Below are 72,089 nucleotides of genomic sequence, written 5' to 3'. Positions count from 1 at the left end.
AGCTTGTAGTCATGTTAGTTAGATTTTCTACATGTACAGAGAGATATTTTAGATGGATAGGCATTCTTCATACCTTTCAAAGACTACAGAATATTGTATTTAAAATATTTTAAGGACTTAGGACTTTTCTTGACAATGAGACACATCTGCTCCTGGCAGCACCAAAAACTTCAAGAGGAAGATGGGCACTGAAGAGGCTCCTTATGTAGTTTGCTAGTCATTTGGGCAAAGAACTGGTCTTGCCTAGGACTGCATGATGATATGCTATGTGAACTGGACATGCAGGACCCATGGGAAAGTGACTGCTAAAGTTGCCTAAAGAAGATTCCTGCTTCATGAAAAAGTCTGTCAGACATTCTGTAAGACACAGAAAAAAAAGTGACTGATAAATTGCCAATATCTTTGAAATTTCCTGCTTCATGGAAAAGTCTATTGTATATGACGGGCCTATAGGGTGAAGATGGATGCCACAATTGTACAGAAGAACTTTGGGTGACTGCCCAGGCAGTGAGATTTCTCTCCCAATTCTAGAGTTTTAAAAGTTGCTGACAATACATTTCCTACTTACTTAGGTAATATTATATCCTTCTGGAGTCTTTGATGGAGCTGAAGGATAGATATAGTTTTCCTTAGTCATGATAAAAGATAAAACAGATATAAATATTGTTACTGTAATTCTTGCTTGATACCTGTGTTGTTATATGTAATTTTACTGTGTTAAAGTTAAAACCTTCCTTTTTTATTTAAACAGAAAGGAAAGGTGATGTGGCTCTATATGCTAGCTTGGCCTGATAGGGTATAACAGAGCTAGGTGGGAAAAACTAAACTGAATGCTGTCAGGAAGAAGGCAGAGTCAAGAAGAAGCCATGTAGCCCACCAGAGACATATGCCAGGACTTTACCTGGTAAGCCACAGCCTCGTGGCGGTACACAGATTACTAGAAATGGGTTAAATTAGGATATAAGAGTTAACCAATAAGAAGCTAGAGCTAAAGGGCCAAGCAGTGATTTAAATAATATAGTTTCTGTGTGATCATTTTAGGTCTGAGCTGCTGGGTAGCCAGGAAACAAGCAAGTAGCCTTCCTTACAACATTTCAGTGAAGCTATTTTTCTCATCAGGTAGCTCTTGTTGTGCACATGTGGTTTTGTGTGTCTCCTGGGTCAGTTCTGTCAGTTCCTGTGTAAATCCCTGCTGAAATGGTACCCACGATGGCTCTGTGCTCAAGGTGGCTCCCAGAATCTCCCCGTCCCGCCTTCAGTCTCAGTGCGCAGGTCCCACACTCCCCCGTCACATCTTGACTCTCCATTCCAGCAGACCATTCCCTCACTGCCTTGGTGGCTCTTCTTATTTTACTCCAAGATGTCTGCTATGGTACGTGGTTTACATTAATTTTTATTTGCTGTTTTAAATAGTATTTACCACCATAGCTTTCCAGTTGGTGTTGGCTGCTACTTAAGAGACTTGCGTTTTTGACCTGTATCAGACCATTTTCTAAACTCTGACAGTTCAGGTCATCCCCCAGAATTTTCTGTATGGATCAGGGCTGCCAGTTTTTGCTTCCGTTATTATCTTTATACTTATGTTTCAATGAGCTGGAATGTAATGGCTTTTCATCTCCCATAAGTTGTTAGCAACACATGGGCTTTGGGTTTCCCCCAAACTACCCTTCCACAGACAAGAAAGCAAGAGAGGACTTCAGTAGCTAGAGAAATGGATAGAAAACCCACGAGAGAGTTTTTCTTTATGTTCAATAAGCTGTGAATAGAAAAGTCCACATTTACCTGTGACCCTGGCTTGCATGTGAGAATATTTCAATTCTTAAATATTTTTGACCAGCCAAATTGTGAAATTAGACATCAAACACAGTGATAAAGGCCCTGTCTCTGTCAAACTTTCAATGACCACTGTGTTAGGTCAGGTGTTTTAACCATATAGCAGTGGCTGGGGATTCACACATGACATTTTCCCTCTAGGAACTGGAAGGTAAGATCAGATGTTGGAAGGACACCCTATCTGGAAGGGAGACTCTTGGTCTATGTTGACAAATTCTCCCTGTGAACTCATGTGGCAGAAGGACTGGAGGGAGTTCTATAGGGCCCAGGATTCTATCTGTGTAGATGCCACCTTTGCTAACTTAGGGCCCAGGATCCTGTCTGTGTAGACACCACCTTTGCTAACTTAGGCCCCAGGACCCTGTCTGTGTAGACACCACCTTTGCTAACTTAGGGCTCAGGACCCTGTCTGTGTAGACACCACCTTTGCTAACTTAGGGCCCAGGACCCTGTCTGTGTAGACGCCACCTTTGCTAACTTGTCTCCCCCACTCACTTTCAGCCAGGTTTTAGTATATGGATTCCCACGAGACGCAGATAACTTCCCCACATTGTACCTTGGGCCCCATACTGTGGGATATTTGGAAATGAATATTGACAGCCACTCTGATTTTTCCTTGACTTACATCATGAACAACACAAGTCTCAGTCACAAATCAGATTATAGAAAGCATTTATGAGATTAAAAAGAGTCCTGCCACTTTCTAAGCCTTCTAAAGAAGAAAAGCAGTGGAAGATCAGCAAGCTGCCACCCTAGACACGCATGGGCATTCTGTCCTATGGGGCCTGGTGCCAAAGTCCCACCACCCTGAAGACGGCAGTGTACCCACCACTGCTCACTTACTTCTGCAATTAAATTTGAGACTGATCATTCATATGATGCAACAATGAAATTATAATTCTTAAAAGGAGTTTCAGTAACAAAGATAGGCGATCAAAACCAACAGATGACAAAATTTGCCTGAGGATCGTGGGAAGGCTTCTGCATACCAGTGTGTGTATGTCCCTTGCAGTGTGACAATGTAAACACAAGCCCCAAGGCTGAGTCACCACCACTTCTTATATGGTCTTTCCTCTCTGACGAGTGGGTAAAATGTAACCAACGATCCTTTCCACTTCTTCTTCAATTAGAATTAGAACAACCACCACAGGAGGGTTTGCAGTAACTATGTTGCCAGTCTCTGTGTGAATGTCACCAAGGCTGACTGGTATAGAGTCTTGACTGACACCAGTGGTCACAGCCTGTCAGTGGCCACATGGCAGAGAGTTGACATTCAGTTTCAACTCTAACCTCAAGTCATCCATAGATTTGTTTCTGATGAATGACAAGTATGTTCTTTTATCTATACTGGTGCGGGAGAATTATCTGTATTCTGTCAATCATATTTTAATAAAACGCTGATTGGCCAGGCAGGCAGTATAGGCGGGAAAACCAGACAGGAAGTAGGGGTGGAGCAAAGAGACTGGGAGTATTCTGGAAGCAGAAGCTCTCTCTCAGCCACTCCTGCGCAGACCACCGAAGAGGCAACATGTAAGCTGTCACACTGAGAAAGGTACTGAGCCCATGTGGCTAACATAGATAAGGATAATGGGGTAATATATGTTATAAGAGTTAACAAGAAGCCTGACCTAATGGGCCAATCAGTTTATAACCTTATGGAGTCCTGTGTGTAATTTTTCTTTGTTGCTTGCCGGCTGTTGGGGTACTGGAAGGACAGAAACCCCAACAAGCCAGTCCTCATACTACACTATACTATATTTATTCATTTGTTTGTGTGTGTACACGCACATGTCATGACACAGTGTAGGGACCAGATGACAAGTGTAGGTGGGGAGAGTTTCCTCTTTCCACTCTGGTTCCATATCATGCCTTGGCCTCCCTTGTCCTATCCCCACCCCCACATTCTTTCTTCTGTTCTTTGTTGTCCCTCACCTACACTCATGTTTCCCTACTAAGAGCCAGTGTCTACACATAGCAGAAAGCCCTGAGTCATTGTCTTTCTGAGTCTGTTTATCTCAACATGATAATCATATATTTTAATTCAGAATTTCTATAAAAACCTACTTATTGATTTGTCTCCCACTCAATAATGTGGCAGCTTAGGTACACTTGTGTTTCTTTGAATAGATACATGGCCATGGCCAGTGTGTATGTTCTATGGCGTTTATCCAACGAGGCTTGCTACTTACCCAAAATTTAACTTCCCGTCTGTTCCCTACCTTTCATTTCTCTTTTGTTCATGCATGGTCTCATCCTTCATGTCTGTTTTGTAGACTTTCCACTAGTTTTTAGGGTGATTTTACTTTAAAATCCCATGCTGCACCGATTTTCTTGCTCCCTAGCTAAGAGCTGGATGTCCCAATGTCTAATTGTCAATGGCTCTTGATTGTAGTCTGTGTCTTTCACTTCATGTGACTTGTTTGTGCTGTTTGACAAAATGGATTTTAGACAGATGTCACATGAACATTCTGGCTGTACTCACTTTCTGCTGTATTTATTGGCTGGGAATATGAACCACTCCATCCCCCTCAAGTTTCTCTCTCTTCCTGTCATGGACTCTTTACCTCCTAATTGGCAAATATACCCCATGCCTGTTAAGCTTCTGTCCATCCATAGGAGCCCTGGCATTTCTCAGGGCTCCCTGTGGTGAACACTCTCTCCCATACTGTGAAGTTCTCTCATTTATAGGAATATTTATTATGTGGAATTACAGTGTGTTAATTCTGAGCCACTATTTTTGTGTGACTTCAGGGTAGGAGTATTCATTTGTCTTCCTGTTGCTGGGTTCATCATGGCTTCCCACTCATTACCTCAGTGACAATTGCACATGTGTCTGAAATCCATCCATTCTGTGGTCCTGAGCATGTTACATTTGTATACCCAGAAGAGAACTACACACATACTGGCAGTGATGAGTTAGACTCCGAACTTGAAGGTGCCCTTCAGAAAATGCCTTGTGCCTTCCATAAATGCACAGCTTTATTTAAATCATGAAAAATGATGTGGGCTAATCTACTGGTTTCTTTTTTTTTACACTCAAAATGAACTTTATATATGCATAACCTCTCCAAATGTATCAATTCTTTCTAAGTTGAAAAGCCATGTATCTAAAGATGGCATGTACTTGGCCAAAATGAATGTAGAATTCAAGTACAATTTTCATGTCTGGCTACAAGCAAAAAGCTTACGGCATATCATCCAAACAATGGGGTCATTTAGAAAAGCTGCACAAAACAGAAGCAAATAAAAACATCTGTTTGAAGGCATCTGAATGCCACAAAAACATCTAGGGCTGGAGAAGCCAATATCCCCCTGAGACGGAGCACACATTGATGTGGGCCCAGCACTGTGGCATCATTCCTTTCTACACAGTTGCCAATTTACACCCTGCCTAAACAGAGAAACAAGACAAGCTCAGAGGAACGCCTAACTCCAGGTGACATGGAAGCACAGAGGAGTGGGAAGGTTTCCTGAGCTGTTGTTGGCATTGAATCATTGGCTTCGCTTCAGTGCCAGCAGCGCTTTGCAGAAAGTGGCTGCGTGGGATGGCAGCCTGAATAGAGTCATCAGCACCCCATAGACCTGTAGAGGGAAAACTGAGGTCAGTGACTGTCAGCGCAGAGGGACCTGGGACAGCACTGCAGCTGTCTGACTTGGAACCAAAGGTGGACAGGAGCTCACAGATGTGGATCAGAACACACAGAGGTGGACAGGAGCTCACAGGCGGTTTGGAACTCACAGAAATGGACTAGAACTCAAGGAGGTGGATCAGAACTCACAGAAGTAGACCAAAACTCACAGAAATGAACTGGAACTCAAAGAAATGGACTGAAACTCATAGAGGTGGACAGGAGCTCACCGACATGGACAGGAGCTCACAGAGGTGGACAGGAGCTCACAGAGGTGGACAGGAGCTCACAGAGGTGGACAGGAGCTCACAGATGTGGATAAGAGCTCACAGATGTGGACAGGAGCTCACAGACATGGACAGGAGACCACAGACATGGACAGGAGCTCACAGACACGGACAGGAGTTCACAGATGTGGACAGGAGCTCACAGACATGGACAGGAGATCACAGACATGGACAGGAGCTCACAGAGGTGGACAGGAGCTCTCAGAGGTGGACAGGAGCTCACAGAGGTGGACCGGAACTCGTAGAAGTAGACCAGAGCCACAATGGACCAGAAGTCACACACTCTATTGAGAGGCAGATTGAGTTCTGATGGCATTCCCGTGTTTTCCCTGCATCTAATAATAGAAATAAGCCAAGCCTGCGTATAAAAAGGCCAGGATCTGAAGCTCTGCATTGTTTGTATGCATAATAACCAGCTTGCAATAATAATGAAATCACAAGTACCACTCGAGACAGAACCCAGAGAAAACAGAAGAAAATGAACTAGCAGTTGAGATGTTGAACTTACCAGACACAGGCTTTAAATATTCACAAAGAGGCCATGACAACATTACTTACCCAGACCTTACAGCCAATCTGTAGATGAAATCTCTAAAGCAGTGGAAGTTGTAATCGAAATTAAGATCTCATTTGCTTACCAGCAAATCCTTCACAGTTGAAGACAGAATTGATGGTCCGCAGAAAATATACTGTCTGATGCATAAAGAGAAGAGAATTGAAGTGTAAAAGATTAAAAAGATATGCATGACATGGGAAAACATTTAAAGGGGAAATTGTGGAAGGAAAGGGAAGGGGGGAAGGGATAAGAAAAATGATAAAGCGTATACCCAAGCCACTTTATATACATGCATGAAAATGTCATATGTTAAAATAAAGTAATAAAAGACATAAAATGAACAAAATATTTGCAGTGGTCATAATCGAGCTCGGGGTGCAGGGTTAGTGATATTTGGTGAGATAATAGCAGAGAATTTTCTAGAACTGAGAAGACCTTAGAATATAGGCCCTAGGACAACTGGAAATCTCAAACAGGAAAGTAGACACCTATATAATACAGCTAAGATATTAACAAGCTTAGACAGGAAAATCCTAAATGATACAAGAGAAATAAACATCACCCCGTGAAGAGTACAAGGGAAGGTAGAACGGCCTTTTCAGTAGAGGTCAAGAGGTCGGTTGATGCCATATCTAAAATTTCAAAATCGAGTCAAGAGCGAGCTAGAACTTGAAAGATTACAAAAAGAGATGTCAAAATGTAAGGCGCTACCCTGCAGCACTGCGGAATCTAATCTGAAGAGAAAACAGAACTGGCTGAGTGTAGAAGGAGCCAGCACTTGGGACACAATCAGGCTAAACTCTCCCATCCGTCATTCCCTGTGGCTTCACCAGCAATGGGGCTGCAAATGCATTGCCCTGTCATTCTGAGGAAGAAGGTGGTAACTACTGGTGAGGTTCCAGGGAGTCCCCACCCCACAGGGGACCAGCTGCAGGGCACAGTCCCTCAGTCTGCACAAGTCTCCAAGTGCAAATATCCATTGGGAACCCTGACCCAGAGGACAGTTAATACTGAGATTTCAGGGGTACTCACTGACTGAGGAACATTTCCATGTATTCCATGTATTCCCCATCAAGTCCAAGTCCCATGTGCTGGGAAGTTAGGAATCATCTCAGGCACTGCACAGTGTAGGAGCACAATGCTCGGTCTTGATCCAGAGTAACACAACATTGGAAGAGCAGGATATTGATCCTGTCCAAGCGGGGAGAATCAATCAGCTGAAGGAAACTGCACTGTATCTGGATTCTGGCTTGAACAATGGGAGAATTTGAAGCAGTGTGAGTTTGTTTGCAGTGCATCAACATCTGGTTTTGGATGCCAGCCTGCCTGTGATTGTGTATGGTGACGGAACTTTTCGGAAGGAAACGAAGGTGCAAGGTCATGAAATGGGGAATGGGCTGGCTCACCTACACCTTGTGTCATGGTAGCTCAAGGTGATAAACACAGGCACTTACAGAAGCCATGAGTAAAGAAAACACACTTGGTGTGAATGAACAGAGAGGAAGTGTCAGCAACACAGCAATGAAATAAAACCAAATAGAAAGGAACTCACAAGTCGTATACACATGGCTGATAGAAGAACAGGGGCTGCCCAATATCAACAGTAGAAAAACAAAAAAGAGGAATAGCAAAATATGTAAGGTACATTTATGATTCAACATCAGAAGGATAAACTGTTGTGTGGAGCAGAGGCAGGGACACTGTCCAAAGTCCCTGAATTACCTACTTGGGCAAAACATATGTTTATAGGCTCAGAAGTCCCAGCAAATTCTTGGCAGGTCAAATGGAGGCTCTACTTTCTGTGTATTGTTGTGGAACTGGGGGATACCCAGGAGAAAACGAACCCTGAAACCACGGAGCTGATGTGCTCACAGGCCAGGCATGCGATGGCTACGGATATCTCATCAGGAAGTTTACACGCCTGAAGTCAGCCAGAAACTGTTTAGATGCCAAAGCAAAAACCAAACCAAAACCAGAAGGTTTCAACCTAATAACTCATATCAGTGAAAACCAAGTGGAGTTTTCAGATGGAGAAAGATAAATAGAATGAGCTAACAGCAGGGGGCTACACAGTGATGTACAAAGAGAGCATGGAATAAGGGAGACACACAAGCACATACACACAAGTACATACAAATACACATAAACAAGCATACAAACAAGTACACACACATTCACACAAGTGCATAAAGACACACAGACATATATACACAGGCAGGCATGCATACACAAATGCATACAAATACACATAAACACATATACAAACAAGTATATACACATACAAGCTCAAACAAATACACAAAAATGCACAGAGACACACATACAAAGAAGCATATACACATACATAACACATGCACGTACTTATACACATATAAGTATATACATGCAAATGTATAAAAATACACAAATATACACATGCACACACTAGTACTCATATACACATACACATGCACACAATACACACATACACACAATACACACATACACACAATACACAAACACATACAAGCATACATACAAGTATACATACACTAATACACAGTACAGTGAAGATCATCACACATATAGACATAAGTACACACATGCACATGCATGTACAAACACTAATACACTTACACTAATACACATAGATACACACACATATATATACAAGCATATACATATACACACACAACTCACAAGCATACACACGTAGCACATATATACACATATGTATATGTACACCTATATATACATATCATCCATACACATACAAGCACACATATATAAATACATACACACATAAGCATACACACTAGCACACCTAACACATTAAACAAACACATCACACATACAATCACACACAGAAATGTATTCATACACCCACAAGCAAACACTAGCACATTCAACACACAAGCACTCACACACAAACATGTACACATATGTACATGCACATAAGCACACATACATGGGTACACACTAGCACAAATACACATACTAGTCCACATACATATACAAACATATAGGCACACACACATATATGTACACACATATGAACACATATGGTAAATTAGTGTAGAAAAGCTCTCTATTGTCTTTTACGTTCCAAACCACAATAGCACTTACCATTTTCCAAATAGTCCTTTTGACTCCCATGTGCATGCAAGCAGGGGAGATGCATTTCTAAAAAGCTGACTCTGTCTTCCCTGCCCACCAACTTTATTTGAATTCCAGGTTTCAGAGCAGTTTGTGAAGAGCTTTTTCTTCCAAAGCTGACCACACAGTGGCCTTAGCAGCCCAAGGCTCCCTCTCCAGGCACCCACTGGTCTGCGCAGTGTCCATGGCAGCTCTCACAGTGCTGGGAGAGAACTGAGTAGTGACAGAGACCAAAGCACACAAAGACCTGAAGTGTGTGCTCCTGAACGTTCTGACTGAAGAAACAATAATCGTCTCATGTCCTGCTCAACATACATGAAGTTAAAGAATGAAGCACAGAGTGAAACACTGACATTTTCTGAAATTGCATTCCTGAGGCTGGGAAAAGTGCCTCATTTTATTAGACTATAAATTATATTATATTAGACTTTATTAGACTTTATATTAGACTTTGCTCCTGTGAGGATGTGAGGATGCAAGAGCTCACAGATGAAATAATTTAGAGAGTAGAGTATAATACAATGGAGGTAAACACTTTATTACCCAATAGGAAGCCCAGAAGACGTTAGAGGGAGTGGAGGACAGAAAGTGAGTCGAGACCAGTGAACTATCAGTAACTTGAATAGAAGTGTAAATGAATCCAAGAATTAAAATGTAGATTGCCAGGTGGGAGTCAACACTTGCAAACAAATATTCTAAGAGATACCATCATGTAGAACTCGGAAGTAAAAGGCGTAGATGCAGCAGAGTGTCACAGAAGGCTGACGGAGCTTGTCTGTGTCTGCGAAGGGAAGGAAGTCCAGAGGGCGTGTCATCCTGCAGGAGGGCAGAGCACCAGCAGGGATGGAAGCTCCTCGTTCTGCAGATTGAAAATGTAATGTAAATATTGATAAAAGAGGAAAGAAAAAAACAGCTAAAACATGATTCTCTGACACACTTAGTGTTCAATAGAATGCAGATTTTTAAAAACAAAACAAGGAAAATATATGCAAGAAGTTTGGCCGAATTGGCATATAAGAAATATCACAGTGAACAAACCGTATGTCGGATATCAAACCCACCCTTTGTCCAAGAGTGGATATCACCAGTCCTTGTCTGGATGTAGAAAAATCAACCTGGAAATCAAAGAGTGGGCAAACAGAGGATCTCTAATTGTTAGGGAATTCATGCACTTTAAGCAACTCATGAGGTAATAGATAAAAGGGAAAGGAGAGATACTATAGATAGAATGTGATTAAACATGGCACATCAACACTATGGACCATAGACACAGCTTTAAGCACACCATTTATGGAGATGTCCATAGCCCAGTGAAGAGTTTTCTTGAAAGAAATGTGTTGTAATAAAGACAAGATAAGAGGAAGGAATTGTTTTATGTACTTATATATATTTTATAAGTTCATGATCTGCCTTCCTCAGCGGCCCGTGCAGCACCTTTCTCCGCTATGAACACTAGCCATCAGGGTTGAAGATTCCAGTTCAGTTCTAGCTTGGCCTCTCTGTACTCTCCAAAATCTGTGGAGTCTTCAGCTCTCGGCTCTTATTGCTGAGTTCTGGTGGATTCCCAGAGAACCAGGGGCAATGGCAATAACCTGTGCTGTTTTGGGGAACCTCTGGGGTCATCCTGGCCAAGAACCCTTGGGGAGGTATGGTGTATCTGACACTTGGCACTTTGTCTAATATTGTTAGTGATTTTGAGAAACTGGTAAACGTTTCCAGAACTATTGCAATATAAAGTTAACATTAATGAATAGTTTTGAATAATTTAAGACAAAGCGTGTGGCTAGTTAAGCATCATGTGTTGCCTAATGGCACAGTTAGTACAACCACAGGATGCATTTAAACAAGTTAGACATGAAATATGTACCAGAGACTTAGATAAACCGCAACTGAGAAGCCAGAATCTGAGATTTGTTTGAATTTTATGAAATATTGCTTAATATTCTCTACTAAAGATTAATAACTATTTCAATAGTTAAAAGGCAAAAATGCATTGTATAAAATATTTGATCAATGGAGACATTTTAAAAATTTTGAAAAACTCAAGAAAGACTTAGTAAAGGCAGTCAGAAAGAGACTCAAGACTCAAATTCAGCATATTATTTCCAAAATAGAATACGCTTTAATTTTACTATGCTATTAATGTGTATAAATATTTAAGAGATGCCTGAACCATTATCATTTCCAATGTCTCATTTAAGAAAGCACCAGCCACCTGCCATGTCCTTTCTTTATTTCTCATCTCATATTTCAAAATTATATAAAAGGATGTAGGACTAAGAATAACCAAGTTATTACTTGAAATAAAACACACAAGAGATTGAATTGATAAAATGTTGCCTTGGAGAATTCAGTGTCACAGTTTATAAGTGGAACTGAAGCAGAGATCAGGAAACACAAAGTGGAAACGTGGAATACCAAAGAGAAATCTCCCTGGGCCTCTCTCAATGTCCTGCCTTTTGTTTGGTTTTTGTCTGTTGCCTATGTAGACTATACTACTATAATCAACAAAAATGCATGGATAATATAACCATACTTCAGTTTAAGTAATTTTTTAAAAGGTTCATTTTAAATAAGTGAAAAACTAAAAAAAAAGTAATTTATAATGAAAAGCCAATCCCTTTTACTGCATAAAGGAATGAGGACAATTATATTCACATAAGCAGTGAACTATATTACAATAGATTACACTTGCCACCACTTAGGTTTACATGTGAAGGCGACTTTAATTACAGTCTCCTTGTTTTCATATTGACAATTTGAAACTGATGAGCAAGGATGTTTGTGTCTGTTAATAATGCAAGTTTATTAAAGTTGTAAGTGCAGACCGATGCAGGCTGTGGTCTTGCTAAGCTGGCTTTGACTGCATCAGGAGGGGTGTGGCTGCTGGCATAATTTTCTGAGATAGTGAATGCCATTTGGTAAATGAGTCAAGCAGAGTGCATACTTTAAGCCTTTGGTAATTGTATTTCTGGGTAATCACAGGATGTTAAATTCTCCTAAGATATCTCCATGCCCTCCAAGGAGCCTCAAGGTATAGGCTCAAACACCCTTCCTCCTCCTTGACAGTAGTAGACATCTATTGTCCAGCAAGGAAGGAGTATCCCTGCTGCTGTGCTGAGTGTGAACATTTCTGTAATGAGGACACGTCAGTGTGACTCACCAAAGTAAAGATCCTCTCCTACATTTTCACGTGATGTTTGTGCACCCATTTGAGAATATTGCCAAATTTGTGCCAAGTTTCAAATGACTACCTTGACCTCATGGCTTTATGTTTGACAGTAAAACACACTAACAATTCCTTGTTTGTCCAGAGAACATTGTCTTCCTAAACTTTAAGAGACAATCACCTCTGCTTTGCAGATTGAGTACAACCTAGAGAAGGTTCAAGTGTGTGCCATCCAGACAAACCCATTGGAAGAACTGGAAGGAAAGGGTCTCATTTAGCTGTGTCTTTTACTATGACAGTTGGTTTGACATTAAACCCAAGCCCTGATGTGGAGTAGATTCTTGGCACACACACACACACACACACACACACACACACACACACACACACCTCCATTTCTTGGGTTCCATTCAACTTAAGAAGCATAGTGGTGTAGGTGGGTCTTACAGTCATCATGTACCTCTGCCCCACGGCCTCATGGGTAGTAGCCGCTTTTGTCCTGCCTGTGTTTCTGGGTGCAGCCAGCCTGCCTTTCCCATGTGTTTCCAGCATTGCTCAGAGTTTCTCTGATATATTAGGGATCCTTGCTCACGGTTGAAAGCAACCATCTGTTAGGAATGCTGACACATTTGTTCTGATCGAAGCTCCGGGGAGAAATGTAACAGAACTGTGGAGAAAAGTGGAGACTGGGAAGCTAACTGAGCAGGAACCCAGGATGACACCAAGGGCATCCGAAGGAGGCAGCAGATTCAGAACACCCGCAAGTGTTGCCTGAGGTCTCGGCTGAAACCCCGAGCGCCAGCATTTGCTTGGTACTGGCTCACCTCAGGGTCCGGGTTCTGAGTCATCCAGGATTAATGTAGTCACACTTTGGAGGCATGGCTCTTCCTCTTGAGGTAAGCTGCTACAAATTTGAGAGAGAACACTGACTGGGGATGGTCTCAGTTGGTGAGACTGCTTAGTGTCAAAGTTGGTATTTGGTCTCCTGAATTGCTTAAGCTGGGTGTTCTGGAACACGCTCAGATACATGAGACTTCAATTTAAGAACAGAAGATCAAACCAGATTCTCTGAATGTGACTGACATGGGGGCTGACTGAGAAGCCATTGACAATGGCACTGGGTCTTGTTTTGTCTGCATGTACTGGCTTTTAGGGATCCTGGTCTGTTTGGATGCTCACCTTCCTAGACCAGGAGGGAGGGGGGAGGAACTTGAACTTCCCACAGGGCAGGAAACCCAGACTTCTCTTAGACTGGAGAGGGAGGAGGAGAAGGAGTGGGGGGAATGGGAGGGTATTGGGAGGAGGGGAGGAAGTGGAAATTTTTATAAATAAATAAGTAAATTTAAAAAAAAAGAACAGAAGAAAACCAAATTCTGTCCCTGAAAACTGGTCATCTTCTAGGCACGAGCTAGAATTATCTGTCTCTCTGTTCACAGCTTGATGACACGGCTGGTGTGAAGCTATTGGTGAGGCTATCAGGATGGCTTTTGTGATAATGCACCCTCAACCAGGCCAGAAAGGGGTGTGGCGAGCAGAACCAGCTCCCTGTCCTATCTACATCAAGACCCCTGCCCCTTGAATCTATTCTGTTGTGTTGAGAAAGGCAAGGGAGTGTTGAGGAATATTACTTCAACTATGTAAAGGTGTGTTACATTTGTTTATGCTGCATTTGTTTAATGATGTAAAGATGTGTTGCTTTGCCTGCCTGAGGCACCCAATTTGTCTAGTGAGAAGCTGAATAGCCAATAGCTAGGCAGGGTTGGTGGGCAGAGAAAATAAATAGGAGGAGGAATCTAGGCTTGAGAGAAGAGAAGAGAATGAGGGAGAAAGATGGACACCCGGGGCCAGGCAGCCACCAGCCAGAAAGGCATGGAGTAGGACATGCAGAATGAAAGAAAGGTTAAAAACCCTGAGGCTAAACAGATTAAGAGAAACAGGTTAAGTTATAAGTGCTAGCCATAAATAAGCCTAAGCTAAGGCTGAGCATTCATAACTAATAATAAGTCTCTGTTTCATGATTTGGGAGCTGGTCTGAGTCCAAAAGAAGGCCTGCTGCAATGGAGGCTGCAAAGGGAACCAACATCCTAATAGGCTCCTCTAGGGTGGGAAGAGGCCCTTATTGTAAGTGCCTAAGCTTACTTACCAGACCAACACCACCTGATACAGCCACCAAGACTGAAATCAGGCCAGCGTGGAGGGGTCACAGAACAACTGAGGCTTTGAGAAATTTATTGAGAGCTATCAAACTTTTTATACCATTATCAGAAAGAGAATATAATTGTTGTGGTCAGGATCGATACAGTTGTAGTTGCCAGGATACAGCAAAGTTTGCAAGCCATACAGGGTACACAGATCACTGTCTAAGACCACTTGTCCTGTTAAGTTTGCATGCTTCCTTGACTACTAAAAGAACAAACAGAGATGCACACAGTGACCCGAATGCTTTGCTGTCTGTGGGAGTACATTGATTGGTCTCTCAGGAACTGGAAGGGACCATGTTCCCCAGGAGCCATGGACTCTGACCTGAAAAGCCGATGATGCATGCATGCCTCTCAAGGCAGCCCCGCCAGGCCTGCTCCATGGTTCCCAGCCACTTACCAGTGGACAGCTTTGAGAAAGAACCTCAGTTCACCATCACTGGTGTCTGAAGAAGGAAAGTGGTCCCGAGCAAACTATGCTCGTTCATTTCAAAACTGGAGAAGGCAAGAGGGAGGGTTGACTCCCAGTCTCCTGGGAGGCAAGTGGCCCTGAAGAGGCCCCATCCCTATGACTTCCAGAACTGGTTGATGGCAGCTCCACATTGCTTCACGCAGCTGTTCATATCATCAGTTGGTTGAGCAGCAGCGATGGGTGAGAAGAGATCAAGTGAGCCTGTTTTCATCACATGGTAAATTCTATCTGTGTCTGATGCCTTACAGTCCAGAGTTATAACAAGGATTGAAGTCAAACTCACATGAAGACTCCATGTGTTCATGTGAGTTGAGGGCTCTGATAAGAAGACATTGTGAATTGTGTCTAGGTAAGGCAACCTTTGCCTAAGGTTTTATGTCAAACACTGTGTCTTGTGTCTATCAAAGGAACAGTAAAGTTAAGAAGAGTAGTTTTGAAGGAAAATGCTTGACCAACACACAGGATTAACAAAAGGGATTCAAGGTCAGCTGTGCCCTTGGCTTTGGACTGTCGTAGTCCTAGCATGGTTTAGGAGCTGATTGCAGTGTGGAGACTATGAGAAGATAGTTAAACTTCACTTGTGTTCTCAAGAAGTTAATCAGCAATCAAAGCACTTTACCAAGATTGAGCTGTGTCCTGAATCCCAAGAGATTTACTTCTAGAGGGAGGTGTTAGCCAATGAAGGTGAAACCTTTGAATGGGGTAAGTGTCCATTAGATGGCTGGACTTGTGTGCCGCTCCCCCAGATGAGAAGGAAGAGGAATGACACCATCTATGAGGAAAGCCACTGACTCTGGAGCTATGAGAAATAAATGTTGGAGCTTAGAAGCCGCATGGACGTGGCATTCTGTCATGGCAGTGAGGACAGACTGCCACAGTCCTTCAGGGGACATGCAGTGAGATCAGGTGAGTGGCTGACTGAGCCAGCCTCTGAGCAGACGATGGGGCTGAGTTTATTGAGACATTGACATGGCCAGTCTTGAACTACATATATATGGCCAATGTGAAGATTTACTCCAGGTAAAACAGATAATATTATATGGTTCTGATTCTGATATAGAACACATCTTTGTTCTTTTCTCATTAACTCATACAAATTCAACCTAACTCCAGAGGAATCAAACCTGGAAAGTCAACCTCAAGTTAGTGTTGGTGGGACTGTGTTGGGGGTACTATCTGCCTTCTCTTGATAGAGTTGCTTGTCCCGATGACCACAATCTTCAGCACCAGGGTGCCCAGAAGTAGACTTTTTCCAAGCTGGAAATAGTGTTGTTTGCCCTCAGACTCAGACACATCCAGCTACTCCTTCCGACCCCAATCCTTGGTTCATTCTCTTCTCTCTTTTTTCTGCATTCTTTCTTCCATTCCCAGAAGCCCTGGACTGAAACCAGAATGCCCTGACATCAGAATCTTTCTTCAGGATCTTTCATGTTCCTGCCTATGGCTAAAAGACCCCTAACCCTAAATGCTAGACTCAGATTGATGGCAGCCTCTTCCTGTCTCTCCCAGATTCCACACTGTTGGCTGCTGTGTCCTACACGCTTGGGTCCCTGGCCTGTGTTTCCTTTCCAGTTCTCCTTATTTTTAAGACACCATGAGTTTTGCCTCCTTGTCTTTGTTCTTGAAGGAACAGTTAGAATCAAAAAGTTAAAAAATGAATCAGAAAAAAGGTGAGGTGTGTTCTCTAGTTACTGGAAAGACTTACAGGGGAAATTGTTGGAGTCAGGTAATCTTAGGAAAAAGTCATGGCCAACTTTCCACTACTGGTAACTGAGACTTATGGAATCTGAGTATTCAGGAACAAGGCTATTTACATTACAGTTTGGGAGGAATGCACTGTGGCACTGATGGACTCTTTTTGTGAAAGATAGCCATAGGAGGTGCATCAGATGGCGCATCAAGGACACTTCTGGCAGTTTTAGTTAATAATTGGTATTTACAAGTGGCTTTTAGAATGCAGCCTTTGCATATATTTAATTGAAGAAGAGAGGCCTTCCGTTTGGGAATTCTGAAATCGATACTTGTTGGATTTGCGTGTATCTCGAGGTCACACGGAGGCAGTTCTGTGGAGCTTATGGGTGAGCTTAGCCTGTGTTTCACAGACCTGCAGAATCCTCTTTCCCAGGGTTATGAAAATGCAATTTTCTGCCTCACTCGTTGCGTTCATTTCAACACTCAAAAGCACATTTAGGGGTTACATTGGGTCTTTCTATTGATTGCACTGTGGACTTTTCTAGAAACAACACTGAAATACATTAATGAAGTCCCAGAAGTACTATCACATCTTGTGAGCACTGTTTGAGCCAAGTAGTAAATGTGACTTGGGTTTGAACTCAGCATTAGTGTCTGATTATATTATAGCTAATGATATAATTTATATAATTAGATACATTCATAGGCAGATGGTTTAAAGGCAAAACTAAGGTTTTAAGAAGGATATGGCTGTATTATTAGTTCCACGTTCCATGCAAACGCTCAGACATTTCAACAAGACATTTTAACAGCTGTCATGAGACAAAGGACAATGCCTCTGGTTTCATCTCATCAGTCACTGCCATTGTCCCCTTTACACAGAATCCCCCATCTGTACCAGTAGAGTCGAACAGGAATTCACTTGAGGTTCAGAAGATGTGACTAGATCATAAATATCAAGAACCAAATGTAACACTGTTACTGATGAAGCACTTTAAAATAACTCATAAAACTTTATTGTCAGAACAAAAGAGATGGCTCAACAGTTAAGAACACTGGCTGCTACTCGTCCAGAGGATCTGGGTTCAAATCCCAGTATCCACACGGCATCTCGCAACTGTCTATAGCTCCAGTTTCAGAGGTGTCTGGTGTCCACTTCTAACCTCCAAGGCAACAGGCACCCAAATAAACACCCATCTGCACAGAATTTTTAATTTTAAAAGGATTTGATTTTTGAAATATATCCACAACTACATTTTGGGTAATAATGTAAAAATTCCAAATTTTTCAAGAACATGACAAATCATGAATAAGAGTTACCTCATAAAAGTGTTTGTTTCACATAGAAGGCTGAAATCAAGACGATCTTTCTTCTGTGACTGAAGACTGGTACAATGGTTTCAAAGCATTTAAAAATTGGGTACTCTAATTTTTCCTTTGCTTTTGACAACAAATGTTTGAGCAGTAAAAAAAATACTACAAAAATGCCACCATCCTTGAGCAGCTAAGTGTATAAAGACCATCCAGGTTTTTTGAGACAAGTGGGTCTTTAGCCTTTGTGACTTGGCTTCATCTTGATGTGACCATTGGCTTCTTGGGTTTTATCAGAACTTAGTGTACACTTGGCCAGTCGCAAAGGGAGATCAGTAATGAGGGGCCCCTAAAGCACCGATGCAGGCAATTGATACAGTCATTGCTACAGGATGATTGACAGGCTAGAAGTTGAGCAGTGCTGAGCAGCGTGAGAGGGCCAGATCAGACAGTATAAGTTGCGGGAATGATAGGTGGAATGGGAAATCATGTCCTCAAATGTCGAAGCTGTCATTTGTCTTCAGAAGAAGTCCATATGTCTGTCAGAGTGGGTGGCCCACGTTGTGGAGGAAAGACACCATTCAAGAGACATGATCACCCCAACATTTGTTGTAACATCTATTGTAACAGTTGCTGGGCAGAAAGGTTAGACGTGACATTTTGGAATCCATGAAGAATAGCATCTTTGGTATGGAGTCTCTGGGTGGATGTTAATATGGTGAACAGTTAGGGCCACTATCAGATTCATCAAGAATAACTTACATGGTGAGCTAAAGAAACTGTGAATGAGCATGTAAGGTTGGAGTGGCATGGCCATATGGGTCAGGCTCAAAAATGGCTGTCTTCTCCTGGCCCAAGTGTGAATGTTGACAGTGTGTGTAAGTGTCAGTGTTGATGAACTATTGACCAGTGTGCATGAGAACTAGCAACCACAGCTTCCTTTTCCTGGACTTAGACGCGCTAATCCCTCCCCAATGAAGTTCATAATAAAAGCACTGCAGTTCTGGGTCATATTGTGTAGTTGATATTGCCCCAGCCGAGTGAGTACAGTCTACCCACCCCAGCTTTCCAGTATGTGTTTCTGTGTGTCTGTTCTTTTTTCATTTCTTGACCCCAACAAGTTTCCAGGACTAACCCAGACAGGACAGATGAACTTACTTATTGAAGAATTATCTAGAATCAGTTTCTTTCTTTCTTTTTTTTATAAAGTTCTTTTTTTCCTTATTTATTTATTTATTTATAAGAATTTCCACTTCCTCCCCTCCTCCCAATACCCTCCCGCTCCCCCCACTCCCTCTCCAATCCCAAGAGCAGTCAGGGTTTCCTGCCCTGTGGGAAGTCCAAGTTCCTCCCCCCTCCCTCCAGGTCCAGGAAGGTGAGCATCCAAACAGACCAGGATCCCAAAAAGCCAATACATGCAGACGAAACAAGACCGAGTGCCATTGTCAATGGCTTCTCAGTCTTCATTTGGACCTTGGGGGCTCAGTCAGCCCCCATGTCAGCCACATTCAGAGAATCCGGTTTGATCACATGCTCGTTCAGTCCCAGTCCAGCTGGCCTTGGTGAGCTCTCATTCGATCAGTCCCCTTGTATCAGTGGGTAAACGCATCCTTCGCGGTCCTGACTTCCTTTTTCATGTTCTCCCTCCTTCTGCTCTTCATTTGGACCTTGGGGGCTCAGTCCAGTGCTCCAATGTGGGTCTCCGTCTCTATCTCCATCCATCATCAAATGAAGGTTCCCTCTGGTTCTGCCTTCCTTGCTCACGTTCTCCCTCCATCTGCTTCTCATTTGGACCTAGGGAGTTAAGTCCAGCGTTCCAATGTGTGTCTCTGTCTCTATCTCCATCTATCGCCAGATACAGGTTCTATGGTGACGTGCAAAATATTCATCAGTCTGGTTATGGGCCAAGGCCAGTTCAGTCACCCTCTCTGCTGCCCAGGGAACAATCTGGGGACCTCTCCTTGGGCCTGGGAACCCCTCCAGAATCAAGTCTCTTGCAAATCCTAAAATGGCTCCCTTAGTTGAGATATAAACTTCCCTGCTCCCATAACCATCCTTCCTCCCTCCCCCCTCCCATTCCCCCAAGCCATCCCCAATCCTCCTCCTCTCCCCTCTCCCTAACCATGTCCCCTTACTTCCACCCCCCCTGCCGTGTACCCAAGTTTGCCTGGCAATCTTGTCTACTTCTAATATCCAGGAGGATAACTATATGATTTTCTTCAGGTTCACCTTCTTATTTAGCTTCTCTAGGATAACGAATTATAGACTCAAAGACCTTTAACTATGGCTAGAATCCACTTATGAGTGAGTACATACCATATTCCTCTTTTTGAGTCTGGGTTACCTCACTCAGTAAAGCGTTTTCTATTTCCATCCATTTGCATGCAAAATTCAAGATGCCATTGTTTTTTACCACTGAGTAAAACTCTAATGTGTATATGTTCCACACCTTCTTTAACCATTCGTGTCTTGGAGTGAAGGGAGGATTTTGTAGACACAGTGCTCATATATTAAGTTCTCAAAAATGTATTAAATTGCAATCTAACAACCATGAAGAATGTCTAATACCATAGACCTCGATGATACGTTGTAGGAAAATACAAGGAAAATAAGTTGTGCTTGAGGACAACCGAAAGGCAGGGGGACAGCACTGTGCATGTTGGTGTGAGAAGGGTCTTTTGGGACTGGGTTGCCAGTAGTACCATGGAGATATTGACAGGACAAGATTTTATAGTTTACAGTGTGTTAGAGAAAAGCAAGACTATTTACACAGGTACAAAGACTCCAACCCTGTGCCATCTCCACACTGTTCACTCCCGTAACATTCAAAATATGTCATAAAGCTGCTACTCCCCAAGAGTTAGAACTATGACAAGAAGGTGGCATAAACTTGCTAACACATTCATCAACATTTCAAAACATTGGAAATTTTACAGTAGTAGATTCATCCGTTACACAGTAAGTGTCAGAACATGCCATATTCTAGGACTGCAGCTGGCATTGGCCATGCAGAACGGTAAGGTGGAGAGTGTCTAATTCCTGTCCCAGAAGCTGACAACAACAACATCAGACTTTTGTACACCCTGGGAGAGATGGACAAACTCTGAAATAATTAAAACATGCTCTAATGAGTGTCAAGGTTTAGTTTGACATGCTCAATGAACAACAGGAATGAATGACTTCAGGCATTTAAGGAGGAGGAAGGTGAGATTTTTGTAGGGCAATTGGTAAGAGTTCAGTCTTGAATAACAAAGTGAAGTAACCATTAGGAAGAGGTTGAAGACAGTTCCTGGAAGATAATCCATATTAAGAATTGAATTAGGTATTGTGTGTCCTACAGAGATAGCTTGGTGGTGAAGAACACACTCTTCTCTCATGGAGGACCCACGTCCAGTTTCTAGCACCTCACAACTTCCTAACTCCTGCTCTAGGGGAAGTCATGCCCTTTTCCGGCCTCCATAGGCGCCTGAACTCACCTACACATGCCTACAATCGGAGTTACACAATTAGAGATAGTAAAAATAAATCTTTGAAAGAAAGTTATGGAGAAATAAAAAGAAAGTTCTGGTTTGGGCATAGTATTAATCAATATTAATGCTATTAAGATCTGAGATCAAAATAAAATCTGTTCTTAACATATAGGATAAATAAATAACTTTCTGTAATGTCACCACAGATTATGAAGGTTTGTGGTTTGTTTACAGAAGTCAAAGCTGTTGGAGGACTGACACTGGCTTCTCTGGAGCTGATGTCGTCCGCATTCAATCCTGGATGTCGTCTGTACACAATCCAGCATGTATGCAGCTGTGGTTGACATTCTAAGGTAAATCTGCTCTCACTTAGATACATAACCAGAAAAGGTGGTTTTATTTCAGCCCTATTAAATAATAATAAATATTATTTGAATTTTTCAATTGAGAATTTCATACATGTTTTGAACAAGTCCAGCCCCATTCTCTGGTTCATTTCTTCTGTGAATATTTTTCTTAAATATTACACCAGAACTCAACAACAGCAGCTTCTTGAAGCTTATCTCATAAAGACAATATCAACAAGGTCTTATTCTGCTGTCCCATCTGTGTTTGTCCATCTTAGACTTTGAGTAGATCCTTGGCCCACATTCAACTACGGTAATTTGGAAAAGTTTGAGTTTTGCCTATCTTAAAGTTCACGCCATTCATTAGACATTGCTGGAAATGGCATTTATTAAGGAACACCATAGTCTCACCACACATCCAAGAAATACTGAGAAGTATCTAAGCTCATATCAATTGGTACCTGTTTTAAAAATTCCTGAATTTCCCTTGAATGTTAAGTTTTCATTGTTAGAAATAAGTATAGTCAGTTACTTTTCTTTAAGAAGAACTATATAGATTAGTCTGTAGAATATGGCAGGCAGATAGCCAGATCCAAATACTTACTGAGGTTCAAGGTCTAGTGAGGTGGCTCAGTAGGTGACAGGGCTTACCATGAAGCCTAACAACCTGAGTTCAAGCCTTGGAACCTGTGTAAAGGTAGAAGGAGAGAACCTACTACACTAAATTGTCCTGTGACCACCACACAAAGACACAGTGGCATGCATGCCACCCCACAGGTAGTAAATAAATTTAGTGGGTTATTACTCTATGTTTGGTTTGCTTCCAAAAGTGCCTTGCCAGCATCAGAAGTTTATATACATCCCACCTCACCAATGATATGTATATATGGGATGATAGCATTGAGATTTAATAAATGAACTCATTTTGCCTCTTTGCCAATATTATTTTGAAAGGTGAAGTACTCTAAGTATGCACAGGGAACTGCCTCAGTTTTCTTGTTCACTTGTGAGTCTTGTGGGGACTATTCACCCAGCTTCCTTCCCCCTAGCTTGAGGCTGTACTCTCAGCATGTTTGTGGTCTATCTACCATGGAGACCACATTTCTACTTAAACTTTTTCACCTGAGCAAGATTTAAGACACCATTGGCTCACTTGGCTCAAAATTAGTAACCACTTTTGGTCGCCATTATTCCAGTCAAATTCAGTAGACACATGCTATCCTCCTGATGGTTCCTTCAGACAGTGAGAGTAGGAGGGGATTATTCCTTTAAAAAATGCCCCTTCTGTGGTCTCGTTCCTACCTCAGGTAACCTCAATTCAGAAAACAGTAAGAGCCCAGTAGAAATGCTTCCTAATTTCAGCGTGAAGCTTTATATCTCATTTTGAAACAAGGAGACAAAAAGTACCCATTATCTACCTGTTTTAGCAGAGTTGAGTGAAAACTGAAATATGCTGTCATTTTACTATTAAGTAATTTATAAATTGCTATCTCTTCATAAAATTTTTTGAAAATCAGTTATCATGTGAACAAGGTACCTTCTTTAGTTTGGGATTACATGAAGTTTTATATACATGTCTTCATCAACACATTATCAGCTAGAGGAAGTTTGCATGAAAGGCTAACAGTGTCTTGCCTCTGAGACGATGATTTGTAAGTCAAGTCACCACATGACTCAAGCTGCAACGAGTTCTCAACGCATTGATCAGTCTGTTCCTCTTATGTTCACAGAAGCATATGTGATATAAACTATTTTTAATAATCAGTAAAAGACCACAAATGTTAAGTATATTTTTGAAAGAAGTCAGTTTGCAAAATGACACCAATGAACCACTACAACAGCTATCACATCACAATAACTTTAGGGTGCAGCAGTGGCATGTGTACTTTAGCAGTAACCAACATCTCTATAGATCAGGACTTAAGACCTGGTCAACAAAAGGGACATCATGCCTGAGAGTATACATTTAGCAAGCCAGTCAGGACTAGTGAAGCTATGGATCTTGGAGGTGAACCTGAAGCTACCCATGCACTAAACCAGCATAATCCCAAGCTACATTATAAACATGTGTCTTTACACCAACAGGTAAGTGTAGTCTTCAACCCTCATCAAAAAAATTTGGCTTTGCAACAGACAGAGATCATTACAGAAAACTATGTCATTAAAAATACAGACTCATGGAACCCGGTTCCAGAGATAGGTCTATAACATGACTCCTATGCCTAAGGCTCAGGGATCATTGTGTAAGAGGAGTCAGAAAGATTGTAAAGGTCAGAGAAACAGAGCTTATTTGTGTTTCCTGTGAATGCTTGAAGTTAAACCCATAAACTCTCACTAATATGACCAACTAAGTAGGAGCTGAACAAGGACATCGATAGACATTATAACTTGGATGGGGGAAGCCCAGAGACCTCATTTCTATAGTATTCAAATAACTATAGGCAACAAAGGAATGCTGAGAGCGTGAGAAATAGTCTTTCTCAGAGAAGAGCACACCATATGGTTACCCAATACCATACCAAATGGATAGACCTAAAACATACATACAAGTAACATTATGAAGACTGAACAGGTTGTATTTATACATTTATGAATTATGCATATAAAACCAAACTGAAGTCTTGGATTTGAAAAAGAGTAAGGATCCTTATATGGGAAGGTAGAGAAGAAGGGAAACGATGTAATTATTGTATAATCTCAAAACATAATAAAAACATTAAGATATGTCAGAAATACACACACACACACAAATAACTGCTAAAAGGTTTAATCTTATAGATCAGGACTTAAATCTGATCAGAAAATATTTGGTTGCTCCCATGATATTCATGCCACTATTGCAACAGAAAATATGTCTGGCCAGGCTGGTCATTTCCATAGCTAGCAGCATTCCCATCTGGGAGAGACTGATGACTGTGTCCCTCCTCTAGTAGTGTGTGCAACATCTTCCAAAACTTTGAAAGTTACCCAGGAGGGATGAGGCCTCCAGGTCAATTCCCACTCAAAATACATGATGTGAAATTCTCAAAGAACTACTAAGTATTTAAAAATCAGTTAAAGGTTTATACCATGGGAAAGGGAGATGGCTCTGTATGTAAAGTGCTTGCTCGTGCAAGTAAAGTTCAGGTCCCCAGCATCCATGTAAAATGCCAGGCCTGGGTGGTTGTGGTGTGAGGGGAGATATAAATGGACGCAGGAGGATACCTGAAGTGGTAAGTGATACACTTACCACTGAAGCAGTAGCTTCAATCAAGCTTCAGGCATCCTGAAGGATGGTACCTACACACCTGCACATACACTACTCAGAAGCACACTCAAAGAGAAACTAAATATAGGGGAAAACTCCCTTAGTTCAAGTTGTGAAACACACCGAAATTGCTATACAATCATTTTCAAGACTTGATTATAGCTGAAAGTAAAGTGTTAATAAAATCCAAGTTAGATATAATTGCTGATGATTGAAGTCTTTGAAGCCTGTTTTATCTTTATTAAGGAGAGGTCTAGATGATTTTCTTTTCATAATAATTACACTATTTTATAGTCATAACTTTGTCATAAGTATTTTCATTAGTGGTTACAATCATTATTTTTAGTAAGGGTTCAATGTAGTTCACCCATCACTGCATTATATACGGGATGATAATTCTGACTATATGATGGTATTTTATGTGTACCCTGGCCCTGTTATAACACATTGTATAATATTAAAGAAGTCTTTTACCTTTTCTATATTTTTCTGCCATGGTAAAAAAAAAGAAAAAAGAAAAATATCAGTTAAAGGGGCACTTATTTTTAAAAACCTTGTTTCTGGGCAAGATGTGCTGAAGTGTTTGGAATTCAAAAGATAAGTTTGAAGATCACTAGAGGATTATAAACAACAGGTTGCAAACTAGGAAGATAGCATAACAGGCAAATAGATGATAATTGCTTTTATTGAAAATCTTCAACATAGGACCATGGCAGGAGACTCAAAAAGTAATTCATAAATTACTGTGATAGAATATGCCTATTAATAACCTATGAAATAGAAAACCATTTGCCTTTGAAATTGTTAATGGTGACTATTAATGTAACTGCTGTTAAAAAATCAAAATTCCCACACTAAGGGGGTAGAGAATTGAAGCAGTGATGGCTCTTTATTTACCAAAGTATATGACTGATGTGGGAGTCCCCTTTGTGTTCTGTAATTACCATTAATGAATAAAGAAACTGCCTTAGCCTGTTGATAGGGCAGAACTTAGGTAGGTGGGAAAGACAGAACTGAATGCTGGGAGGAAGAAGGCAGAGTCAGGGAGATGCCATGGATCCACAGCCAGAACTAGACCTGCTGGAGCTTTGCTGGTAGGCCATGACCTCATGATGATATACAGATTAGTAAAAATGGATCGAATTAAGATATAAGAGTTAGCCAATAAGAAACTAGAACTATTGAGTCAGCAGTGATTTAATTAATACAGTTTCTGTGTGGTTATTTCAGGTCTAAGCTAGCTGGTCTTCTGGGATGAACAAATTGGTACCCAATGTGGCTAACTACAGCCACATAAAAACATGAAAAATCTTAAAAATTAATTCTAGACACAAAAGAATAGAGTGAAGCATGGTTTGCTAGCAGCATCTTCTTGGATGAGCTCTGTTTGCTAGAAGCAAGCAGGGGCATGGCTTCTTTAAGAGAGATTTTCCTGATTCAGCCATAGCAGGAAAAAAGGCACCATTTTAAAATGCTGGCTTTCTGGTCTATGCTGCCAGCATGACCACTGGTTCTTTCAGGAGATCGATCATTTGAGTGGAGTTTGGAAGTAAACTGCTGCAGCTTGCTTAATGGTGGCATGGACCCGCTGTGTGTCTAGAGATAGGGCACTGTGCCTGTCTCTCAGAGGCGGTGAGCAGCTCCACCATGCTGGACTGTGCTGAGCAAGCAGGAAGTACCGTATGTACCCTACTAATGGTGCAACTTAAGTTTTTAAGAAGCCCTTAGCATTTTAAGAAGTGCTTTTGGGCAGTAAAGAATTATAGATTCACAATAGGACAGATTCAGACATAAAAGACGTCTAAATGGGTCACAGTGTTCTATAAAGGTACATAGGCTTGGGAGAGAGAAGAAAAAGAGTATAAAGAGTTGAAAAAGAAAAAAAAATGTCTTTAAAGAGACAGAATAAAAGCAGTTATAGATTAAAAAGGGTAAAGATAAACCAGCATGTATATTATAAAGATATCTTGACTTCAGAGTTTGGGTCTAAGGATATGGTGTTTGGAAAAGAGGTTATTCTTTTGTTTTCACAGAGGATGAGAACCCATGGATTGCTTCTAGCCTAATGAGGTTTGATAGACCATGCCCCCTGAAAGGTTGTTGTGAATACCCTCAAAAAATTACTTTGCCTAACTGCTGACTGAGATGAACCTAGCACACAAGATACACCATGAAAGACCTGATTAACAGTGCCCCCAAACAACAGGAAACAATATGAACAGAACTATACCCATATTCCCAAATATTGTTTATAATTGTTCTTTTACATTTAAAGGGGGATATGTTATAGATGTGAATAATTTGCGTGGGTATATGGTGCGGGAGAATTGTCTGTATTCTGTCAATCATATTTTAATAAAACGCTGATTGGCCAGGCAGGCAGTATAGGCGGGAAAGCCAGACAGGAAGTAGAAGTGGAGTAAAGAGACTGGGAGTATTCTGGGACACAGGAAGCCCTCAGCCACTCCTGCGCAGATCACTGAAGAGGCAGCATGTAACTTGCCCAGCTGAGAAAGGTACGGAGCCATGTACTAAAGTAGATAAGGATAATGGGGTAACATAAGTTATAAGAGTTAACAAGAAGCCTGACCTAATGGGCCAATCAGTTTATAACCTGATGTAGACTCTGTGTGATTTTCCTTGGGACTTGCTGGCTTGTTGGGGTACTCGGAGGGATGGAAACCCCAACAAGCCGGCCCCTTCATGTTACAGGTATAGATCTTGGTATATTGATACAAACTTAAGGTCAATCTTGTTGTATGTATATTTCTGCTCTTGATTAAGTATTGTGATTATTTAGTTCATTTAAAAACATGATGTATAATTAAGAAATATAGGTTAATAGAGAGTCATCTATAATTGCCAAGCTTGTAGTCATGTTAGTTAAATTTTCTAGATGTACAGAAATGTAGTTCAAATGGATAGGTATTCTTCAAATCTTTCAGAGACCTTCAGAATATGGCATTTAAAGTATTTTAAGAATTTAGAACTTTTCATGACAACGAGACACGTCTGCTCCTGGCATCACCAATTACTTAGAGAGGAAGATGGGCATCAAAGAGACTCCTTATGGAGTTTGCAGCCATTTGGGCAAGAAACTGCTCTTGCCTAGACTGCTTAACTGGACATTCAGGACCCACAGAGAAATGATTGCTGAACTTGCCTAAAGGTGAGACCATCCTTTGGGGTTCCTGCTTCATGAAAGAGTCTGCTAGACATTCTGCAGGACACAGAAGAAAGTGACTGACAAACTTCCAATATAGGTGGAACTGTCTTGGAAATTTACTGCTTCATGGAAAAATCTGCTGGATACTATGGGCCTGTAGGCTAAAGATGGATGCCCCAACAGTACAAAAAACTTTCGTTGACTATCCAGGCAGCAATATGTCTCTGTGAATTCTAGAGTTTTGGAAGGTGCTTACAATGTACTTCCTGTTTGCTTGGGTAATATTATATCCTTCTAGAGTCTTTGATAGAGTTGAAAAATTTATAGTTATAGTTATAGCTTTCTGTAGTTATGATAAAAATAAAACATATATAAATATTATAACTGTAATTCTTGCGTGATACCTGTTATATGTAATTTTACCATGGTAAAGTTAAAACCTTCCTTTTTATTTAAACCAAAAAGGGGAGATGATGTGGGAGTCCCCTCTGTGTGCTGTAATTACCATTAATGAATAAAGAAACTGCCTTGGCCTGTTGATAGGACAGAACATGGGTAGACAAGAAAGGTGGAACTGAATTCTGGGAGGAAGAAGGCAGAGTCAGAGAGATGCTATAGAGCCACCACCAGAGTCAGATGTGTTGAATCTTTGCTGGTAAGATACAACCTCATGGTGATATGCAGACTAATATAAATGGGTTAAATAAAATATAAGAGTTAGCAAATAAGAAGCTAGAGCTAATGGACCAAGCAGTGATTTAATTAATATAGTTTCTGTGTGGTTATATTGTGACTAGCTAGCTGGGCGTCCTGGATGAACAAGCAGGCCCTCCTGCTTCATATGACATTATTAAACATGTGCACAACCCCTGCCCCATTGCTCAAATATCTAGAGATTTGTACCAAGGAAGTAAGAGAGACTGTGTGCCCATGTATCTATAGAAATCTACAATGCTGTGCCCAGTAAAGCTAAGTTAAAACAAATGTAAGCAATAGTTAGAAATCAGATATACTGTACTTTCTTAGTACGGTATGTCTTCTTTGTCAGCCCAAACAAAATGTCTTGGCCTGGGTAGTTCAGAAAGATGAGAGCTTTATTTGGTTCAAAGAACTAAAGATAAATGTCACTGGCCTCTGTGACACCTTGCAGACAGATGCGGGTGTAGAGGAAGGCACCATTGTGCCTGGCAGAATCTCACAATGAGAAAACCACATGGCCTTACAACAATCCAGGAGGGATTCAGCTGCAGACTCTCTTTTATGATGACTGCTTTTAATGCTGAGGAATAAAGGCCTTAATTTCTTCAGAGGTCTTTTGCCCAGTAGCCTAATTCCCTGGCAGAGCTTCCATCATCTCTAAACATTAAAAGAACAGACACCAAGCGTGAAGTCTGTTGGGGAGCAGACTTGAACATCTGTAAGCCACAGGACCTCCATTCATTAAGCTCACATAGGAAAATTCTTTCATAAGTTGAGTTTATCCATTGTCTGTGTTGTATGGGAGATTCTTCTAGGTATTAACGAACAAGCAAAGCATGGATGACGTAAAGCACCCAAATCCATAAGGTTTATCTTGCCAAGAGTGTGGTAACTTCAACTGACAGGTATTTTGATAAAAGCAAAGCAAGTCACTGAAATAGAATAAAGAAGGTTATAAAAAACTGTTTACAATATGGTCTCATTTTCAAGAATAATTATACATACAGATAAAGCTTATATGTCTGATGGGATTCCTTACCCCCAATTTCTTGGTTCTTGATATTAAAAAATCCATCTATATTTTATTATGCACATTTTAAAATTATTTTTTGCTTCACAGAAAAAATTCTAATAATTGTATTGTATTTATTAGCATCTATTTAATGTGATGAACTATTACAGCTTTGTAAATCTATTGATATAAATTGAAACTTGTGTCTAGTAATAAAATGATTTAAATGATGGTTAGATAAACTGTGTCTTTATTATCTTTTATGTAGTTTAGGAAATATTTGGGGACAATACTAGGTATTCTCTACTTAAAATTGTTACATACCCAGCTTTGTAACAAGTACACAGCAATAAATAAAACAGTGTGTGCATGCTCATGTGTGTGTATGCATGTGTGCATGTGTGCACATGTGTGCATTTCAGTTTAATGCAGTCAGTCTTACTTCTTTCCTCTTTTAGTTTGTTCTCTCTGTTCTCCTTAGCAGACTGTGCAGACCAATATCAACAAAGCAGATTGTGTGTTTTCTCCTCTCCCTTTTCCCCTTACCACATGGATGGTACACTGTAAAATGGACGGGCATAATTGGAAGAAGAGGTGGTACTCAGCAATGTGAGGGTGGATGGAGCCAGAGAGATGCTGATGGTCCTGTTGTAGGCTGAGTGCTACCTTGGTTTGGATCTGGTGTGTTTCCTAAGACCCACAGGTTAGAAGTTGGTGCTTCATGGTGTGTGGAGGTGGAAGACACCTGAGGCAGTGAGATAAGTGGGAGATCTCCTGGCCGCTGGATGGACACTGGGGTCATCCCTTCTGTCTGTCTTTCCTCCTCAGCTGCCACGTAATATGTTCTGCTAAACCTTGTATGATGCTCAGTAACACCACAGTCCCCAAAATGTTGGACTCCCCAATCACAGACCGAGCTTTCCACGCCTGCGAACCAAACTAAGCATTTCTTCCAGAGCTGAGTATCTCATCTCTGTCACTCTAAAGAAAGTGTGATGAGCCTCATGCAAATGTCCCTAGAGCAGACCTGGTCATGATATCAGAGGTTGCACTGGGATTTCTGCTCCTAACTCTGCTACCTGCTCAGGGAGATGCCTTCCACAGAAGGGGAGCAACGCAAGTCTCATTCCAGGGTCTGGCTGAAGTAAGCTGACAGAGACATGAGGTTCCGGAGTCTGCCGTGTTGTGTGAAAATGGACTGAGCAGCCGTGGACATTTCCCATTATTGCTCTCTGGGTTTTGTGGTGATCTATTCACTATGCTCCATCTAAATAAGCCTCCCTCTCCGGCTCTCCTTCTTTCCCCCACACTTTCTCTTTACATTTATGTAAGAGTTGCAAAGACAACTTTTTAAGCAGACATGGGAGGCAGTAGAAGAGTGCATGTGTACATTTCTTTGTGTTGTTTAGACTTTAATGTAACTCACATTATGCTGGGAGGACATCCTTGAAACTTAGTGCTTAAATTGATATGGACCAAATTGATAAGTGACATTTCTGTATAAAAATTTGTGTTTCTCTGCTCATCATTTTGCTAGATTTTACCAGATTAGTTTCATTAGAAATGAGAGCATCGTTTCTCAATTTTATCATAAACAAGTGAACATTTCTTCCCCACATGCATCCACTAGAAGGAAAGCTGTGTCCTCTGCACTTATAGTTTGTCAGATATGGAGTGACCTACTGTTCTTTATTTTATTTACATTTATCTGACTACAAATGAATTTTTCCATTTCATAGATCTGTGACTTTAGTATTTGTGCTTGGGTTAATCACTGCACTTCAGTTTCTTTGTATTATTTTTATGCATTGAAAATTTATAGTCACTATTGTACATTACACCTAATAAGCTATTGCTATCTGTTCAGCCATATTTCCAGCTCACGTGTTTTCCTGTTGACATTTTTCATAATGACTTTTGCTATATAAAGGTTTATATTTTCCTGTAACTCAATATGCCTCTTTTAGCTATGTCAGGGCTTCAAATTGTGGTTAAAATAGGGATATCTTTGACTCTTATTTCCTGTCTACTAATATTTTTGTAATCATTAACTCTCTTTCAACATTCAGCAATCTTCATCCATGTAAAATCGACTGTAACATATGTGTAAGGCTTGTGTGAGAGTGGCGTTCGTCTTCAAGACAGACAGGCAGTTACAGCAGCGCCTTTCATTAACCCACCCATTGATTTATGATTACATTATGCTAATGCCTGCTTCTACATACTGTCATCCACTCTGTTTCCCTGATTTATTTCTTTAATTTCATGTTTCGGTGCAGTTGGTTAGCTCATTCTGAGTTGCTAACACTCCTGAATGCCACTGTCTGCTCCTCGTTCTGCCAGTCTGACGCGGCTCTTCAGAGGGGCGTGGTGACACACTCGCTGGTTCCAGGCTTCCCTTTGCGGTTTACAGAAAATGAAGGAAGAAGTATTCATCTGTGTTCCTTCTTGAGGGAGATTCTTGAGACCTGTATTTCTGGAAACATTTTCATCCTCATATATCATTGGTCAAATCAAGTCACACGGCCACTTTAAGGTGGCGAAGAAGAAGAAGAAGAATTGTGTTCAACTATGTGGATTGTTTGTGAAAGTCTCACGATGGACTGATTGATTTGTCACTGATGTGACATTGTGTGTTGGTGTGTCCCATCATCAAAATGTCTTGTTATTTGATTTTAAAATTTTATATGTAAATATATAAATTAATGAGTGCACATAGTGCACTTTTCATGCTGGTTGCCTATTTCAAACATCAAATGAAGCTGAATGGAACCGACTTATGCCCTCCTGCACTTGGTCTATAGTGGCTGAGCCTGTCTCTTACAATATCACATCTATTACACGTTTTGACACTGACCTCTTTCTAGAATGCAGACACACCATGCTTGACCTTATTTTCCCTTTCTTATATTTTTATTATTTATTGTTTTCTACCTCTGTTTTCTATCTCCATTGTATTAAGAATAATTTATTTGGGGCTACTTTTTCTACATACTATCTTTTTTTCTCCTGATAAAACAAAAAGCATAAATTTGGGTTTTATATGATTCTTAGTGTTTTTTGTTGTAGAAATTGTGCTTACTGTTGTCTGTTGTGTTATCATGATAATTAACTTGGTCAGCTGGATTCCTACAATCTGTAAGCATGACAGCTCGGATATAAAGGGATTCTGGCATCCAGGAGCCAAGGAATGCCACAAAGTCACACTGAACAACAAACCAGCACAAAGGGTTTAGTGGGAGGGAAAAACACCAGGAGCATGGCGGCCTCTGCTTGGGCAAAAAACAGCAGAGAAATGAGCAGAAGGTGGGACTTGTAGTTTCAACTTTTCCAGGTGAAACTTTCCAGGGTGGTGGAATTTCACATCCAGGACTGGGCTTTTGACTCTGTAGAATGGGAGGCTGGGTCCAGCATTTAGGGCAGTTAGAACGTTCTGTGGGTGGAGTCTGGCAATTAGAGGTCCTTGGGGAGGGGCCTGGCCACTGGCTTGAGGGGCTTACACAACCACCTCTGAAGATAGGCTTGGTGAAGGATTAGGTTGGCCTGTGGGCATGTCTGAGAGGGGATTGTTCTAAGGAAGTTCTTTGAAATAGCTAAGAGCCTGCCTACTGTAGGAGACTTGATTCCCTGGACAGAGGTTCTTAAATGTGTGCCAGTGTGGAGAACCTGTACTGAGGACAGCAGGTGAGCAGCAAACGAGCCATTCGTTCACTTTTCTCTGCTCCTGACCGTCGATGGAGCAGTGTTACTCTTCCCTCAGTGTGACTTCCGGCCATGAGCTGTAACAAACATCGCACCCCCAACATTGCTTTTTGTCAGAATATTTTATTAAAGCAACGGAAATGAAACTAGAACAAATATCTCTAAGAAGTCCCTGTTTTTAAGTTTTTTTTCATAATTTATGTTTCTTTAACTAAAGCCAAAGAGTTGCCATATTATATGTATGACAGTTGTACATGGGGTGAGTTTCAAATTCTATTTTAAAATAATAACCTTTTCTTCCCCTTCTTGGTCACGGTATCTTGATTCCTGGTGTGGTTTGAGATTTTTATTATAATTGCTAATATTTCTTGACTTGTTATTTGTGGGATTAATTTAAGGTAGAGGATAGGAGTGTTTTCATTTGGGACATATTTTCTCTCCTCAGCGCCTCTAGTCCTCTCAAATTGGAACCACTCTAAATTAATGGCTATGAGTATTTTGGACCCAGGTTACTTAAATGGGGCTGTTGCGGCAGGCCTCTGGCTGCAAATTCTTCTTTATTTTATGGATATTAGTGTGTGTGTGTGTGTGTGTGTGTGTGTGTGTGTGTGTGTGTGCATGCTCTCCTAGCTGACCTAAGTGACTCCCCTTATAGCCACTGGGGAAGAAGGATCAGGAGAATTTGATAAAATGAGATTGATCGTGGAGGGCCTGGCTGTGACCCCACTTTCACTTGTGTGTTTCCTTTTGGAAAATCCATCTTGATAGACTTGGTTTTTATCTCTTCACTGTACCTAGGAGGCCAATCACACCAAACATCTAGAAACATCTGTTAAGGGAAGGTGAAGTGTTAGAGACATTATCCCACAAAGGCCAGGGGCCCCACCCCTTTTCTTTTCCTCAATATGCAAGCGGAGTAGGAAACATCCAGAATCTCGAGAAGACTTCACTTTTAAAAATTAAAACTCTGCTAAGTGAAAACCAACGTTCTTGAGAGCACTCCTGGAGTTCCACAACTACAGAGATGAAATCCTCTGCTTTGTCCACTTACCACAAAGAGGGATGCTAAGGACAGGGCAGGCTGACAACAAACAGGGCGGACATGGAGAGTGAGGCAGAAGGATGAGAGAACCGGTGAGACGTTAAAGGCATGTGTCAAATCTTGCTAGAGACTTCCTAGGTCAAACACAGATGTGTAAGTTTCAGGAAACCTCAATGGAGAGGAGGGCAACCACAACACTCAGAGGCTGTGACTCTGACATGGGATGTCCTGCTACCCAAGTCAACAAAAATTTCAGTTTTAATCTGAGCAAAATCTAACCATATTGGAACAAAATGCCTAGACAAATATTCAAAGAATCAAGGTTGAGAAACTGCACAGTGGACCACATACAAGCTCTGTTCTAGGTGAGGCCATGGCAAAAAAAAAAAAAAAAGGAGAGATGTGTGCCTTCTCCTCACACTAACAGGCGGTCATTGCCCAGGCGGAGGAGCATGGCTGAGCGAAAGAAATCATCTAGACAGTCAAAGAATTAAATTAGATCGTCTTCGTGAGACAATAGATAGGGAAATCTGATAGAAAAATAGAATACAGAAAATGGAGAGTTACAATGTTTGACAATTTTTATGATAATTTTGCTAAAAGCAATCAGCAGAAAGATTCAAGATGGAAGGAGAATATGGAGAGTACCAGGAAATTCCAAGCAAGAGCCTCACAAAGAGTCCCTGTATCAACTGTTAAGCATCAAAAGAAAAAACCATCATGAAAATGCAAAAACGAAAAAAAATACTGCAATAGTTGCAATGAGGATATACTCATCTCTAAATCCTCAGTTTAGAAAAAAAAAGATGAAGCTCATAGAACCCTGGACTAGCATGAAAAGGTACTGCCCACACACGTGATACTGGTGTGAACAACATGGGAGTATGCAACAACTTAGTGATTGGATCTGAGGCCATCTCCAGGAGGTGGGACCCATACTCCACATTGTCACTAGGATGAAGAACCTATCACTAGACAGGACACAGAGCCCGGGAAGAGCCTACTACTACACTCTGCTAAACAGGCATAGTTTTCAACTGATTCTTTACGACGTGGTGCTATTCCCATGTATTAGTGCAGCTTCCAGCGCTCATCAGAGAAACTACTTTCTGCCATAGAAAGTGATTAGCACAAAGACCTACAACTGGTCAATGTATACAGACTAAGATACTGTGGAATGCTCAGTCCTAAACGGAACATCAGTATTCGACTACCTTCTTCCAAGGCTCAGAGGTCAGAGTGGAAGGGGAGAGGAAGAACTGGTAGGGATAGAAGTGCTGGATGACTTCAGGGGAAAAGTCTTTTCTCATTGCAGCAGGGTAGTCCACACTGCTGTGTGCACATACGAGTCCACAGTGGTTATGACTGCACACACAAGACCTGTGCAGTCTCAAGCAAGACAAACAACCAGAAGAAGGGAGGTCATCACAAGGTCCTACCCCCAATTGAGGAGCTGCTGGTAGTGAATAACATCAGAGAGAGAGTGGGGAGAGAGAAAGGGAGAGAGAGAGAGAGAGAGAGAGAGAGAGAGAGAGAGAGAGAGCACTTTAAGCATGTGGGCCCTGAAAATCCCACAATTCTCCAGTAGATGGTCTCACATCCAGGAATATATGGGCAACACAAATTGTACTTGATGAGTTTTTTAAAAAAGGACATGAAGTTAGAAAGCTTAGAAGTTAAGGGTGAATATAACCAGAATAGATTGTATAAAATTATTGATGAATCTATGTGTATATGTAAATAGCACAAAACTCAAAGCCCTTGTAATTAAGTGCTCTCTTTATATTTAAACTTCCCTTTCAAGAAGACACAGAAAGTAACTTTTAATATAAGATAAACCCAATCTGAGGACATTTGTCTCCAATTGTCTTGCTTCTGTAGCAGTTCTGGTTTTCTAAGATGATCCTAGACACTAAGTCCAGTCTACATAAATGATAAAGGGGAGTTGGGTGGTTAGTATAGGAGCAGACGTAACACCACATATCTTAGTCACTGTTCTATTGCTGTGAAGAAACTCCACGACCAAGGCAACTATTATAAGACAAAGCATTTAACTGGAGTCTTGCTTACAGTTTCAGAGGTTCAGTCCATTATCATCATAGCAGGAAGCATGGGGGCGTGCGGAAGGCTCTGGAGCAGTGACTGAGAGCTGCATCCTGATTGTAGGTAGAGAGAGACAGAAAGACCGAAATTGCCATAGACTTTTGAAACCTCAAAGCTCACCCCTTCAACAAGACCACAGTTCTTAATCCTTCTACTCCTTTCAAATAGTACCACTTCTTGGTGACTAAGGATTCAAACATATGAGTTCATGGTGGCATTTCTTATTCAAACAACCGCAGCATGCCATAGACAGAGATAGCCTTGAACACACATGTTTTGAACGCACAAACACACACACACACACACACACACACACACATCACTAAACTCCAGGATGAGAATACTGTATTTGTTTAAATAAGCAATTTACCTGAGCAGTGAATGGTGGCTGAATTCAGTAAATCTGAATTAGTACAGTGATTTGTGGTCATGGGTAAGAGTCCATGTGGAGTGATTACTGTGTGGGGTTGGTTATATACAGTGATCCAGGCAGGATCTACAGGGCACTCCACCAATGGTGCTGATTCTATAGCAAGATTGCACGCCTTGCCTATGTAGTAGAAGAGGGATGTCTGATGGGAAAGCCATTCTAAGTGTCTGTGCTGAATATCTCACCCCAGGCCTTAAGGATGTGACCTGACTCAGGTCAGAGCTTTAAAGAGCTCCAATGGGGCTGGTTTCTTACAAGAATTCCCTTCTATAAGAAGGGAAAAACATAGATGTGCGTAGAGGAAGACCATATGGTGAACATGGGAAAGATGGCCACCTGCCATCCAACACACTTTAGGAGTGAGGAGAGCAGATGACCCCTTGGCTATCGACTTGTGCTTCCACCACCATGGGATAATGAGTATCTTTCCCTTGAGACATGCTTTTATTTCTAAACCTCAGCATACCAGCACACAAGGCATCACACTTCCCAATCAGAGCCTGCTGGAGGAAGTCCAGGAAATCCATGCTTCTAAACATGAGTAGGAGACCACAGCCTCTGCCAGCTCATTCCAGGGAAGACCTGAAGACCTGCTGGCCTCCTGGTCTTGTTCATAGGGCAGCATGGGTCTGCCTGAAGAGTCTCTTGCAAATGTAACTGTTATATTCTTCTAAAGTAAACTTGCCTTATGAGGCTTAACATTTGTAGGCATGGAAGTTGTAATCTAAAGTAATACTTGTCTTACTAAGCACATTAGTGGTCTCTGTTGATCATCCGTTTATCTCTGTATGTATCTATCTATGACCTAGCAAACAATAGGTCTTTATTACCTATCAATCAACCATCTGTTTCATATCTATTTACCTATCATCTATTCATACACCTAGATATTGTTTATTGAATGACCCTTCATCTATTTATCTATTATCTATCAGTCACCTATCAAATACCTATAGCCTTTTAATGTAATAGACGTGACTGTTTAAAGCCAAAGCAGTGTTACTGTTCCATAAATCTGTGACATAAATAGGGTTAATCTATGTTCAGATGAGTATAAAGTATGAAAATACTTGAGAGTTACTGTTTCCCAGAAGTTATTAAACAAATCCATTTTCTTGTGATGTTAAAAATGTGTACCATAATTAATAAAGCTCTAAAATTATCCAAAGAAATATGGATAAAATTCAATATACTAAATAAAATGCAATTCTAAAATTCACATTAGAAAATGAAAGGAGATACAGGAAATAAAAAGGAGAGAAAACAAATAATAAAATGGCATGCCTGCCAATGCATCTGTCAGTAATGATATTACATATATAGATTGAATAACCCAATCAAATTTCTGGGATTACAATACTTATATCAATAATGATATTACATATATAGATTGAATTAACCCAATCAAATTTCTGGGATTACAATACTTATATCAATAATGATATTAAATATATAGATTGAATAACTAAATCAAATTTCTGGGATTACAATACTTATATCAATAATGATATTAAATATATAGATTGAATAACCCAAACACACTTCTTGGATTATCGTGGTGAATTTGGAAAGATCAATTCAATTATGTCTATGAGTAAAATGCAACAGAAAAATACAAACAGGTTGAAAATGTAATATTAAAAATGATATTCCCTGGGGTTAGGGGGCCCCAGAATGGAGTGAAGTTATAATAATAAGAGGCATATGGTCCGGAACAAGAGAATGGAATCATCATGACAATAGACTCAGAACCAGAAGGGAAAGAAGTTATAATAAGATGTGTGATCCGGAACAAGAACAGGAAAGCCTCATGATGGTGGGCCTGGTGGAAGCGGCTTCTGTCCATGACTCTGCTGTGGTTTGGGGACAGCTCTGACTGCAGAGACAGACTCCGTATTTGTGAGCTCAATGGAAACCACCAGCAGCAAACATTGAAATTAATAGTATTTTAGTTTAGGGTTTGATAAAATATATTTAAATGTATTTAAATATATAGTTAAGCACTAGCTAGCATTTACTCTGAATCATTCTATACATTTTCAGAGTTAATTCCATTTTCCAAGTGAAACAGAAACACTATATTGCCAGCGAGATGATGAAATAACCTGAGACTGCATAGCTGTCATAATAAACACTCAAATAAAATTTCCCATCCAGATAAAACTACAGTGTAAGGCATGGCTACAGAGTTATTCTTTCCTTTGCTCAGATTTTAATTGGTTTTTATGATTTCTCTAGAAACACCAAGCATGCAGAAGTATGAGGGAGAGAGGGAAAAGGCAACATTGTTGCTGTCTTTAAGAAAAGAAGTGGTTAATACCAAGACGGCATGAGCGTAGACAGAATTATAGCTTGTGTGATACAAATCCTTTTAAATAACGGGCATCGATCGCCACTTATCATAAGCTGGAAGCTCAAAGGTCTTCCACATCCTCTCTCTTGTGCCTTCTCTTCTCAGAGTCAGTTCCTGGAGATAGCTGTTTGTTATGGCAGCCTGCCGTGTTTGTCAGGACCGGAGTGAATCAGACATTTGCCAATATGCATTCTGCAGAGATCACTCAGTGCAAGCAGCCCACTGTGCATGGAAATTCGTCTGCAAAATTGACAGCTTGATTTTGATTGTACGCTAGCACGAGGCAGCATTTACACCTGTCTGATAGGAGTTACAAAGGACAAGAAGAAATTCTGCCTTTTACCAAATGAGTGTTTATCCAGCCTTTTCCTTGAATGTGCCACAGTCAGGGCTGGACATGGGAAGCGGGGGATGTAAGTGGCGCTGAAATGCTTGAACATTCAAACAATGCAGTCTTGATTATAATGAGTGGTTGAGTTTTATCTGGATGCAAGCATACAAGCCGAAATGTCTGTTATTCTGTAACAACAGCGTCTTGGGGAATTAGCCACAAAATGCCTGTTTTCTTAAAGATGGTCCATTCTACCTTTGTATGAACACCAAGGGCAGCTATCTATTGAAGTAACTAGATCTTCTAAGTTGATTAAATATGGATGCAGGGAAGGCACATTGGTAAAAATTTCAGTGACTGGTGGAGGCAGAGAGCATGGATAGGTGGGTGCCTGTGAGTCGCTCAGAATTTCCCACCTCCTGTACACCCAGACAAGTCCCTGTATCTGCCTCCAAGCTGACGGCACGCATCTCAGACATCCTGAGGCAGAGGGGTCTGGGTTTTGGTGAGAAGTTGTTGACTACTCTTTCTCTGGTCTCCTAAGCTGAAGAAATACCATGCTGCCAAGCTCCGAGCAGCAGTAGGTTTTACTCAGAGCCTGTGAGTGTGTTGAGCAGCCTGGATACATCATCCTATTTACTCCTTAAGTAAATAAAAAAGGCCAATGTGAGGCCATATTCACGGACACAGAATGACGGTATTTTCATATAGCGTAGATAACATCAGAGGGTTTTTCTTTTCAAAGCTTATTTCCCCTGCCACTGTCTCACATTGTGATTACCTCCATTTTCCAATTCCTGGCTTGCTGAATTATTCTATTTTAGAAATCCACTGTAATAAAGTACTTGGGAGATGATATTTGAAACTGAAGATTGGGATAGAAAGGATAAGAACATGACTTATAATCTAATTTAGTGATTATGGGGATGGTCAGAATGAAGGTATAAAAGGAAAAATGTTAAAAACAAACACAGAAAAACTAAGAATCACGTCTGGAAACGCTAATGTCAATTCTGACAACATTTAACCAGGAAAGATAAGATAAATGTTATCTAGAAAATCCTTTAGCAGAATTTATATAGCTTACGCCCACACTGATTTCATGAGCATACTGGCATAGATTCTTAAAATATTAATAAGAGGTGGGTCTGTAGAGATGGGTCACTGGTTAAGAGCCCTTGCTCTTTTCCAGGGGGCCCTGTATCCAGCCTCCAAAAGCACGAGGCTTCCATGTGATACATGTGAATCTGAAGAAAGAGGACAAATCATTCTGTTGGTAAACTGGCCTATTGGTACACCACATTATTCCAAAAAGATAGAATTTCATAAATCTTCCCAAACGTTTGTTTCTGCTGTTCTCTACAGACATATAATGCAAATGGTCTTTTTGTAGTCCCAGTCCAGTTAAAGATTAAAGCTGGCTTTGGAGTAGGATTGTGGCTCTCTCCTTCTCTAAACACAGCTTGCTTATTGAAGAGAATTCCAAAATCTCTGTCTTATGTCAGAAGAGACACCTGATATAAAACAGAAGAAAAACTAATATTTAGGACTATTTTATTTCCACTAATCTCATAATCTTTTGGTTTTCATATTGACTCTTTAACAGTTTTTCTCAAGATACACATTATCTCAAAATTCAGAAGACTAATAAATATGTATATATTATATATACTTATATATAATAAATTCTAAACTTTTGTCATAATATTAATAGTCATATAGAGTATAGCTAATTCTAGTAAAAGGTTTCCTCTACCTTTCTGTACATGATTTTCGGTTTGAGTCTCAGTTTTCTGCAGTGAACCATGAGCATGCCCAACAGCGACCGTTGAAGTCTCCAAAAGGAGGATAGGACCTCACAATGACGATTCCTCCAGGGCTATAATAATACCACTAAACTGGAAAACATCACCTAAGGATTGGCTTTGGCCTACAAACTGCTCAGAACAATTTTGAGGTGGCTATCTAAGACGATCCAGTCTCACAGACTACTCTAGCCAAGACACGAGAAAAACCCTGCACTTTCCCATTACGCATAGACCAGCTCAAATCCAGCTACCTCTCCCAGGACTTGACAAATAACCCAAATTTTTCTTTTCAGGATCGCCTAAAGATGCTGCCACTCCCAGACAGCAGGAAATGAATTTAAGAATACAATGCCCATATTCCCAAGAGGCAGCATAGGTGGTTTTGGTCATTCAATGGGTTATGTATATTTGTCATTGTTTAGGGAGGCTTGGTTACAAATTGTTATTGATTATATTCAGGAGGAAAGTTAAACAAAGGATCTTAGATTCAGAATCCTTGTTTTGAAAAGAAAAAAGGGAGATTAGATATGATAGGACAAAAGGCAGGGTAGATTACTGAATCTACCCTGAAAAGATAAAAGGGAGAATATAAATACAATAAAAATGTAGGTTATTAAATCTACTTTTAAAAAGCAACTACATTTTTTAAATATTTTACATTGGATTGGAATTTCTTATATTGTATACAAATTTTGTATGTTGGTACAAATTTGAGATCAATTTTGTTAAAAAAAATACTGTACATATGTGTCTAATCTTGGTCAAGGTATTACCTGTACAGCTCATTTAGCAATGTAATGCAAATTTCTAGTTTTTGAAAGTTATTATTACCAACTGTTTAGGCTAATAATGCAGGCTAGTAAATTAAACTTGTAGTCATATTAGGCATGTTTTCAAGGTCAAACGGAGATAAATTTTAAATAGAGAGGCATCTTAAAACACTTCAGAGATCTACAGAATATGGCATTTAAGATGTTTTAATAACATAAACTTTTTCATGACAATGAGATGTGTGTGCTCCTAACAGCATCAATCTAATTCAGAGAAGATAATGAGCATGAAAGAAACTCCACATGGATTTTACTTTCTTTGCAGCAAAAGTAAGAAAATGCCCTTGCCTGGACTACTGACAGTATGCTCTCCTAATTGTACAAGCAGGACACAAAAGAGAGTGACTGCCAAACATTGTTACAACAAGATGGGACAGCCCTTCAGACTATCCTGCTACGCAGAAAAGCTTGTTGAATATTCTAGGTCTGTAGGCCATATATAGATGCCCCAACATTGTAGAGAAACTTTGGGTGACTGTACAGGCAGCCAGATGTCTCTGTCATTACTCACTGTTTTTTTTTTTTTTTTTGAAGTCACTTGCTTGCACTTACTGCCTACTCAATTAATATTATTTCCTTCTTGGGACTCTGAGGTAGTTGAAGACTAGATATCTGTCTCTGAGTTTTTATTAGAATAGGTGTCGTGTTGTTGGAGGAAGTGTGTCACTATGGAGGCAAGTTTTGGGGTCTCATTTATGCTCAAGCAATGCCGAGCAAGACAGTTCCCTTCCTGTTGTCTTTGGATCAAGATGGAAGGACTCTCAGCTCCAGCACCGTGTCTTCTGCATGCTGCCTTGCTTACTTTCATGACAGTAATGAACTAAATCTCTGAGCTGTAAGCAAGCCACCCCTATTAATGTTTTCCTCTATAAGAGTTACCATGGTCATTGTGTCTCTTCCCAGCAATAGAAACCCTAACTAAGAAACTGGGATATCTGAGTCATTTAGGGAAGCAACAAGAACAACTAATTGGAGAGTTGAATATTTCAAATCTTGTCTGCTTACATTCTAAGTAAAGAGGATGTTTCAGAGTCTATTCCTTTTTTTTCTGGCAGATGGCTTTTTGAAACCTACCTCACAGAATTAAGTCTCTGATAACACGAACAGGCCCCTGTTTGTCAGTGATGTCCTGCCCTTTCTAGATGTCAGCATGTGTAAATAGTAAGCTCACACTGACTGCAGTTATGCCCTGAGCAAGGTCAAGGGAACATGGAGAATGGTCTGCCCAGACCTAGGGTGAAAGGAGTCTTCTTGGGCTAGATGCTGTACCCCAGAGTTGCCTACTGCTGCACATGGACAGGTCCCTGTGCTCCTGTGCACCTGCGGCTGCACAGCACCCCAAGGATGAGAGGGCATCCTGCCTGGGCTCCTGTACCTGTGGAGCACCACCCCACACATATCTCAGTGCTCTCTTCTCTGGAACACTGGCACTGGAAAGGTATAAAGCTTGCAGCACTTAGCAACTTTGTGGGTGTGCTGGACAATTCTTGTAGCTAAGGAAAAGCTGTGTAGTGTGGGTTTGAAAGAAAGCATCCTCAAATCCACATAGGCTCAGGTGTTTGACTAATTGATCCCCAGTAGGTTGAGCTGTCTGGGGAGGCTTAGGAGGTGTGACCTTGTGGGATTGAGTATATCACTAGGGGTGGACTTTGATGGTCCACACACCATTCCCAGTTTGGTCTGTCTGCTTTGTGCTTGTCATTGAAGATGTGAGCACTCTGCTCCAGCACCAGCAGTCCTCATTTCTCTGCCCAACATCTTAGACTCTTTAACTATAAGGCCAAATAAACTTCTATAAGTTGTCTTGTTCATGTGTCTCGTCACAGAAGTCTAACTAATTTGGGTGTTTAAACAATGGCATGCTTGACTTCTCCTTGGGACAAAGAACGCTGTGTCTCCTTAATAACATGTCCTTCCCTTATCTTAAAGATTACTAGAGATAGGTATGAACATCACAGTCAGCATTCCCTACCATGGCTGGTTCAAGAGACACCATGCCACAAATTACCGAGCTGCCATGCCACACTCCTAAATATAACATGACTTTATCAGCAGTAGAAGTGGTGTATAACATGAGCGAAACTTCCCACAGTGAAATTGTGGGGTTCTGTGAAACCCACCCCACTCTGGACAACAGGCAGCTTTGTATCCTGTTCCAGTTGAAGAACGGCCTGAGCCACATTCAGCTATGGCAGAAAAGTTTCTCCCAGAGAGTTAGGAGGCTTTATATTTATTGTTAAAATTATGGTTTAGTTAGAGATATACCACATATTATCATCTAGCCATTTAAGGAATCAAAGGCACTTCCTCCAGACTATTACCCAAGATTTCCTCCTTCTGGACTATGTATGTTGGATTAGTGATGTTCCTTTTCTCAGTAAGGCATTTTCATCTTGCTTCCTCTGTGTCAGGCTGATGACTGCATCTCTGCCTTTTTTCTTCCAGGTTTCTCTTAGTCTGGTTTCCCTGCCCATACTTCCTGCCAGGCTACTCACCAATCAGTGTTTTATTAAACCAACAGAAGTGACAAATCTTCACAGTGTACAAGAGCATTATCTCATACCATGATTTGTTCTCATTTTTATGTGTGAGTGCATGTGTTCATGTATGGAGGCACACATGTGTGTGGGTGTGTGCACCTGCCAAGACTGACGTTGATTTCAGAAATCATCGTTCCCTGCTGTTTAATTGTATTCCTTGAGGCAGGGTCTTTCAGTCACACTCAGAGCTCCTGCTGTGGCTAGTTTCCCTGCGCTTTGAAGATGCCCTGTCTCTACTTTCCCAGACTGGTGTTGCATACTTTTGCATGCTTGTACCATTCCCACCTGGCATGTGCGTGGGTCCTGGGGATCTGCACTCTGGTCCTCATACTTTCATGGTCAGCCACTATCTGTTGAGCCACCTCCCTAGCCCTGGCTAGTTATATTTCATGTGTATCTATCAAAAGTGTAAGAAACAAAATTTGCTCCTCAGTCTTTAAAAGGATAGGACCCCTTTTGGCCCATAGTCTAAAGTTCACCAATATTTGACTTACAGAAATCTGCTGAAATATTGGAGTGGGATTTTGCAATATACCCATGAGATGATTACTAAGTATTCCTTCAATCATGACACCTAAGGATTTAATTAAACCTTTACTCGACTGTTAGGGAATTAATTTCACACAGAACTAATTTTAATTTTTGTTAGTAATCTGTTACACTTACATATGGAGAAAGGTACCAAATACTATCTGCTTTAAATATAGATTTCAAAGCATTTTTGTTTGTTTAAGTTTTATTGTTTTACTTAATATTTTTATATCCCAACCACAGTTTCCCCTCTCTCCTTTCCTCCCTTTCCCTTACCCCACCTTCTTTCTCCCTGACCCCATCCACTCCTCTCTTTCTATTCTAAAGAGGGCAGACTTCCCATGGATATCGCCGAAACATGCCATATGCAGGTTTGGTAAGACATAGCACCTCCTCTTGTATTAAGGCTGGACAAAGTAACCCAGTATGGGGAATAGGGTCCATAAAGCTTGCAAAACCAGAGGCAGTCCCTGCTCCCACTGTTAGGAGTTACACATAAAACCAAGCTACACAGTTGCAACATACATGTGGAGTGATAGGTCAGTCCCAAGCAGGCTCCCTGGTTGTTGCTTCAGTCTCTGTGAGCCCCTAGAGGTCCAGGTTAGTTGATTCTGGTGGTTTTCTGGACCCCACTGACTTCTACAATCCTTCCTTCTCCTCTTCTGCAGGATTCCCTGAGCTCTGCCTAACGTTTGGCTCTGGGTGTCTGGCTCTGTTTCCATAAGTTGCTGGATGAAGCCTCTCTGGTGACAATTGGGTTAGGCACCAATCTATGAGTATGACAGAATATTGCTAGGCATCATTACATTGGCTCCTTTTATTTTGCTTGCCAGTCATGTTTGTAACTTTCCTAGCTCTCTGCATCATCCAACCTGTGGGTCCTGACGCTCCGGGCAGTGTCAGGGGTAGATTCACTCCCGAGGCATGGATCTCAGGTCCAACAAGTCATTGGTTGGTCTCCCCCACAACCTCTGGGCCACCCTTGTCTCAGCACATCCCACAGGCAGGACAGACTGTAGGTAGAAAGTTATGTGGCTGAGTTGGTGTCCGAATCCCTCCTTTGAGTCTTGCCGAGTCACAAGAGATGGTCAGTTCAAACGATGTATCCCCCATTGCTAGCAGTCCTAGCTAGAGTTATCCATGAAAATCTATTCTATTTTCCTTTCCCAGGGAGATCCAGGCATCTCCCCTAAAGCCCTCCTTGTTATCTAGCCCTTCTAGGCCTGTGGATTGCATCATGGTTATTGTTTACTTTATAGCTAATATCTATTTATAAGTGAGTCCATACCATGTTTGTTTTTCTGGGTCTCGGTTAGCACACTCAGGATGATTTTTCCTAGATCCAGCCATTTGCCTGAAATTTTCATGACATCGTTGTTTTTAACAGCTGAGTAATGCTCCGTTGTGTAAATGCACCACATTTTCTTTATCCATTCTTCGGTTGAGGGACATCTAGGTCATTTCAAGGTTCTGACTTTTACAAATAGTGCTGCTATGAACATAGTTGAGCAAGTGTCCTTGTGCTGTAATTAAGCATCCTTTGGTTATATGCCCAAGAGTAGTATTGCTGGGTCTTCAGGTACGTTGATTACCAATTTGATGAGAAACCATCATATTGATTCCCAAAGAGGTTGCACAAGTTTGCACTCTCTCCAGCAATGGAGGAGTGTTCTCCGTGTTCTTCTTCCTTTGCAGCATGAGCTGTCGCTTGTGCTTTTGATCTCAGCCATTCTGCCAGGTGTAAGGTAGAGTTTCAGAGTCGTTTTGATTTGTATTTCCCTGATGGCTAAGATGTTAATATTTAAGTGTTTCTCAGTCACTTGAGATTCTTCTGCTGAGAATTCTGTCTAGATCTGTACTTCATTTTTTAATTGGATTAATTGTGGTTTTGATGTCTAGTTTCTTGAGTTCTTTATATATTTTGGAAATCAGCCCTCTGTCAAATGTAGGGATTGATGAAGAAGATCTTAGGCTGATTTCTGTCCTATTGATGGCGTCCTTTGCCTTACAGAAGCTTTCAGCTTCAGGATGCCCCGTTTCTTAATTGTTGATCTTAGTGTCTGCACTATTGGTGTCCTCTTCAGGAAGTTGTTTCCTGTGGCCATGTGCTCAAAGTTCTCCCCTACTTTCTCTGCTATCAGGTGCAGTGTATCTGGATTTATGTTGAGGTCTATGATTTGCTTGGAGTTGAGTTTTGTGCAGGGTGATAAATATAGATCTATATGCATTCTTCTTTATGCTGACATCCAGTTAAACCAGCGCCATTTATTGAAGATGCTTTCTTGTTTACCACTGTATAATTCTGGTTTCTCTTTTATGAGACAGGGTCTCACTATGTAGCTCAGGCTGATCTTGGATTCATGTCAGCTTTCTTGCCTCCAGAGTACTAATCAAAGACTCCTTCGCCACACCTGCTTCTTCCAAAGCTTCCGGATTTACACCTCACATGCAGCATGTAGTTCAGGCCCTTGTGTGCACTGATGTCTGAGTCACTGGAGGATGGTCCAGGCGTAGGCAAGATGTTTGCTGAAAATGTCCTGAGTATTGTAGATTAGCAATAAAATGCAATTATATTTTGACGAATTTTCTCTTGGTTTATAATTTGTTAAATTTCTGTTGATCGAATGGTTTGTGAACCACAGTGACCACTGAGCAGACACTGGTGGTCAGGGAGAAATTTGTCCTCACATTGGCACACAGTGTTAGTGAGTTCAGCTCAATGAGCCACACCAGTGACCTGAATGTGCAGCAGTGTGTCTGTTGCCGTGGTCTCTCTCCTAAGAAGCTGGACACTCACTTCCCGTGCATGCTGGAAAGCAGTTCTTTTCAGTGAGGTAAAACAAAATTCAGCAAATGCAAGAGTGGGCTTGCATAGGCCCCGTCTCTGGGGTCTGCAAGCCATGCTTCTCCACAGGCCCCATCCAGGACTTCACAGTAAGATTCTGCATGCTCACAAAAGTGCCTTCTGGAACTTTAAAAGATGCAAATGTATTTTGTTTCCTTTATTTGAAATCCCTGTGTGTTCCAGTGATTGTTAATGACAATAAAGATGCATTTGTTGGCTGCGTGATGGAACAGAATTGGCTGGTGAGTATTGCCTCTGTTGGTCTAAAAATGGACTCTTTAAAAACTCCCTAAATAAATTCCCTGAGTGTTCTGAAAGCAGGGAATAGTGCCAAGGGGCAAGAGCCCAAATACTGCCAAGAACTGAAATAGATGGGGCTGCCAACAATGTATTAAGCACAAATAACAAAGAAATATGGTGTGTCTGGGTCTGGCCTGCCAGTTTTAAGTCTGTCCCCCAATTTATGTCAAACTCTAATGTCAGGGAAGGAGAAAAAGCCACAGAGCAGCCTGAAAGCTCCACCGAGCGGCACACATTTCGGGAGACACAGAGAAGGTTAAGTAGCTTTGACAGAAAATAGTGGAGGGAAGAATTCCAGTTTAGAGAAAGGAATGGCAGAGCGAGCAGAATGAGCATTATTGGGGAGCTATGGGAGCAGCCTCCACAGGCAGATTCGTGATTGTTCGCAGTTCCACACTGCTCAGCAGCGGCAGGTCGTATCCGCCTTCGAAGCTAGAGAGGGTGGTGTTCAAAGAAACTGGTGTTTGAGCAGGGAACTGTGTATCCAGGAAGGTGGCTTGCTGAGCAGTGAGGGGTGGTCTTGGCCTCTTCCGGCTGCTGCCTCACACTCTAGGAGCCCATCCCTGGGTCATCCAGACCCTTGGCGAGTGCTCATGGTGCAGGGACCTTAGCCAGTTCACATTTTCCTCAGCTTTCTGGTGCAGCCTCTGATTTCCCGAAGCAGCACTCACATGGGAGGATAAAGATAGTCTTCCTGTTCTGAAAAGCAGCTGGAAGACAGAGGGAGAAAATAGCCTTATTTTAAACAGTGGTCTAATGACTTAATACTGTAACCTGTGTTTTCTCTTTCTCCCTTAAGTACTGACCATAGTGCTGAAAGCACCATGTAGATGGACAGAAACAGGACCAGTGTGGTCCAGTTGTCATGGGGCTCTGGGTATAGAGCAGGTGCATGGCATGATAATATTCCTAGTGCTTAGGTCCCTATTTCTGAGTTCAGATTTTATCCAGTATTGCCACCATTACATCAAGTCTAGTGCAAAAAACCACACAGTGGGAAACATTCTTCAAAGCTTAAGTTGGAGTGAGTTGAACTTTAACTCAACATTCTTTTATTTTTGTGTATGATTGATACCTTCTTTAGATTACTTTTAAATTCAAAGTTCTTCAAAGAATATTTTACACCCTGCTTTCCGTGTCTTCCTGTCTTTGTTCCTTTTCCCATTGCTATGATGAAATAAATACCCTGTCCAAGGCAACATATGGGAAGAGTGGGTTGTCCTGGCTCCCGAGCTGACCGTGGTAGAGAGGTCCTGTGGCGGGAGCTTGGGGCTCAGCTGTTCATGACACATCTGCAGTCAGGAAGCAGAGAGAGATGGATGTGTGCTGCCGCTCAGCTCAGCTCTCCATGCCAGCATCCTTGCCCGAAGGCAGGGCTCTCCACACTGGGCAGGTCTCCCACTGAGGTGAGCACAATCAAGGTCATTCCTTTCATGGTGATGTGATCAAGATACATTGTATCAGTGTGAAATTGTCCAAGAGCAAATAAAAGATGTTCTGAAAACAAAGTACAAAGCAAAAATCATCCCCTGCAGCCTGACCAGAGGATGATTTTTGCTGACCAGAATAGATTCTAGGGTCTATTAAATTGAAAATGAACACTGGCTGTCCCACTGCCCACCCCAGGTTCTCAGATACTGTATCAGAACACAACAAGCAGGAGGGACATGGGGATTCATTAGGGACATTTGAGGTAAGATTACAAGGTTGAAAACAGAAGAGGGCTTTGTGGAAATGAAGTGACCTATCAGATGCACAGGTTAAGAACAATTGTAGTTTCCTAACCATCAGGTCTGCTTCTCCTTGGAGTCTCCCGTGTCTGGGACCCTGGATCCTGACCCCCCAGAGCCCCGACTTCTCAAGCACAGGACCTTACAATATCTCTAGCTCTGTGCCTGAGAGTCCCTGCCCTCCACAGACCCACAGAGGGCAACTGCTCTCTTTATTGTTCTGATGGTAAATATTGTCAGCTAGATTGTCTCCTGAAACACCTATGAGGCAGCCTGTGGGCAAGTCTGTGAGCACATTCCCAGGAGGGGATTACTGAGGGGAGAAGTTTCTTACCCAGAGGAAGCAGCACCAGCCAGTGGAGGCCCAGATGCATAGAAACCAAGGGAAATCAGGGCTCTGCCTGTCTGCCTTTGCTTCTTGCTTGTGCGTGTGTCTATCCCATTCTCACTGCTGCTGCTTCGGCCGTCATCCTCCATCATCTTTAGAACCCGGATTCTCAGTCCTCCCAACAGGTGTCCAGCGATCTTGAGAATCAGAAATGGCTATGCTGAGGCATTTGGGCCAATGGACTGAGAAGCCACCAGCATGAAGATGACCATGGCTGAACCACCCAGCCAGAATCGTGGATGCTGATCCCTCCCACAGATAAGTATCTGTATCTTCTGTGAGTTCTGTCCCTCTAGAGAAGAGTTGGCTTCACTGCACCCTGGGGAACGGTTTCTCTGTGCATTTCCAAGTCCTGTCAGTTACACACTGACTAGGTGAGTGACCTTTTCATTTAACCCTCTGCATCCTCTCATTTTTCTTCATTAACTCTCAGATAGCTCTCCACTGTGACATTAATGCTGCTTTTTATAACTACCAAGCGATAGCCAGCCTATGATGATGCTATAGTTTGATTTTTAACATTTTCAACAGCTTCCTGCATGTATGTTCTGGTCAAACCCATCTCTAGCCTTCCTTTTCCTCTTCTTACCCACACCAGGACCGCCCACCTACTTCCATCAAATCTCTGTCTCATTTTTCATGTCTTTTTTTTTTTTTGGTTTTGTTTTTGCTTCATGAACCGCTGCTTTTAATTAGGGGCACACATGTGGGCACGGGTGTGCTGCTATCCACTTTAGAACATAACTCACCAATGGCTACAACGCTGAAGACAATCAGTGACTTCCCTCCTGGACTGCCATTAGCTCCTTTTGGTGTGGAAGGGCCTTAGGAGCCCCTCCTCCACCTATGACTGAATGTTCATAGGCTGAGTCTTATGCTAGACCTAGGCGTGAGAGACCCATCTGCTTTTGTTTCTTAAGTGCCGTGGCAATGACTTGCCCAAAGCATTGTTTCCTGGCTCTCGTCTCTATTGTCCAGTGCTTACATTTTTTCTCATGCTTCTTCCCTCATGACTTTTCCTGAATATGGAAGGAAGGGTTAAGGCTGAGCATCCCACAGTTATTTCTTCCTAGAACTATGACCAACTATTTATCTTGACATTGACTGCCATTCTCAGCAAAGGGAAGCTTCTCTGATCGAGGCTGAGGGTCATGCTAACCTACAGGGAGGAAGTGCTTGGGAGGCAGTGTTGCAACATTTCCACTCTTTAAACAACACTAGCAGGTTCAGCTCTAGTTTTGACCTCCCCAGCGATGAACCTTTGGCCAGGTCTACAATAATGAGCAACAAGTTTCCCCTAGGGTGTAAGATTCTGATGCAATCAGAAAACAGGATTTTACCCCATCATATCTGTGCCACCATTGTACCAGTAAATATTTCTTGCCTGGAAGCTACTTCTGTAGAATTCAAGACTCAAAGGTGCAAAAGGCCAGAGGAAAATTCTCTCCTGTGCAGCAACTTCCAGTGCTGTGATGTCTACCAGCAGGAACTCTTCTGGTTCAGCTCCAGCGCTGCAGTTAGTGAACTTATCATCCAGTTCTCATTGGCAAACAAGAACAATTCCATAGCCTGTAAGATTAGGGATCTCTGGGGTCTTCCCGGCTGACAGATCTTAGGGAAGTTTCACACACTCATAAGAAAGACTTTGATTTATAACCCATGACTTCTAAGGTCGTCATTATCCATCTATGTTTGATGTCTGCTCAAGAGACAATTGTATGATCATGGAATCCAGTCATGTTCAGACTCAGGAATTCTCCATCTGACTCTGTGTCCCTGTCAGTCATTTCCTGTTGGAGCCTCTTCTTCAGTTCAAGAACCAGCAGGCTTGCACCTCCTCGGACCTCCTTCCCTAGAGTAGCCTCATCACAGAAACGGGTTGATGGGTGTGTGCTTCAGCTTTTCTGTGCCTCAGAGACCAACACAGCCAGGCTCACCCTCAGCTAGGGAGTTCTTCATCTCCTTTGTCAGTCACCCTCCTGTTCCTGAGTCTTCCAGGCTCCATGTCTTCCCTTCATTCTTAGGATTTTGTTCCCAAACCCATGGCCTCTCAGGTATCCTCGGTGTCTTCTCTTGGGCTGTTCTGGGGTCGGGACCGCTGCTATGTCTCAGGCTTACTCTCCATGGGCTCTTGTTTTACTGGGCAGCAGCTCATTTTATGTCTTCTTAGATTGGGTTTCACAGTTCCTTCCTGTCTTCTCCTCTACCCATTCCTGTTCTCCCCCCTCCTCCTCTTCACTTCTGTTCCCTGCTGACGCCGTGGCCCCTGGGATTGGTACCAAGCAGGGTGTGACAGATGGGGAACTGTGTCTGGACTGGACAGGAATGCAAACTGTCACCAAATAGACACTTGCAAGCTCATTTCCGTGTCAACTCTGTGCATAACAGTGATTTATCTATTTGTTTTGTTGCTGAGGGCATGGCGGGGATGACAGGCGTGACATGATCGAGGGGACATGTCTAAGCATTTCTTACATTTTAAACTACTATGTCCTAGTTATATTAGAAAATGGTAGGAGATACATAATGCTGTAATGGGATTCAGGGTTAAATATAGACACAAAACACTACAGTGTGCAAATCTGACAGCATAATAGCTGCGAATAGGCGTAAATAAAATAGACAGCACAAGATTTTTCTTAATTCTTTAAATTAAGATATCTTAGGAATGTTTGGATAAGTGACCTCTAAAACAGGCGAGAGAGATCCAAATGTTATACTCTGCTTTTTTTGAAATGCTTAAAAATGGTTTCAGAGTATCACTTACTTGAGAATATCAGTAAAATCTAGGAGAGGGTGTAGATGGTTTTCATCGTACAGGTTATTTGCAATTTAATTACTGGAATTTGAGAGGCATTTCCTGCGAAAGAAACCGACAACCTAAAGACACAAAACATTCCCATCCATAGAGCTGAGGAGCAATCTCTCTCCTGAAAACGGGGACATGACAAACAGCATGACTGGGAGAGATGCTGTCACCATTGTGGGCACGGCAGCATGGGGATTAGGTGACATATCAGATAGACCAAGCCCAGGGGGGATCCTTCTGAAGGTCCCTCGGGAAAACGCAAATGGTACAAGTGATGAAGACCACTTGGAGACACAGGATCTGTGCAGAGATGGCCACAGAGACCGTGTGCATGATCCTGACATAGTTTAGAAGCTGGGACTCTACAGACATTGATGAAGAGTGAGGAGATGGGAGAACACGTTCATGGCACACACATTTGCAAACTTTGGCCAGCTCTCTTCTGTGACTTTTATCACTTGGAAAATGAAAAGGGCTCATTAAATATCCTCTGACCTTACAACTCAGTCAGAATCTCGCTTGTCCTCAGCATGTTCTCAATGGATTAGGAACTACATGTAGAGTGCTCACTTGACACATGTAGGGAAAGAATCTTTTAGTGATATCTGAAAAATCCTTGGTCACAATTTGTTCTTATAAAAGTACTTTATATTGTGCAAATGTTTGGGGAGAATGATGAGGTCATCTTCAAAGAGGGGCATCATAAACAATATGCTGGATATTTTGCTCAAGATAAAAATGTGAATTTTTCTACCCAAAATACCACAAGCTTCTTTCCATGTATGTAAATACCACAGACTTCTCATGTATGTAAATACCACAGATTTCCCATGTATGCATGTATGTAAAATACCACAGGCTTCCCATGTATGTGATATATTACAGACTTCCCATGTATATAAATACCACAGACTTCCCATTGTGTGATATACCACAGAATTCCCATATAGACTTCCCATGTATGTGAAATACCACATACTTCCCATTTGTGTGATATACCACAGACTTCTCATGTATGTAAATACCACAGACTTCCTATTTTTGTGAATCCATCTGGCCAGCACTGGCAGGTGCCTCTCATCTCACTGAAAAAACTCAAATATTGTTTAGTTTATACATATGACCCCTTTTAAAAGTTCAATTTTTATTGTTGCTTGTTGATTAAAAGGCAGAGTCTTTCTATGTAGCTCAAGCTGTCTTTAAAGTTGGCCTTCTTATCTAAGCACTGGGGTCAGAGGAGTGGCTGGCCATCCAGTTCCATTTTGACTTGAATTTGTCACTATCTGAAGCTTCCTAGAATTGTTAATGGAGGATAAATGACATTAACTTACATGCGTGGTGTGTTCTGTGCATTTACTGTTTATGGAATAAGTGGATATAGTAATTCTTATCAAATTATGGATATAATGTTTTGTTTTTGTTTATCTATGTATCTATTTTTCTATCTATGTATGTATGTTTGTATGTATGTATGTATGTATGTATCTATCTATCTATCTATCTATCTATCTATCTATCTATCTATCTATCTATCTCATTCTCTGTCCATATATGTGCTGGCAAATATTTGAAAGAGTGACCTTGGAAGTACAATGCACCAAAAGAGAAAATTTGGGATGAAGTAGTAGAAGAAAAATCAGCTAAATTTAATATAGCAGTTAAATACAAATATAATCATATTAAATGAGGACTATTAATATGTTTGTCATAGTCCTGTCATATATATGCATGCAGTAGAAACATAAAAGCACTAGTTCTTTTAAATTATTCTCAGTTTAGGTATTAGGTAAGTAGATAACACCTCCAAACAGTTTGTGCTTGATGATAGCCTTGTCCTCCTAGACCTGGGTCTGGACCTTGAGGAGCTGATAGAAGAACAAGAATCAAGAATACATTTAGACAACTCCTATGTTTTAAGTCTTATTTTATTTTTAATTGCTTGTGTATGTGTGTGTGCATACAAGCATGCACATGTATGTACATATACTTTTGGTGCCTAGAAGAAGACACTAGATTCTTGGAAAGTGGGCTGGAGTTATAGGCAGCTGTGAGCCACTCAATGTAAATGCTGGCACCGAACTCTGGCTCTCTGCATGAGCAGTAAATGCTCTTAATCTCTGAGCTTCTCTCCAATCTCCCATTCGTGTTTTTTGCCCCCCCCTCTCTTTCTTTGTCTTTCTCTGTCTCTCTCTCTCTCACATACACACTTTATGAAATCAGTTAGGCTTTATTCCTGTAAATTAAGGCCTAGATAAATGGATTAAATCCAAACCTCACTCTGTGATTTTGGTATAGAAGCCTTTTAATGACACATTTGTATGTTGACTTAGCATTGTGTGAAAGATACAGAAGACTCTCATATTTGTGAAAAATATGAGAAAGTGAATGCAGACTCCATTACACCCTTATCTGCCTTGGTAAGGGCCAAGAGATGTCTCCCTTCAGGCTATAAGGGGTTATGAGAAACAGTAAGTGGGTAGGATTGCATGTTTTCTTACTGCTAGCTCTGGGGAACTGGAACACTACACGCATGCATCCGTTTTTATACCTTCTTTCAATCCTGGATACAGAATTAGGGCTCTTCCTTGTGGCTCAGCATTTGGAACAGGAGCAAAGCCCCGATTTCCCCTCAGACTCAGAGTTAGCAAGCCTCAGAGAAACAATGCGAAATAGTTAAATAAAATGAATTCTAAAATTGCGTAAGTATTTGCAGTGGCTGAATTACATGCCAGCAGTTGATAAAACACTGATTCTTGAACTTTTAGTCTCAGAAAAGTAATTTAACATTAGAAAAATTGTGATAATTGCCTATCAATAATGCTGAAACTACTTTTTGAAAAGGCCACGGCATTTCCTCAAGTCAAAAGAGAGATATTATTATGAACTCTCAATAATATGGCTACCCGAACAAGGCTAGCATAATGACATCATCAACTGTCATGAACCCGAACAGGGGAAACTCCACAAGGGTATACACTCAGAAGAAATCCTGAAGGGGATTAATGGCCAATGAGAGAGTCAGTGTTCTTCTGGGATGAGCTTCCGCATAGATTGTCCCACACCAATTGGTCAGCCCTGGATACATGTATAGTCAGGCAATGCTAAACAGACTTAGTCGGTTGTGTGTGTGTGAGTGTGTAGCAAAAATAAAGATGCAATGAATTTGTAAGGGAGGGGTTGTGTAAAAAGTTGCAAAAAGTATAAGGAGGAGGATTAATATCCAATGTTTTAGGGGAACAGTGTGGGCTCTGGGAATCCCAGTATTCTGGAATTGGCTGCTCATCCTGACTAATAGATCAGTAATGCTAAAAGGCAAAACAGGGGTTAAGTACTGAATAACGGAAAGAAGAGCCAACAAAGGGCATAGATTCCTACATCTGTCTTCCAGGTGCTAACTTGAGGTTTGCGTTCAAGCAGAGGAAGGGTGGACTCAGAAGGGCAGGAGCTCTGTGGAGCTGCGCAATGCTGAAAATGGCAGGGTTAGCTGGACACCTGACTCAGCTCTGCTTCTCCAAAGTGGTACAAAAGTCACTGCTCAGAGGCAGGCTGGTCTCAGGAGACAGTCACTCATGCTCCAGCAGATGCACTGAGGGTGTCATGTCAATTTGTCACAAGCTAGAGTCATTGGAGAGGAAGGGGCTTGAGTTGAGGAATTGCCTCCATAAGATCAGGCAGTAGGGAAGCCTACGGGGCCTCTTCTTAATTAGTGATTGATGGAGAGAGCCCAGACAATGTGGATGAGGATAGACCTGGGCTGGTGGTCCTGGGTTCTATAGGAAAGCATGAACTAACCATGAGCCAGTAAGCAGCACCTCTCCATGGCCTCTGCATCAGCTCCTGCCTCCAGGATCCTGCCCGGCTTGAGGCCCTTCCCTGACTGCTTTTGATGATGAAGTGGTACATGGAACTGTGAGAGAAATAACCCCTTCCCTCTGCAAGTGACTTGGGATTCGAGATTACCTAGGAGACACACCTCTGGGAGGGTTTCTGAGGGCCTTTCCATAAAGGTTTTCACATGGGGTGGTTGACTCACCATGAATGCAGGCAGCAGAATCCAATGGGCTGGAGTCCCAGACTGAGTTAAAAATATGTATATAGCTAGATGAGTTCCAGCTACCTTGTCAACTGTGCAGTGAGGTGTCCTTGCCATTTAAACTCTTAGCGTAAACTCCACCATGCCTTACACATTGCAGTGGATGAGCTCTTCCAACACATTGCACAAACAAAACTTTCCTCCTATAATTAGCATTTTGATCATATGTTTGCTCATAGCGATGCAAAGGGTAGCTGAGGTGGAAACAGTTACAAAACGAGGGTGAGACCCCAGGATTTTATCTCTGTTCATTTAAATAGAGGGGTTGACTGAGGAGTCAGGCTTTTTATCAGAAGTTCCTCGGTGTCTGTCATAAGATGAAGAGAAACACCCAGAAATGGCAGCATAAAGATTTATCATCCAAATATCTTCCCTTCCAAATTTGACCCAGTATCAAAGCCTCGGTCATTAGCTGTCGGAACAACCTTTGATGCTCTTGCCTTATGACCGTAGAGAAAACTGTCTGCGGTGTGCGTGGGAGTTGGGTGTTTTATTCATCTTCATGGAACAGGGAGAAAGTTGATTGGCGCCGGAATACATGAGGCACTGGAAGCTGTTCTTCGTGAGAGGCCAGCTTCATTGGTTTCCTTCTCAAAGACATAGCTTCTCTCTCTTTGCTCCACACAGAATGATTGAAGCTAAAGCCTTTGGGTTTTCGGATGCTGTGATGGTCCACGATTGCGCTCTCACAAAACAGTCATTTACCCTTTACAGAAGGATTAAGGAAGGGGAAGAAAGGTCACTTCTGTGTTCTCAAACATTGACCCTGTTGTTAGTCAAATGTTGACTTGAGGGCTTGCTCACTTCAAGATCAAACACCATAACTAGAGACAGGTGTGATGAGAGCGCCTTCGCTCAGGCGAATCTTTTCTCGTGCGATGTTATGTAAACATAAGGGTTAAAGGAGGAGCTTAGGTTTTACAAATCTCAACTTTATAGAGAGGACACCTTCAGCGTGGACTCCGGTGACGTTTGTCTCGGGTGCTTTCTTTGGTGCTGCTCCTGTCACTGTGATAACACACAAACAAAAAGCCAATCAAACATCTGCCCAAAATCCCTGACCATGAAATAGAAACTCCACACATGGATCTCAACAATATGGCTGCCTAAAAAGGACCTGCACAATGATAACACAACTTGCCATGCCAACAGGGGCAGGAGAAATCTCACAAGGCCCCAACCCCGGATAAAGAAGTACAGGCAATTAGTGTCTGCTGAGGGGGACAAGTGTTGATGGGTTATCTAAGCGGTCAGCACAAAGATCATACAAGTATAAGTCTTAATAAATGGACTCAGAATGGTCTCACTTGCATGTGTGTGTACACATACACACGTGTGTGAATTCGTACAATAATTAAAAAAACACCCAGTGAAAGCATCCAACTAGATTTGCCTCTCAGATTAAGCTATCAAAATATCTTAGAGAAATTTATCAAAATTTCTCAAATTTTATTCTTTTATAGTTGACGAATACGAAACAATATCCAAATGACTTTATCCACTACTTTTGATCGATGTTTCCATTAGGTCTCTTCTGTCTATATCGGGTGTTCTCTTTGATAACCCTGTCCTGGTTATTCTGTGTCCTTACACTAACAAGTACCTTACAACACTAACTTAAAGGGAGAGGATCTGTATTGGTTCACATGTTCCCTGGAAACACAGCCGCATATTGACAGAGCTGGTCACACTGTGACCACAGTCGCAGGGAGACGGATGCCGGTGCTCATCTCTCTCTTCTTATTCAGCCTTGGCCCCCAGACCCTAAGTGTTAGCACCCACGTTGAGACTGAGTCCTTCCTACTGCAGCAAACCTGACATGGATAATCTCACAGAGTTATGCATATAGATTAATTTTCATGGCCATTCTACACCCCGTTGACCTGACAGTCAAGACTGACAGTCCCAACTGTTGATGCCAATGTGACTTTTGGACATGTAAAGTTTTACTCTACTTTTCCAGAAATTGATAACTAGAGGTAAAAAAAAATCCGATTAAAAGTGGGTTAAACTTTAAGGAAATTGTTTCTCAATTGGTATTTTTACTATGCGTTGCATTATATAAGTTAATTTCACCAGGTTTCCTGATGTTATGATTACAGTAAAAAAAAATTTAGATTTCCTATATCTTGAGATACACTCAATTAACAAACATGCTACAAGATAAAGATGGAAGTTCTGTAAAAACTGTCTAGGGGCTAGAAGAAAGTGTGTATAAAGTGATGGAGGAGACTATCTGCTAATGGAGAAGCTGTCGCTGCATTTCTGTGGTGTTAAAAGGCAAATGGAGAAGAATGGATACTGTCCCCAAAAGACCAAAGTTGCATTGAAACTGGGCTATTCAGGAAGACGAAGACTAGAACTGAATTCAAAGAAGTGTAGGGAGGCATCAGGATATAGGGCATAGAAGGGCAATTGAACTCCTCCGTGGGCAGCAGCACTGCCAGCTGGTTGATAAAGATGAAGCAAGAGTGCGGTAGAAGTAGGAAGAACCCATGGTCTCCAATGCACAGCAGCACTGTACACGCATGGTAGCCATCGTACCCACCGTGCAGGGGAAGCCGTTGTCCAGTGGAAAAACTCTGCCAGCTCCCGGCCTCAAAAGTGAGGACATGCTTGGGAGAAGGGCTGAGATGTAAAGGTTTGTACAACACAGGCTTTTCTCCTGAGTGTGCTGGGAAAATCAAGGAAGACACGTTGTATGGGTCAGGGTACTGAAACCAAAATTCTGTCTATGCTCGGTCCACTGCAATGCTGTCTCCCAGAGATCAGAAAAGGGGGAGCTGTTGGACGTGGACAGAGACATCCCTGAGACATCAAGATGAACTCCAGCTGTGGACTGCCATCCCAGATTCACCACTCATGCTGAGTAACGGAAAGGAAGATGCCTTCTCTCTCATTCTTCACTGTTTCCCTGCCATGCTAGACAAGGCCTTGCTGGCTGGATCACCGTGAAGATGAAATGAGAAGTTGATGGGGTGGAGAAGGAGGAGGAGGAGGACACTTCATTTGCCACAACTGAAGAATAAATAATTTGATATCTAAAGTTATTTTTAAGATTTATTTATTTTATGTGTTTGAGTGCTTTGTCTGCATTGTGTCTGTGTACCACATACCTGACCTACAGAGGTCAGGAAAGGGTATCAGGTGCCCAGGGACTGGCATTACCCATGCTGTGAACCACGTGAGCTGGGAATTGAACCTGTATCATCTATGAGAGCAGCAAGTGCTCTTAACTGCTGAGTCACCCCTCCAGCCCCTTAAAAACGAATCTTAAAGTGAGCACTAGAAATATAATAATTTGTTTCATTTTATAAAATGAATATACTGTTTTCATAAATGTAATGAATGTGTTAGTTTATTTCATATTTAACCTTACTGAGTCCTTTTGGGGTGAATGTTTCTAGTCATTGTGTGTCAAGTGTCTGCACCCACTTCCATGTCACAATGATTCACAGTGATTTCTGATTCTCCCCCTTCTTCGGTCTGCTCCATATTCCCTAATTCTGAAAATAGACTTCATTTTTATAAAGTGAAACTTTTTTTTGACATCTTAGCTCTCATAACCCAACCCACTGAGCCAAAGTTCCTTTCAATTACTCATGAATTCTAAGATGCCATGTAAGATTTTTCAGTTTGATTTTAAAGCAGCCATCAAATGTCTTTTATAATTGGGTGAAGCAAAAATGTCATTAAAATTGAGCTATAATTGTTTGCTTTGATATGCTCTGTGTAACGATGTTTGAAGCAGTTGAAGACAGAGCTTCTTGTGTTAGCATCACAGGGAGATGGCTGTGAGACTTAGCAAAGGAGGAGGGACAAGGTAGGTGGTGAGGAGATGGGGCACACGCTGTAGAAAGGGAATGCTCCACTACACGACACAGCTATGCTCCTTCCAGACACTTAACGAAGCTTTTGCAATCCTTTTTTGTCTGTGCTTGATATACTTGCTAAGGAAAGGGATGGACTTTGAATGACAGATTTTTAATTAATAATTTTGCGGCTTACACTGGTATAGAACTTAAAGGCTTTGGTGATTTCCTTGGTCTGAATGTCAGGGTAATTGCGCACTCATAAGGAAACAATTCCATTTAACTATCATAAGCTAAGACACAAAAGACTGAGTCCATTCTTCTTTCTTCCGAGTCACCATCCCCTTTGAGTAGGGTTTCTCCTGTCTCTACGGGGATGAAAACTGTATCTAACACACCCATCCACTCTGTGAGTGCTTGCCCTCAGAAGCTTCAGCAGATAACGGGAAGCCATCAGAATCTTAGAATTCAGACTATTTCTCATCCATTCCTGCTTTCTGTCTGTCCCATTTTCAACCTATAGATATGTGGATACTTGGTGGTCATACCACAGAAACACTGGGTGAGGTCAAGGAAGGGTCAACTGAGAATAGGACTCTACTCCTCTCCTCAGGTTCCTAGCCCTGTGATTTTATGAGGGGTTCTGAAACAATGCTATTTGAGACTCACTTCGAAGGTTTCATTCAACCAACAACTACACACACACACACACACACACACACTGCTTACATGCATAGATGTGGATACATAGGTGCATACAGATCCATGTGAACATACACACATATAGACACACGTGCATGTGAACAAGCAGAAGCATAAAGACACCTGCTCACATCTGCACATACACATGTGCACACACACACAGACACACATGTACAATTATACACACACATGTGGACACATGTGGACATGCATGCACACACACATTTTAATTACCTAGGAATTACCTGGGTAATTACATGATATTACCTAGGATAGCATGGTAGCATGTTCTGAAGAAATATAAATTACAAAATGGAAACCACCCATAATTTATTTCCATTTCTTGCCATTTCAATAATGTAATGTGTAGAATATGCATGGCTGTGGTAGCAATCAAGAACTTTTTCAAAATTTCCTTAAAGCCTTTTAAAAGATGGCAGTTGTTGTCTGGTTGCTAATGTTATTTATACTAATAATTTTCTGAATACAGTAAAACTTAATACCACTTGATATAAAAATGCAAATGCTAGCACATTTCAAATAAGGAAGACCAGTCTCACCTGAGAAAAGGGGGCTGAACGAGCAAGTAGGTTGTAGAGAGTACCACTCAGTGAGGTTGGCCCAGCCCAGCTTTCCTTACCTGCTGAGGTGCAGTGCACACACATATAAACCCCACTGGGCTGTGTGTATTATCCATCTCACACGGCTAAACTGGCACAACCTGCCACTCCTGATTTGTTGTTTCTTACATTGCTATGTGTGTACCTACGTTTGTAGAGCTCCACAGCCTGCAGCCAGCAGGGGTCCTGCCTATCAGCGCCTCTGCTTGCACATAGTAGCAAGATGCCAAGCCGGCTGCCTGCACACAGTAGGGAGATGCCAAGCCAGCTGTCTGCACACAGTAGGGAGATGCCAAGTATTCACACAAATTGCTTGTCCCTTGGAAGTGTTTGAATTCAACTGATGTCTTAGCTCAAAGACACTCAGAGAACTGAGTTGCAATTGAGCACCAACTCCACACAGCAGAGCTTGGATGTCCTTGTTTGGATTTAGATACCCGGGTGGTCTGTTTCAGTGGCATTTTCAACAGATCTGTGGTATGAAGGGAGGCCACAGCCCTTAATGTAATTTCATCCGTCATGAAAGTTGTTCACCCAGCGCTTACAGGGAATAGCTCGCAGGCAGTTTTGTGACATGTGATTGTCCTCATAGAAATTGTAGATTTCAGTGTTTTGGGAAATCACTGAGTTGGTCATTCTGACAGTATTCTACTGAGTGCCTCCCAAGACCCTGTCCTCTACCTATTACTAGTCTCTTTCTCTTCCAACTCCAGAGTCAAAAAGAACCATTTTCTGAATTTAGATGCTGTGTTTTCATCTTTGTTCTAAGGGCGAGAGAAATGTGGTAAATTTTTTATAGTCAAGATAACTAAATTAATGGCACAAGAAAGTCCTTCTAGTTTTATTTTTAAGTATCTGTATCTGTATGTGGGTATGTGTACAGGAGGACAGCCATCTGCAGGGGCCAGAAGAGGACATCAACTGCCTTGGAGCAGGAGTTACAGTGCTTGTGCAACACTTAACCTGGATGCTATGGACCTAGCTCAGGTCAGCTGGAAAAGAAGAAAATGCTCTTAATCTCAAGCCATTTTTCCAGACCCAAGAGCAGGTTCCAAATGCTATTCTTATAGCTTTTCTTTACATTTAAAATTATTTCAACATGATAAATAACCTTTCATTCTATCTTTCTATACTAGGCTTTAATGACATCTTCCAATCATCTCTTAGTCAGCAGAGGTTAATATATATAGTTTTATATTATATATAATATGTATGTATATAATATATATAACTGTGTAATGGATTAAATATATCATGCATTGTGTATTAAATATGCACGATTGCAGCAAGCATGACCTTCACATTTGTCTGAGTCTATTAAGGGGAAGAGTCTGCAGGGTCTATTGGATACAGGTTTGTGATTTCTTCAATGAAAGTGTCATGACAGAGTTGACTTTGTGAGCATTTACTAAAGAGTTGGAAGCTTCTGTCTTGTACTGCCGTAGAAGAAGCCAAGATAGACAGGTAGATAATGGAGAAAGAAGGGCACAGGAGAAAGAGGGGTGGGAGGAGAAATTGTGAGATAGACAGATAGACAGACAGATAGATTGATAGATAGATAGACAGACAGACAGACAGACAGACAGACAGACAGACAGATAGATAGATAGATAGATAGATAGATAGATAGATAGAATAATAGATAGAATGATAGATAGACAGACAGCTAGAATGATAGATAGAAAGACAGACAGATAGATAGATATTTGACAGACAGACAGACAGATGTATGGGGAGGAGTGAAAAAGGGAAGTGGTAGAGGAAGAGAGAAGAGGCTGAGAGATTGCAGTCCAAAACAATTTCTAACTGTTTCTGTGAGGCCACCCCAATGCCACACCCATCTTCACAACCAGCTGAGGCAGTCACAGCATCAGGCCAACCAAGATCAGCAGGACCGGTGGCCTTATGAACCCCTAAGGTCTGGGTGACTTTCTAAGCCATAGGCCAGATGGTTGCTCACACACGGGAACACTGCTTCCTCGGTTAACCTTGTCTCATACATGCATTCTGTGGCTCCATTCCCTTGCTACATGGCCCTGCTCTCTTGCCTTCACAGATAGCTGCCCATGCAATCAGTGCTGACATACCAAAACTGCCATGGCCTGTGGGTGGGGATTATATCAACAGAGCCGCAGGGAGTTTCTGGAAGCCCAGTGGCTTTCCATAGTTCATTTACTTTGGGGAATTTTTTTCCAGTGCCAAATGGTTGTGTATCTTGACATTTCTTTGACCCTCATCATCTAAACAGACTTTCTCTTTTACAAGTGGTCCAAAATTGCTTGTGAAATGAATCAACGAAGAGCTCTATGACCTGCCTGTCTTTGGCTGGGATGGGATCTATCTTCACCAGATGGGATGAAGCTAGAATGAGCATGGATCTAATTATGACATCTAGATCTTGCATGCTGTTCCCTAAGGCTTCTTTCTCCTTTGCTTGTCTTCTAATCAAGCATTAAGAAGGCTTTTACTGTTAAGGAATATACCAGCATCTTCCTTTCTTTGGGGATCCTTTCTTACCAAATTGCAGTAGGATTAATCTGGAGGATTAATATCAAGAGAGAAATGTAACTATGCAATGTTAGAGGTTAATCCCGCTCACCTAAAACTTCTGTTTCTGTGGAGATGAAATGTTATCACAGGGTGGAGGGTGGAATGCTCTCTTGTTGCAAACTTCAACAGAGCTACATACACAGCACAACTGCTCAAGTAACTGAGGCAGGGGACTGGCTCCCATCAACTACTCCTATCTTTCCTGTTGTCACATGTCCTGTTCCACTTGATAGCCAACCACATCTCCCTACCACTTTGGTACAGCATGCTGGAAATGTCTGGTGCTCTATGTTACAGCCCAGTCCTTCGACTTTGACTTTAACTCTCTTACAAAGATGTCTCGATCAGATTAAGTATTATAGTTATCCATTGAGTCTAGAGGAAGAAAAACACCAGGATTACCAATATCCTTCTAAGTGACTCTGGCAGTTTCCTGCTGTTCCATGACCAAGGGCTGGGTCTGTCCACTGTCCCATGGAGGTGGGAGCTCTTTCTGTTTTTTGTTCTTCAGGAGAAAATCTATGTGAAGACAGAGAATAAGGAAAGCGTCATGCTACATATATTTAGCATTCTTTCCTTTCCTGTCCGTAAGCAGGAGCGGCAAGGATCTCAGAGAAATGCTTTATAGAAGGCACCCAGCCTTCTTTACAGCCTCTGCCCTAAAACTGAATGATATTTTCTTTTCTGAGCTCTATGCAGAAATCTATATAAAACTACAGAAACACAATCAGTAGCTGTCAAAATGGCATGTTTCTAATCTTCAAACACATTATGGTGACAGAAATAAATTGAATGCATGTAGATAATTGAGTAACTTGTTCAGATAACAGAAATCTAAAGAAGAAAGCCTAGTAGCTATGCCAGCTCCTCACATGACTGGAAATGGCCACATACACATATAGTACGTACACACAAGTGTATGTATGTATGTATACTATATATATACTATGTACACACAAGTGTGTTTCACACACTTATAGTATATACACACAAGTATGTATGTATATATGTATGTATATATGTATGTATGTGTATATATATATATATATGAATAAGCTGAATAAGCTGAAAATTATCCTGATCTTCAAGTTCTGGTTATGCTTCGATTAATAATTCCTTAAGTTCACCTCTCTCCTCTGACATTTGTGCTAAGGAATAGTTAAACCCATGATATTCTTTCTATACTTTGCCTGAAAAGTTCCTTAGTCAAATGTCTGATGCTTTTAGTAAGAGGCAAGTACTTCTGACCCAGGAGTGTGTGTGTGAGTGTTTGTGTGTTTGTGTGTTTGTGTTTGTGTGTGTGTGTGCTTGTGTATGTGTGTGTGTTTGTGTGTATGTGTTTGCATATGTGTGTGTGAGCTGTGTCTGAGCTGAAGACTCTGTGCTTGCCAGTGTTGCCCTCACAGGTCAGCACTATTGGGGAGCTGTCTGTCCCACTGCTCCAGCTCTCCCGTATCTTTACTGCGCATGGTAACTATTCTGTGTGCATGGCTGGAACAACACGCTCTGGCAAAGGCTTCACAGCAGTGGGAAAGGAAGAGGGGAATAGGGAGTGTTCCTTACTCGCTGCCATAACAAAATATCCCAAGCTACATGAGAATTTATTTCTCCCAATCTGGTGGCTGGGAGGTTGTCTTTGAAGATTTTAGCTGCTCCACTGTCTGGCGAAGAAGCTCTTCCAGGCATGCAGGCAGCTGGCCGTCACAACAACCATCTCATGCAGATTCCCGCTTGTCCATTCTGGTTCTGCCACCAGGTAGAAGTATGTGGTACCTCTTACTCTGTATCCAACTGCTTCACAGTGACTGTGGTCAGGAAGGAATCTGGCTTGAGCATTGGTGAGAACCTCCGGCTGGTAGTCTTCATCAGGGTGTGAAGAAGAGGCAGGTCCAGGGTGCAGGCACCTCCTCTCACCTAGGGTATTTTGAGTTGTGTTTCCAGGTAGTCATTGAACTCTTGGTCCCTGAAGTTCCTGATAGTTCTCTGCTAAGGCATTGGTTCTTCCGTGCGGGCCTTTCTCAGGCAATTCACAGCATAACAGGCACCCTATGAGAGCCAGGTGAGAGAGAGTAAGGCAGGGCACCCAAGAAAGACACCATAGTGCCCTAGTACCCGACTCTCAAAAGTGCCATCCTGTAAGGCCCTATGATTGCTGCCAAATTCTAAGCAGTCAGAAAAGCCTTCTGTGTGCTTTCGGTGTTAGAGGAGGTCAGTCAAAGGTGGTGACTGTTGTCCCAGCCATCCCTGGCACGGGTGTCTGCTGCCCCTTCTACTGCATTTCTCCTCATGAGAATTACACACTGGTAAAATGGGTGAGGAAGATGAAGTATCCCATAACATCTGCAGTATAGTAGATTTACACGATTTGGAACAGCTACAGGTTGGACACTGCTGCAAGCCACCGTGTTCAGATGAGCAGTGTGGGTGATGAATAATGCTTGTGTTTGCCATGTCCTTACCTTCCAGCCAACGTGAACTGTAGTTTAGCTGGGTCGAGGGGATGTGCTAAACTCTACTTATTTCACGTGGCAGACAGCACAACTGAATAGATTCTGTCATGAAATCATTAGACAGTGGCCCATGCCTTGTTTCTTTTCTTTAAAGAAAGAAGCCACAAACGGGGAGATTCCTTTCATCATCGAGTGGGAGATTTAATGTAGACGGTTCCTCCAGCATTTTACCAACTGCTCGTGTTTATGAAGGAAAGAGAAGAAATATAAATCCACACATATTTCACTGCTGGGGAAATAGACGAGGCCCGGTGTAGGGAAGCTTGTCTTTAATCATGAAATGTGCAGCATTTGGCTGAGGAGAATTAGCCATTTGTCTTACTAAAGTAACTCCTCAAGAGCGCCAAGGGCCCCGAAGCAAAACCCACAGGGCTGTGTGTGCCCTCCAGGGACCTGGGCATGAGCTATACCCAGAGACAAAAGGATGCCAGCAGGCACACCCTTGATCGTATTTCTGCCAGCAATGTGCTAACTTACGCCATTCTCTTTATCCCAAAAAGTCCCCATGAATATATCCATCAGACACTCGGCACATTTGTGGCCACAGGATGCTGAACAAGAGACAAGAAGATTTCACTGTCTGGTGATTTATCTTTGGGCTGTGTCCTAGGCCTTGTGGATGATGGAGTCATTTTTCTAGCTTCAGAGACTCACACAGTCCTTAGACCATTTTCTGCTCTTGTCTCCAGACCTGCTTTGTGTTGGGTTATTATCTAAAGAGGCATGAGAAAGAAATATGCGTCCGCATAGTGAAGAAGGCAAAATAAAATGGTCCCTGGCGGCTTCTATCTACCAAACGTGTGGCTATTTTGATGAACTCGGTCCACATGTTATTGTGGCAAGCGATCCATCAGTGGGTCAGTCCCGGGTACATGATGGCATCGTAGCTGAACCGCTGGCTGGAGAGGCAGGCGTTAATTTCCTCAGCTGTGGGTTACTAATGCCCGGTTACTATTCTAATCCTGAAGGTTGTTTGTAAGGAATGTCCTCACCAGAGAGTGTGGGATTTTCAGATCCATTTGGCCAGATTTATGTTCTGAGCTCATCGTGCAGCTGGCGCAGGGAGGGAAGGTTACCAGCAGTGTTAAATCCCGCAGTATCTCTGATCTCGTTTCTCATACAGAATTTTACATTTTTACCTTATCTTCACAGTTTAGAATGATGGCATTATTAAAATATCACACGAGGCTTCATAAACTTCCTGCAATTTTTTTCATGTGTTCTCAAACAAGATTTTATTTATCTTTATTTTCAGTGTATGATTTTTTTCTGCATTTATATGCATCACATAAATGTCTGGTACCCCAGGAGGGCAGAAGAAATTGTCTGGTGCCCTGGAACTGGAATCTGAGAGGGTCATGAACCACTGTGTGAGTTCTGGGAACTGAACCTGAATCCTCAGCAAGGACAGTAAGACACTATCTGCTGAGCCATCTCTCTAGGCCCCATCTATGCTGTCTTTTATTGTCCTCCAACATTCGAGTGAGGCAGCAAGATTCAGGGGTGTGAGGGTGGAGTTCTGCAAGAATGAGCTAGTCTGTAGGAGGACCCAGGGAGGGCTCTTAAAGGCAGACTAACAAGCTCAGCCCCAAATGTTACTGCTCATGACACTGTTTTCAGTCCTTGACTGTTTCTTACATACATATAATGAATCTTAATCACTTTTACCCCCAACCCCTCTCTTTCATCCCTTCCCTTAGAAATGTCCCTTATAAGACAATGTGTGGCTTTTTAATTTTTTATTGATTTAATCTACTGAAGAATGGATAAGGAAAATGTGATACCTTTATACAGTGAAGTACTACACAGCAGAAAAAAAATTACATCTTGAAATTTGCAGACAAATGGATGAATCTACAAAACATCATATTGAGTGAGGTAATCCAGATCCAGAAAGACAAATATCATATGTACTCATTCACAAGTGGCTTTTAGTCATGTGTGACTTTTATGTGTTCTGTTTGTCTGTCTAATTAAAATTAACTTATAGTTGCTCACAGGAGCATGTTGGTGGTTATTTACTGGAACATACCAATGATCACATCACTGAAGAAAATGAGAGCCTGCCTAGCAGCAACTGTTACCTGCCAGTAGACCCTCAGGGGGATCATTTGGCACACTTTTAAATATGGGATTACACACTTACTTACAAAACCTACCAGAAAGTTTACAATAGCAGAATTTAAAATTTCTCCAAGCTACTTTCAACCTTTTTAATCTCCTGCATTGCCACGGAGGGAAAGCTGGTGAGGGCACGTGGAGGCCAGGGGGACCTCATTTGGTAGGTGCTCCATGGAGCATGCTCCAGGAGCTAAGTTGAACTGGACAGGTCTGGACGAAAGCAAAAGAGTGATGGGTTTTCTGGATAAATTCCAGTCAACTGGGAGGTGTTGCATGTGGCATTGTTCACAAGTGAGTTCCTAGACAGACTGGATTGGGGACAGCTGGAAAGGTCTTAGGACAAGGATGTGTAAGTTGTACAGGCATAGGGAGTTTTTGCAGCAAAATCCGTTCCTCCCAGGGTGCACGGCCTGACTCTTCTAAAGGGCAGAGGCACTTAGAACCCCATGCTGGTGTTTAAACTGGGGACGTGGTAGGCAGCTCAGCATCTAGGAATAACGGCTGGCAGAGGCAGACCTAAAATGGGCACTGCCTTCATCTGGCACCCTACAGTAGAAGTGAAAAAGGAGCTGAGGCAGGGGAATGCTTATTAGGAGAGCATGCTCAGACAGTGAAGACAGCAGCTTGGAGTCTCCCCTACAACTTTGTCCATCCCCACTGTATCCTGCGAGGCCTTGGGGTTAAGGTGCTCCCACACAAGGGCTGCTCACAGGTTACTGTCTCTTTGCCCCTGAGGAGGTAGAGGCGGGCTGGAAACATTGCCAACCTCTGGGGATCCACAATCATATCAGAAGAAGAGCAGTAATTAAATATCTTGATGATTCTGACTTTATTTCGAATTCAGCTTGTTCTTTAGAACAGGTGGTTGTTCTAGGTTGAGCCGTTCAGTGCTGCACCTGCAGAGGAATAATGATTACTGGGTTTTAGCGTAAGAAGTTATGAAAATATTTTGAAACATTACAAAGTTTCATTTCCTGCACACAATTACATATTACTTATACCACTGATGACTCCTACCCTGTTTTTAAGACATTTCCCCAAACATAAATCTCTCAGGCAGGTTCAGCTGTCAATTTGATAGAGCACACAATTATTGGATAAAGGTATCAGTGGCAGCATGGCCTGCATCAGACTCACCCATGGGATGGCAGTGGGGTAATTTGCTGATTGACATAAGTGGACCAACCCACGGTGGGTGATGTCACGCCTAGACAAGGGATGCTGGGATGTATAAGAAAGTCAACTGAAAGTTGGGACAAACTTTTAAGTAGCATTCCTCCATGGTTTCTGCCAGAGTTCCTGCCTGATTTTCCGAATGGTGAACTATGACCCAGGAGTGTAAGCTAAATAAACCCTTTCCCCTAAGGTTTTTGCTTATGGTGTGTATTGCAGCAACAGAAGGCAAACCAGAGCACAGGTGTCTGGCCAGATTTATGTCAACTTGTCACAAGCTAGAGTCAACGGGGAGGAGGGAGCCTCAATTGAGAAAATGCCTCCCTAAGATCAGGCTGTGGGCCAGCCTGTAGGACATTTTCTTAATTAGTGATCAGTGGGGGAGGGCCCAACCCACTGTGGGTGGAGCCATCCCTGGGCTGATGGTCCTGGGTTGTAAGGAAAGCAGGCTGAGCAAGCTATAGGATGCAATTTTGTAAGGAGTATCTCTCCATGGCTTCTGCATTGGCTTCTACCTCCGCTTCCTGTCCTGATTGAGTTCCT

General features: G+C 41.8%; 1 long non-coding RNA gene across 1 annotated transcript; it reads left to right on the top strand.

Annotated features, from left to right (window-relative positions):
• The first annotated feature begins 15,839 nt into the window (after positions 1 to 15,839).
• LOC125392304 (uncharacterized) lies at positions 15,840 to 30,446 on the top strand. The gene is made up of 3 exons (XR_007229457.3): positions 15,840 to 16,185; positions 21,987 to 22,105; positions 28,292 to 30,446. It is a non-coding gene; the product is annotated as an uncharacterized LOC125392304 (long non-coding RNA).
• Positions 30,447 to 72,089: the final 41,643 nt, after the last annotated feature.

Source organism: Myodes glareolus, chromosome 1 (genome assembly GCF_982192425.1).
Source record: "Myodes glareolus chromosome 1, mMyoGla1.1, whole genome shotgun sequence".
NCBI lineage: Eukaryota > Metazoa > Chordata > Mammalia > Rodentia > Cricetidae > Myodes > Myodes glareolus.
Note: the sequence above shows the minus strand (reverse complement) of the source record. Positions and strands in the feature narration are given on the sequence as shown.